General features: G+C 40.2%; 8 protein-coding genes, 1 long non-coding RNA gene, 1 other non-coding gene and 1 pseudogene across 15 annotated transcripts; 7 read left to right on the forward strand and 4 right to left on the reverse strand.

Moving 5' to 3' along the window:
• Window positions 1-5,324: 5,324 nt before the first annotated feature.
• Window positions 5,325-7,274, forward strand: LOC149388833 (protein VAPYRIN-LIKE-like). Its single transcript, XM_089624222.1, has 2 exons — window positions 5,325-6,088; window positions 6,498-7,274. Exons 1-2 carry the CDS (start codon window positions 5,527-5,529, stop codon window positions 7,199-7,201), a joined length of 1,266 nt encoding a protein of 421 aa, XP_089480348.1. The 5' UTR covers window positions 5,325-5,526; the 3' UTR covers window positions 7,202-7,274.
• A 5,857-nt stretch (window positions 7,275-13,131) lies between these two features.
• LOC149388834 (uncharacterized) lies at window positions 13,132-14,827 on the reverse strand. 2 transcript variants are annotated; one of them, XR_016300818.1, is made up of 5 exons: window positions 14,746-14,827; window positions 14,526-14,647; window positions 14,272-14,396; window positions 13,998-14,165; window positions 13,132-13,813 (listed from the first exon to the last, which is right to left on the reverse strand). It is a non-coding gene; the product is annotated as an uncharacterized LOC149388834 (long non-coding RNA). The 2 variants fall into 2 exon arrangements; XR_016300819.1 differs by having other exon boundaries at window positions 14,272-14,399.
• A 2,136-nt stretch (window positions 14,828-16,963) lies between these two features.
• Window positions 16,964-17,676, forward strand: LOC149388835 (histone H2AX-like). Its single transcript, XM_089623038.1, has 2 exons — window positions 16,964-17,234; window positions 17,340-17,676. Exons 1-2 carry the CDS (start codon window positions 17,031-17,033, stop codon window positions 17,559-17,561), a joined length of 426 nt encoding a protein of 141 aa, XP_089479164.1. The 5' UTR covers window positions 16,964-17,030; the 3' UTR covers window positions 17,562-17,676.
• Window positions 17,677-18,174: 498 nt separating this feature from the next.
• Window positions 18,175-18,247, forward strand: TRNAA-UGC (transfer RNA alanine (anticodon UGC)). Its single transcript has one exon. It is a non-coding gene; the product is annotated as a tRNA-Ala (tRNA).
• Window positions 18,248-18,296: 49 nt separating this feature from the next.
• LOC149388837 (uncharacterized) lies at window positions 18,297-21,985 on the forward strand. 2 transcript variants are annotated; one of them, XM_089623686.1, is made up of 12 exons: window positions 18,297-18,424; window positions 18,528-18,627; window positions 18,703-18,811; window positions 18,999-19,087; window positions 19,248-19,304; window positions 19,439-19,547; window positions 19,636-19,737; window positions 19,843-19,907; window positions 20,581-20,684; window positions 20,781-20,845; window positions 21,463-21,517; window positions 21,635-21,984. In XM_089623686.1, the coding sequence occupies exons 1-12, from the start codon at window positions 18,367-18,369 to the stop codon at window positions 21,793-21,795; spliced, it is 1,074 nt and encodes a 357-aa protein (XP_089479812.1). In that variant the 5' UTR covers window positions 18,297-18,366; the 3' UTR covers window positions 21,796-21,984. The 2 variants fall into 2 exon arrangements, with proteins under 2 accessions (XP_089479812.1, XP_089479813.1); XM_089623687.1 differs by lacking the exon at window positions 19,248-19,304 and having other exon boundaries at window positions 21,635-21,985.
• A 3,302-nt stretch (window positions 21,986-25,287) lies between these two features.
• BSL1 (BRI1 suppressor 1 (BSU1)-like 1) lies at window positions 25,288-32,670 on the forward strand. The gene is made up of 21 exons (XM_089621913.1): window positions 25,288-25,793; window positions 25,897-25,957; window positions 26,026-26,104; window positions 26,221-26,300; window positions 26,404-26,498; window positions 27,048-27,147; window positions 27,316-27,385; window positions 27,541-27,642; window positions 28,495-28,576; window positions 28,691-28,855; window positions 29,498-29,681; window positions 29,795-29,993; window positions 30,089-30,256; window positions 30,325-30,563; window positions 30,907-30,991; window positions 31,078-31,176; window positions 31,262-31,461; window positions 31,545-31,620; window positions 31,710-31,845; window positions 32,001-32,140; window positions 32,237-32,670. Exons 1-21 carry the CDS (start codon window positions 25,589-25,591, stop codon window positions 32,318-32,320), a joined length of 2,649 nt encoding a protein of 882 aa, XP_089478039.1. The 5' UTR covers window positions 25,288-25,588; the 3' UTR covers window positions 32,321-32,670.
• Window positions 32,532-33,585, reverse strand: LOC149388839 (Nucleic acid-binding, OB-fold-like protein). The gene is made up of 2 exons (XM_089621914.1): window positions 33,412-33,585; window positions 32,532-33,322 (listed from the first exon to the last, which is right to left on the reverse strand). Exon 2 carries the CDS (start codon window positions 33,280-33,282, stop codon window positions 32,851-32,853), a length of 432 nt encoding a protein of 143 aa, XP_089478040.1. The 5' UTR covers window positions 33,283-33,322; window positions 33,412-33,585; the 3' UTR covers window positions 32,532-32,850.
• Window positions 33,586-35,032: 1,447 nt separating this feature from the next.
• On the reverse strand, window positions 35,033-41,461 carry LOC149388840 (sequence-specific DNA binding transcription factor ATNDX). Of its 4 annotated transcripts, none has more exons than XM_089623221.1 (19): window positions 41,318-41,461; window positions 41,162-41,201; window positions 40,939-40,990; window positions 40,741-40,866; window positions 40,482-40,640; window positions 39,901-39,984; window positions 39,694-39,822; window positions 39,338-39,556; window positions 38,857-38,988; window positions 38,641-38,736; window positions 38,294-38,452; window positions 37,793-38,084; window positions 37,580-37,705; window positions 37,374-37,443; window positions 36,692-36,755; window positions 36,494-36,571; window positions 35,728-36,267; window positions 35,607-35,641; window positions 35,033-35,305 (listed from the first exon to the last, which is right to left on the reverse strand). In XM_089623221.1, the coding sequence occupies exons 3-19, from the start codon at window positions 40,978-40,980 to the stop codon at window positions 35,056-35,058; spliced, it is 2,601 nt and encodes an 866-aa protein (XP_089479347.1). In that variant the 5' UTR covers window positions 40,981-40,990; window positions 41,162-41,201; window positions 41,318-41,461; the 3' UTR covers window positions 35,033-35,055. The 4 variants fall into 4 exon arrangements, with proteins under 4 accessions (XP_089479347.1, XP_089479348.1, XP_089479349.1 ...); XM_089623222.1 differs by having other exon boundaries at window positions 41,265-41,461; XM_089623223.1 differs by lacking the exon at window positions 41,162-41,201 and having other exon boundaries at window positions 41,265-41,461.
• A 2,926-nt stretch (window positions 41,462-44,387) lies between these two features.
• On the forward strand, window positions 44,388-46,538 carry LOC149388841 (pentatricopeptide repeat-containing protein At2g22410, mitochondrial pseudogene; annotated as a pseudogene).
• A 615-nt stretch (window positions 46,539-47,153) lies between these two features.
• Window positions 47,154-48,939, forward strand: SWA1 (transducin family protein / WD-40 repeat family protein). The gene has a single exon (XM_089621850.1). The coding sequence runs from the start codon at window positions 47,249-47,251 to the stop codon at window positions 48,806-48,808; it is 1,560 nt and encodes a 519-aa protein (XP_089477976.1). The 5' UTR covers window positions 47,154-47,248; the 3' UTR covers window positions 48,809-48,939.
• Window positions 48,940-49,221: 282 nt separating this feature from the next.
• SCC3 (sister-chromatid cohesion protein 3) lies at window positions 49,222-57,083 on the reverse strand. The gene is made up of 24 exons (XM_089621849.1): window positions 56,815-57,083; window positions 56,523-56,712; window positions 56,267-56,398; window positions 56,013-56,144; window positions 55,784-55,896; window positions 55,456-55,548; window positions 55,111-55,274; window positions 54,790-55,026; window positions 54,542-54,686; window positions 54,264-54,442; window positions 54,009-54,154; window positions 53,785-53,912; window positions 53,164-53,337; window positions 52,662-52,823; window positions 52,375-52,575; window positions 52,169-52,306; window positions 51,866-52,066; window positions 51,608-51,752; window positions 51,208-51,314; window positions 50,975-51,112; window positions 50,320-50,585; window positions 50,116-50,240; window positions 49,690-49,965; window positions 49,222-49,494 (listed from the first exon to the last, which is right to left on the reverse strand). The coding sequence occupies exons 1-24, from the start codon at window positions 56,860-56,862 to the stop codon at window positions 49,481-49,483; spliced, it is 3,654 nt and encodes a 1,217-aa protein (XP_089477975.1). The 5' UTR covers window positions 56,863-57,083; the 3' UTR covers window positions 49,222-49,480.
• Window positions 57,084-68,549: the final 11,466 nt, after the last annotated feature.

Below are 68,549 nucleotides of genomic sequence, written 5' to 3' on the forward strand. Positions count from 1 at the left end.
TCTCTTTTGCTACATTTAATTTTTTAATTTACAATCAAGAGGGGAAGGAAATAACTTAATAATAATAAAGACAGACGAGAAAAATGGTAGGAAATGATGTGTGGATGAGAGATAAGAAGAGTATAAATTGGTTCCCCTAGATGAGTGCAAAGGTTGTTTCCACGTTTACATGATGTCCGGTGACAGACTTCCTTAATTAGGCGTATTCATTTTTTTTTTTTTCTGAAACCCCACTTCTTTAAGTTCTTGTAATATAAAATATATGCTTAACAAGTGATGTTGAATTTGTTCTTTAAATCAATTTATGAACAAAGTAGTTTTTTCAAACCATTAATTTTGTAGATTTTTAATAACTTTTCAAGGAAATTATTATTTGTTTTTAGTGAAGTCCAAAAACATAAACAATTTGAAAATTATTTATATATTTATATAATTTTGAAAAATATAGCCAAAAGCACAATTTTGCTCTAAAATGAGATTTCGCAACCTTGATTTTGTGTTAAGATACGTCGGGCGAAACTCCTCTAGAGAACAACGAAATAATATAACCGCAAAAATGACATTAATTACTATTTTGAGAATGGTAGACTCCATTTCATGCTTAATGGTAGGTCGGCTAAAATTTTCCGCAACAAGAATAAAACATTAGAGTTGTAATACCAAGCTGATATAAATTTTGAAATGTAAAATAGAAAACATGTTAAAATAACAGAGTTGAAGTGAGTAGTTTAAGTGCTCATGAGTAGCAATAGGAGGTAGTTCATGGACCCCAAAGGCAGTTAAAGCTAACATTCAAAGTTTCGAAGATCATTGAGCTGGTGTTGAGTTTTAGACCACGGAGATTACTAAAAGAAACGAACGGTTTTGCAGAAAAATTAAAGAAGCAATATTTCTACATTGTTATAGCTAAACAATCAATTAAAATGAATGAGTTTGTTAAATGGTTAAACTTTAAAAAAAAAGTGTAAGTATTAGATTTCAATAATTTTGTTAACACTGTCATTAAATTTTTAGAGAGTGATAGATTGTTCATATATAGTGTCAAAAAAATAAAATGATAGTGCCAAAAAAAACAAATTTGACAATGTAACATTGATTACTTTGATAAAATTTAAAAAATTTTACTATTTTATTTTATCAATTAGTTTCAAATTATTATTTTATATGATTTTTTTGCCTCGTTTATTTTAATAAAGCTATAATCACGGTTTTCTCCGCTATATGTGAGAGTTTTTAATAATTTTCATGGTATCGCCTATGTTCTTTAAAAAGAAAAAAAAAATTGTATGATTTTTTTTTAAGTTTCCATGGCCAAAACCGAGAAAAGAGAAAGAGTCCTAGTGATTGATCATGTATATAACGGAAGACACAAACACAAAACTCAGATTTCAATACAAATCCTGAAGTGCTCTAAGTGCATTATAACGCAAAAAATAAACAAACTTAAAGTATATAATCTACTTATCCTATTGAAATTCGGATAAGTGACAACATGGCGACACTTGAAGAAAAAAAAAAAAAAAACAGTACACAAATTCTTATCAAATACGACACGAGTTTTATAACGACAAGAATTTGAAATCAAGAAAATAGAAGACATTAGCATAAAATATGTATACGTAAAATATACTAAGATAACATAAAATATCAGACCTTTATATCTGCTTCTTATACACTGAGAAAACTGTATAGGTAAAGAAGACCGAACGATTATTTATTTATTTAATTAAACTTCGACACCAAGAAAACATGAAAGTTGAACATTTTACATTTTGAAGCGAAATCCTCCGAGTCCCTGGTTCTCCAGTCCATGTATGTAGTGACAGAGCCATAAAAGCTCATTAGGGAGGAAATTTGAAAAAAAAAATTCCAGAAGGCTAATTTGAAAAAAAAAATAAGTAGGGCTAGTTTGTAAATTTTTAGAGTACTTAAAAAAAAAGCCAATAATAAAAAAAAATGAAATTCATCGCTGCCTGTATGACTACCTTATGCTATATTCCCTCATAGCATCGGCGCTCTCTAATTTTTTTATTCGACAATGAAATTTCATTTGCCGAGGGGATGAAATTTCATTCGCTGCAGCAAACCCAAATTTCATTACATGAATGTCGTCAAATCCTGTATTTGATGACATGCATGTCTTTAAATCTTCAAACAAACTCATTAGTGACATGTTTTTTAATGAAGAATTTGGGAAACCTTTCATTAAATCTTCAAACAAACTCATATTTAATGACATATTTATTGAATGTATGAAGCTTGTCATTAAATTTGGGTATTCGAAGATTTAATGACAGAAATTCTTTGAATCACTGAAAACATTTCTTGGAAGTAGGGGACTCAAAAATCTTAGTCAGACGGACAAATTTTTTACTATGATGGATACTAAGGTTGGTAAAATAAATCTAATATCTTAAACTCCTATTTATAGTTTTTAAAAGATTATCAGATCTAGGGGAAAAAAAACATTTATGACTCAAAAACTCTATTTTTGCTTTAATTCTTATCCTTAGAATAAATCAAAGTCATATTTGTTATATACTGTTCGCTATCGAGAGTGTCTCTCCATTAGAGAAGGTACTATGTTTCCCAAGGCCTATGTACTCGTATCAATGTGGTGGAGGGCGATTGTTTGTTGTCCTTGCAAGAAGAATGAAGCCCATATGTGTTAGCTCTTGCGAATCTCTTTCTCATCAATACAAGGTTTGTTGGATTCTCGAATTTCCTTCGTGTACTGATCTTGTAATCTCTACAGATTCTCTTTCTCTGCTTGTTTAATGATAAGAATGTTCTTTATTTTTTTTGAAAAAGTATATGTGTATGCATATTAAATCTTCAATACTCGCACTAAGGTTCATTATTAAGAAATTCATGTTGAATTTATTTCTCTCGACAATTAATCGGTTCTACGCAACTTATTAAATAGTTATGTCACTAATATAAATCATGATTCCAAACTAGCTAGCACATAAACACATACATACAATTCTTAATAAGCTACATTTTAGGGGTTTCGCAAGACCGGTGGCGAATGGAGGATAAGCGGAAAAGAAAAAATGACGAGAGAAAAGTTATGGAAATAGATGGAGGAGACGAATTGAGGAAAAAATATGTTTTTTTACGGATAATATGAGATATATTCACGTCATCAAATCTACGACGTATGGAATGTGAGCCATACTGGCACATTGGCCACATGTTCGCGTGGCATTTGACTGAGACCTTAGACGTCGCTGACCTGGAATTGGCTATGTGTCACTTCGATACTTAGTTCGCGTTTCAGGGGTGTTATTTGACCAATTCTTGAGACGCCACTTAAAGTATGAGCTACGCCTAAATTTCGTTGGCCAGAATGACTTTGGTCTCCGGTGGAGCAAAATGGAGGCTCATTTTAGAAGCCTAGCTAGGCCTCGATGAAGCCTTCAAAGGAGGATAAAAAAATGTCTTTGGCACTCTCAACGGAAAGGAAAGAAGAAATACCAAAGAAAGCCAAGTATGTCACCAAAAGACTCAAAAGACATCCTAGTGTTTCAAAAGATGCAATCAAGGCTTTTATAGCGACTGTCTCAAATTTAGGAAGAATAAAAAAAATCCAGCCATTTGCATGAGAGCTGGACAAATAATATTATGGGAGACGTCATCTATTTAATATTTATTATCTCTCCAAATATATTCGAAAAAAGTTGATGCAAATATTATATAATGTTTGTTAATTATTAATTAAACCAAGGATTAAAATCTCGCATCTCGCGGCCGTACCGCATTTTTTTTGGGGGGGGGGGGGGGGGGGGGGGGGGGGTGGGGTATCTCGTCTCGTACCGTGGTATCTCGTGGTATTTGATGAACGCTCGGGGTATCTCGTACCGTGTGGTATACCGCATTTCGCGGGATATACCGCAAAAAAAAGGTATTCCGCAGGGTATTTGAACAACTTTTTAATTATGATTTTGTATAAGTTTAGGATACACAATATATATAAATTTTAGAATAAAGTTTACAAAATTCCAGACATGAAATTCTAAGTAGAGTACAAATAACACATGTAATATAGAGTTCTCAAGCAAAATCACACTAAATAAAGAAAACAAATAATTATACACATAATAGAGAGTTCTCACACAAAACAACACAAAATATAATAAGTGTACTACAAACCAAAACATAGTAAAAAGTAGAGTTCACAGTCATTGTCGCTACTCGTATGTAGAGTGTCGAGGGCCTTGAAATGTATGAGGTTGTTGGTCTTGCATTACGCAATACTCGTACCAAGTCATCATGTGAGCATATGTAGTCATATAAGCACGTGACGATCGTAATTATACTGATCTAATGCAACATAAATGGAGTATTTTGGAAAACCTGATCGGTAATGAATACGAGGTTGGGGCTCATGTGGCTGGTAAAAATCCCTTAAAATGGGGGGAGAGACGGGGATGACGGGGACAGGCACGAGCACTGGGAGTATCATGGGATAAAACTCATCACCATTTAAATTCGAATTAACAACATTTAATTAAATAAATTACTACCTAAATTCGGATTTAAAAATAAACCATTTCAAAATCAAAACGACTTCAAGATTAACAACATATAATTCAAATTACCAACTAAATTCGGAATAAAATAAAACTCATCACAATCAACATTAACAACATCATCAAATTATTTAAAATTACTACATACATTCGGATTATAATAACTTCATATCAACAATCCATTAAAAAATACTCAACAATCTAATAAAAAAATATTCAAAATTCAAAAAAAAAAAAAAAATTCAGTTTCGAACCTTACCGCGCGAGATCGGGGGTACACGGCGAGATTTGAGCACTTTTACACCTCTAGCGCGCGAGATTCAGGGGTACGCGAGATAGGGCGCGAGATTTGACCAAACTCGCGAGATATACTCGTATCCCTCTCGCATCCCTCCCAAACGCGAGATCTCGCGCGAGATACCCCCATCTAGCGCGAGATTTCAAACCTTGAATTAAACATGCCGTATCAAATTGAACGACAATCATAGCAATATTGTTAAATTGTTTGCTGTATGACTTTGTATTTAATGTCCGAGGATGTCATTATAGGTGGACTATAAACATCACTTCAAAATAAGTTAGTCCGGAGTCCGGACTCGTATATTAAACTTTTAATCTAATTATTAGCTAAGAATACACATAATTTTGCTATATTATATAGAAGAATTATATATAATTAGACTGTCGTTTTAATTTTTTATTTATTATTATTAAAATCTAAAATTTTAATTGAAGGGGTCATCGACCTATTCAGTAGAGTTTGTTCCAATAATATATCATTGACATTTAAAAAAAAAAAATTTCATAAGAGCCGCCAAACAGGATAAATTTCCAAAGCCGGCATTAAAAATAATAAAAAAGATGTGCTTTCTCATGAACTAAAACACGTCAATCAACGGCGACTCTCAATTTTTTGGACACTACTCTTCTTCTAAGCTTGACGAACATATAACAAAACAATTTGAGAATCAAATTGTGTTACAATTACATCATGGATAGATTGGTAAACGCAGATGTGAAGGAAGTGGAGGTGATATTCAAACCTGGAGAAAAATGCGGCGGCGCGTTCAGACTCACCAACCTCATGCACGCCATCTCCGTCGCTGTCTCCCTCACTTCCGACACCGAAAACGCCATCGAATTTCCCAAAATACCCCTCGCCGTTATCCCGCCGTTATCTTCTCTGCCGTTCGCGATCCTCTTCGGCCCCTCCGAGTCTCCGCCGCTCCGCTCGCCGCCACACGCCGTCACCGTCCGCTCCGCGATGGTCCCCACCGGGAAAGCCACCCCGGAGGATCTCCGCCGTATCTTCTCCTCCACCGACCGCCACGTGTTCGTCGACGCTGTTATCCCTGTCACCTTCGTCGGCCCGGCTGTGGTCCGGTTTGTGGCTGAGGCCGACCCCGAGCTCGGGCTCGTCGCGCCCTTCCTTGCCGGAGCTCTCTCTGGCTGTACGGCGCTTCAGGTTGACCGGCTTCTTCCGGTGGCCGTTCGGCGCGGGAATTTCGGTGCGGTTTCGGCCATGATCGCCGCCGGAGCTTGTGTGCACGGAGGTACGTTTTACTTTGGGGATATTCACTCTATTTATATTTACGTAATTAAAACCAATATAATTAGCTTCTGTTTAATTTTTTTTTAATATATTCTAATCTTAATTTATTTTGATAGTTTTTTTTTTTTTTTACATAGTAAAATTAAAAAGCTTCCAATTTAAAATTATACTAAAATATTTTCAGAAATCTTGTTCTAATTATTACTTTTACCTTAATTTTTTGTTTATCGTAATAAGTATTACGTCCAGCGCTGAAGTCCAGAAATGGCGGATCGGTTTACATTTTTGATGCATTCATATATAAATAATAATCAAATAACGAATTGACCCCTTCTTGATTTACTTATAATTAAGAAATTACACTACAATTTCCATTTTGATAAGTTAATGTTATTTATGTCCCTCCTCAGCGGACTCCGGAGGTGGAAGATCCCTTCTTTCTCTTGCGGCAGAGTCCGGGAGCCCGGAGACTGCAAAGCTGTTAGTGGCTTCGGGAGCAAAGGTAAACTCCGCGGATTCCGACGGCAGGTCTCCGATCCACGTGGCGGCCAGGGAGGGACACGTGGCGGCTCTAGAGTTTCTCCTCTCGGCGGGGGGAGATCTGGACGCGCGGGACGGGAGAGGGAGGACGGCGCTGCACGAGGCGGCGGCGGAGGGGCGGGTTGGGGCGGTGGAGTCGCTGCTCCGGCGGGGGGCGTGCAAGTACGCGGTGGACGGGGAGGGGAAGGCGCCCTACGGGGTGGCGGCCGAGAGCGGCCACGCGGAGGGGCTCGTGATGGCGGCGCTCAGGCTCGACGACGCCCTCGGGAGGGCGGCTCGCGTCGGGGACGAGGCCGGCGTGAGGGTGTGCTTGGAGGGAGGGGCGGCCGCGGACGGGAGGGACCCGTCCGGGTGGACCCCGCTCCACTCGGCAGCGCTCAAAGGGAGGGTGGAGTGCGCGAGGGCCTTGATCGCCGGAGGGGCGGCCGTGGACGTTGAAGACGGGGAAGGGTATACTCCCATGCGGTGCGCGGTTGAGGCCGGCCACGCCGATGTGGTGGCGTTGCTTGGGGAGCACGGCGGGTGCGTCCGGGTGACAAGGCGGCGGGAAAGAGCCCCTTTGAAATCTGCCTAGAACCGAATTCCGTGTATCGTGAATATGCGTTTTTTTTTTGTTTAATAAAAACAAATTATACAAAATAGTCATTTGAAGCTAACTAATAAATTAAAACAACCGTATATTATTTTTTTTAGTATTAGTATTTACTTTTGTGTACATACATTTATTGATATCAACACATATTTAATTATCTAAATAGTTTTTAAATAATATTGACTATTTTACAAAATTATTAGTTTCAATCAAGGATTGACATGTTGTTTACCGCCACCGTCGTAGCTTTCATTTTTACAAAATAAGAAATGTAGGGTTGCTGTTAATAATCGGTAAACTAATTATCGCATGAGTAAATCGTAAAAATAGGGATAAATCAAGGGAATTTTGAACCAAATAATAGAAATAGAGTTTTTATGTACGAATAGAATTCCATTCAACACCTATAATATATTAGGAGTTATTTTCCCGTTAAAGAAAATAATTAATAAACGAATCTATTTTTTTTAATAACACATCAACATAAGACCCCGGCCCGGTGCCGCCGCCTGATGTCGGGACCTCAAGGCGAGGTCTCAACGCCGTGACCTCGCGAGACCTCTCGCGTGTGGGCATCATGGATTGAAATTCCACAAACCACAATCCACTACAACACCTCTGCTTTTACAATGTATCGTCTGAGGTATACCGTGATGTTTGACTAACATTAGTCCCATGCCGCGTGGAATACAAAACTGCATGGGTAAAACGCTAAAAAGAGTATTGTGCGAGATATTTGAACAATAAATAAATTAATATGTTAAAGATTCATGAGTAAGATAGTAAAACAATAAATAATTATATAATTTTTTGTAATTGCGATATATTTAGTATTTACAAAAAAAACTGCAGCTTAACATAAGTTTTTTTATGATAATTTTGCGTTATTTGTGTGATTTTTGAATTATATCGTAAGATATATACGTTGATGATAATTATAATTTTTTATTGAAATTTTATGTTAAAATGATATCATCACAGGATTCTGACCCGTGTATTTTCGTCAATCATAACGCTCAAAATAATAACGGTGGAACTGAATTGTGATATTAGGTATTTTCGTTGAAAAAAAAATTGATAACAAAGGGTATCCCATCTAAAATTGTGGGTAGTTTTGCCCTCGTTTTTCTATAATGTATAATGTATAGGTTAAATCCATTACATACTTATATAATATTTGCTACTCCAACAAAAAAAAAATATGAGTTTTAATAGTCTAAGATTCATGATTTAAGAGTTTTAAAACTTTTATTTCGATCATGCCTATATTTAGCATCTATCGAAGAACTTTGGTGTTTTTATTTGATATCTATAATTTCTCACATTCATACTCTAATACACAAATTATTTGGTTATGTTAAGTTAGCTACATATATGATTTCCAACCATTAGATATCCCGTTGGACCAAGAGCCTTGATAATCTTAGTGCAACAAAGAAATAGCTAAAGTTACAAATGTCATAGAAAGTGAGTGAATTATTTACATTCAATCAGGCAAGTGAAGTGTTGACATTTGTCCCACATGCACAAAAAACCAACGTTTGAAATAAAAATATGGTTATAAAACCAGAATGAATTTAGTGTACATATAAGTTCGCTAAATTGCTAACCTTTCTATACAAAATTTGCCAACTTCGATTCGATTGCTGGAGTAGCAAGAGATACAACAATTAACATACGGGCTAAGCCCGCTTGTCAATACAAACAAGCCTGACATCCTATGAAGAGAATGTTAGAAAAATTTTCGAAGTTGAAGACGTCGATGCTTGAATCACGCATGGAAACGATTTTCTTATAGTATTTCCTGTACCCCAAAAGTGTTTTAAGGTTTAGAATAAGAATACTGCAGAATACGACAAACCTTATTTCGGACTGCACCAAGACAAAGTGAAATCCGAAAATAGACAAAAAACAATTTTCTGGGAAAAGTGTTTCGGGGAAGAGAGAGCAGGTTCGAAAACCATGTGTTGATTTCTGAAACCGAACTCGGTTTATAAAGAAATCGTACATGTTCGTGAAAAGGTTCGACGAACAAAAGCATCATTTCGTTCAAACGACAGGAACAGACGCAAACGACACGACCGTTGGCCAAACGACCATTCGTTTATGAAACGACGTGATTGTCCATTCAAACGATAACAAAAAATAACCACCGAAGGAGGAGATGCGACTGTTGGTGAGAATCGCCGCGAGAAGTCCACGGACCGCGCCGTTACGCCGGACTCGCCACGAGCCCACGTGACCCGAAGTGCCAAATTGCGCCTACAAAGCGCCACCTCACCTCCACCTCACATCCACATGGCATATTCCCCTTCTACCACTTGTTTATTCATGGTTATTAAATGCAACTTATATAAGGTGCTCAACACCTTTGTGTTTATTCCATGTGAGACTATTTCCCACTCACAAACACACTCTCTCAATAACAACACACTATTTCGTCTTTTAGTGAAGAACTTAAAATAAAGCTTTAAATAGTTAAATCACTTTATTTAATATAAGCTTTTCCAATAGAGAAAACGACAACTTGCGAAATTGAAGAAAAGATCAACATCAGACATGAAGAGCGGAGCAACAAATCACGACCATTAAAGAAGATATGATTGCACAGTGTAGAACAGTTCGGATCAAGTCATAAGTGGAGCGAGTTAAACGAAGTATAAAGTCTCAAACCCTAGTTTGAAGCGTTATTACACCGTAGTAGTTTCTCATTCCGTTAAACTTTTGAAAGTCAAACTTAGCATGATTTAGTTGATGAAAGATTAACTGCATTGCACTAGGCTTTCAATTGGCAATTTTGCAAGAAGACCCCTATTATATATTGCAGTTGTTTTCAATGTATAATATATTAACGGACTTATAATTTTTAATTTCTTTATATTCAGAAGATGGAGTAAAGAATTATAAAACACTTTATTTATTTTATTTGGCAGCGTCTAAGATCATCTCCAACCCAAAAACTTTAAAATGCAGTTTTTACATTTCACAATGTAATTTCTATCGTATCAAATAGTGTTTCATCTCCAACTCACTACTCTATATTTAACACAAAAAAATCAGTACAATTTACTATTTGAAGTAGAATGAATAATTAAACTCCATATTTGAAGTTTTACTATTGCCCAACTTCATTATTAAATGAGTTGGAGATGATCTAAGATGACTGCATAATCAGTACAATTTTTAAAAAAGAAAGTCATATCATTGATTACAAAATAAACAAGATTGGCTTTAGTAGTTCATTAACAATGAGATTGACCATACTAGGTTAAAAAAAAATACGAACCTTAGGTACATGCACGGGCGTGCAGACTAAATTTTTTCTTATTATTATTAATTTTTTTTATATCAAAACGCACAAGTCCAATATTGCGAAATTATAAGTTTAGAACTAATCAACGTCAAATGACAAATTCAAAAGTAGATAAACAATAAATAAATAATTTATAGTTGAGACTTGAGAGTCCCCATTCAAATTTGACAAAAAACTAAACACAACGCCTCTTTTATTTTTTTATTTATTGTCCAAGTCACCTTAAAAAGGGAAGAAATATGCTCAAGTTAAGTTTAATTTCACTATAAATAAATTTAATCATTTGTTTTTAATTTTTTTTAATCTAAATCCGTTAAGTAAATAAGCACACGAACAATATGTATCAATGTCAAAAAACTTAATCAATCTTAAAAAATTATTAAACCACGGTCCAAAACACACAAACTAGTGAAAATCTACACACAAACAGGAAAATTTATTGTCCAACAACTTAATCTAATTTTAACATATTAATTCATGGTTGCAGAAACAAACTCGCAATAGTCATCTTCGATAATCAATACACATCCAAAAACAAGACAATTCAGTGACCAAAAAACTAAATCTAGCTTTTAAAAATACCAATTAAGTGTCGTAAATACACAAACAACCATTGTCATGTTAGAAGTACTAACCACATAAGACCATTATAATAATTATACTCCAAATTTCAATAATATAAAATTAATTTATCTAACTACACATCAACCACAATACTTATACTTATTGTATATATTTTATGTGTACTTCTATTGATCTATCACAAAATTGCATATCAAATAATTTTAGTTTATTCTAATTTGATAGGATAATTAATTTTGATATAGGAAAAATATCAAGAGTATCTCTCGTTTTAATCAAAATACGAGATTTATCCCTTCGATTTATAGAAATATCAGACATATCCCTTCAATTTAATATAAATGACATATACCTCCGCTAAAAAATGTTATATTACAAATATCACATTTTTCGTTTATTTTTTAACAACCCGAGAGCAAAAAATGACATATCAAGCTGATACACAAGAACCAAACCCACAAACAAACTCACAGGCCAAACTCCCGATCAACGCTCATAAGAAGTCTCTCAAATAAGCTCTCAAAAGAGACTCTCAAAACATGTTTTCAAGTTAGACTCCTTGACAAATCTTCAAAACAAAACCATAAACATGACCACCCGGTCGACCAAAGAAAATAACCACCCAGCCAAGATCACCCGACCAAGATCACCCGACCATCTTCACGCGGTCAAGATCACCCGATCGTCTTCATTCGGTCAAGATCACCCGGCCAAGACCATCCGACCATCTTCATTCGGCCAAGATCACCCGGCCATCTTCACTCAGCTAAGACCACCCGACCATCTTCACTCGGCTAAGACCACTCGACCATCTTGATCACCCAACCAAGTACTTTTCACCAAACTCTTGGCTCCTATAAATACCCCACCCATTCTCAACTAGTCAAACTCTACAAAAATCACACAACAAATCTCTATCTCTCTATAGAAAACACAGAGACGAGTACAAATTGTTCACCAATAACACAATACAACACGACTAATGTTGAGCGTCGGAGCGCGCGCCGATGGAAAACACTCCGCGTCCTTCTAGATTCTCATTTTCTTGTGGTTTCTGTGAAGGTGCAAGGATTCGAAGACCCGGAGAATAACACGAAGAACGTGGAAGACCCAAAGACTCGGAGACTCGAAGCTCCGAAGACCCGGGCACTCGAAGATCTGAAGAACACGATGAACGCGAAGAACACGAACACGTGAAAAACACGAAGAACGTGGAAGATTCAAAGGGTTGAAGACTTAAAGAAGCAAAGACTCAATAACTCAACGAAGAACACGATGAATGCGAAAGATCCCAAGATCCAGAAACTCAAGGACCCGAAGATCCGAATAATATGAACACGACGAAAAGAGAAGAACTTCACCAAACCCAACCTACGTGTGCTCACAGGGTCCGGCCATAAGAACGGTTCTTAGTGATAATCCAAAAACGCGATTAACAATATTACATTTTGAATTGTGTATCATACGCAATGTGTGTTTATTTCATTAAAAAAAAATACAATGAAGAATCAACTTTTTTGTTGTTGTTGTTGTTGGTTTTGTCAAACATTAAATACTAGGTTGGAGATGAAACACTATTAACATGATAAAAACTAGGGATGGCAAATTCGTGTTCGTGTCGTAATCGTGTCGTGTTTATCGTGTTTTTGAAAATATGCGATAGAACCAAATCCGACCATTTATTAATCGTGTTTGAAACTTAGATTCAAATCCGACCATTTATTTTTTTACAAAACCATATCCGTTTAAATTAAACCATTTAATAATCGTGTTAAATGGTTAATTTAATCGTGTTTCAATCGTTTTTAACTATTTAGAGATAATTACTCACATGTATATTACAATATCTCTTGATTAGTAAACATCATTAATCATTAAATGTAGTTAACTTTTGTAAACAACTTTTCAAGATGATTAATTATAATTTCAACAAAATAGATATAGTTATATGTGCAAAATAGTGAATACATACACATTTATAGCAACAACAAAAAAAGACCTAAAACAGGGTCACAGGTATACAAACAACATGATATTGATGGTGCTGTTAGTAAATCAACAAAATCAACCTATAAACCAAGCTGGAGTAATCAACTAGCTTTATAAATCAACCTCTAGGCCAAATCTCAACCTTTAAAAAACAACCTCTAGACCAAACTCGAGTAATCAACAAATTCAACCTCTAAACTAATCCCTCTCAGCTAGCATTATAAATCTTCACTGCCATGATCACATATAAACATAACTGACTAATAAAATTAAAATTCATCAACAAACACCACGCCGTAAAAGAAATAAAGGGAGGCAAACTTTAACCAGACAAACTAAAATAAACTATAGATAAAAAAAAATAAGCAAAACTTCATGTTTCCCAAATCATGTGTAATAACAATGTTGTCGTCCACTGAAATCGAGGCCGAAATCAGCAAGCCGGAACCAAGTACTGATGAAGGACCAAGAGTTTTAAGAAAATGAAAAAAAAATGCATCCAAACGAAAGAAATAAGTAAGGGTTTTAAGCTCAAACCAAAAATTTGACAACGCTGCGAATCGAGGACGGTGGCGATGCGAATCAAAAATAACAATAGTGACGGAGACCCAAAAGCTAGTACCGCAATGGCGACCCAAAAGCTAGAACATCGACGATGAGCTTCGAGAACGGTGGTGATCGACGGTGCTGCCCCACGTCCATTTTATAACCTGTAAGAAATAAGGGAAAAAACACATTTATAGTCTCACTGCCAATTTCCGATGAAACACAACCAATTTCAAGAAACAACCAATAGAGCCCATAAGTAAGCAATTAAGCATAGTCAATAGATAAAGCCATGATAAATAAAACTAGGGAATTCAGTGTCTGGTCAAGGAATCACAGAGTACTCACCTTGGCATAAAGTTCGAAAGACTAATGGATAAAGCCTTCCAAGAGATAAGTCTCCACACCAGCAGTTCAAAAGCAGTCTTGGGCAAGGTTGACAAGTCAACGGGTACATCCAGCAAATACGATAATCTTGAAGCTAGACTTCAGACAGGAGAAGATAAAATGGAAAAGCTACACCACCATAAAAGAAAAAACGAAAGACACGAGACTGATTAATAGAAGATTAAAAAGAGTTACTGAATATTCCATTACACATTATTATCTTAAAATTTCGTACCGTTACCACCCATTTCACATCATCTTGTGAATTGCCAGTCAATGCCCATTTTGACCAGCACTCTATTATAGCAGCAGATTTTAGCTTCCAGGCCCGTGTAATTTTCCCATCCATCATATTCCCAACTTCTTGCACAAGAGAGAGAGAGAGAGAGAGAGAGAGAGAGAGAGGTTTGGGGATTATGATAAAATCGGAGCCCAAAAAGAAGACCTGCGCTTGGGCATAACTGAGCAAAGAAAGACCACTGACATTACCTTGTCAAAGGTGAAGAGGAGATTGATTTGCTTGTTAATCATGTTTTGCAAGGCCATGACTTCTCTCCTCTGCTGAGCGCACAAAATGCCCTTTTGGACGTCGGTCATCTTCGCTCACAGGTCTGCAAACAAAGAATCATATGTAAATATATATTCCGTATGTGCGTGTGTGTATGTATGTTTAAGAGAGAGAGAGAGAGAGAGAGAGAGAGAGACTAACCTGCATCGAAGAAGAAATTGAACGCTGACCTCTCTGCGTCTATGGGCTGACATGTCTTGTATTTACTTTATGCGTTTCATTTTTTTTCCCACAAAAAATTAGGCCAAAAAGGAGGGAAAGTGACGAGGGTACAACAAAATAAAAAAATTAGTTTGAAATTTTATGTAGAAAATGGAGGGAATGCATTGGAGGGATTTTAAATCTCAATATTAATCTTCAAATTTATACTTATATGAAATAATAATAATATAAGTTTATAATTAAATGAAATAATAATAGTTTGTTAATTACATAAAAAAATAACATTGGTAAAGTAAAGTGAACTAATTAATTTTTTAGGAGAAATCGAAAACAAATGGAAGTAATAAGTCATTGAAATCAAATAAAAGTGAATATGATACGTTATTATGAGACTATCATTATTGTGATTGTGAGTTTCGAATTGTGATTGTTCGATGTGAATTGAATTGAAATCAAATAAAATTGAATATGATACGTTATTATGGGACTATAGATATTGTGATTGTTCGATATGAATTGCATTAAAATAAAAATCAAATAAAATTGAATATGATACGTTATTATGAGACTATAGTAATTGCGATTGTGAATTATGATTGTTCGATAGGAATTGAATAAAAATTGAATATGATACGTTATTATGATAGTATAGTAATTGTGATTGTTCGATATGAATTGACTAAAATTAAAATCAAATAAATATGAATATGATATGTTATTATGAGACTATTGTTATTGTGATTGTAAATTGCAATGGTTCAATATGGATTGAAATCTAATAAAATTTAATATGATACGTTATTAGCAAACTATTGTTATTGTGATTGTTCAATATGAAATGAAATAAAAGAAAATTTGAATATGATACGTTATTATGAGACCATTGTTATTGTGATTGTAAATTGGTTATGGCTCCTTGAATTATATTAAATTGAATATCGTTCTTTAAAATTGAATAATTATACGAATATACTTTATTTTATTACATCATATTTTCTGATATCAATTTTATGTTTATAATTATAATTTTATGTTTATAGTTATAAATTTATAATTTTACATATATGATATTAATCGTGTTTAAATGGATCGTAATCGTGCTATTACTCGTAATCGTGTTAATTGGATCATATTCGTGCGGGTCGTAATCGTGTTTCGTGTCGACCATTTAATAATCGTGTTAATCGGCTTTTTATCGTGTTACCGTAATCGTATCGTTTTGAACCATTATTTAATCGTGTTAGCGTGTTCGATCCAATTAAGAACCGACCCATTTATTGAGATCCAAATCCGCTTTAAATCGTGTCGTAACCGTTTCGTGTTTCGTGTCCGGACCAAATTGCCACCCCTAATAAAAACTATATGTTAGCATTTAGAGTATAAAAACTATATTTTAAATTTATGTCGAATGTTCATTAAAACCGTCAAACCAAAAAAACCAATCATCCGAAACCGCATCCTTTTTTAAATCGCTCCATCAAAACTCGAAGAAGTTCGAGTTATTATCAACTCAAATCGCAAATGTTTTCGGATTGGTTTGATTTTTGATGATTGTGCGATCGGGTTGAACCAAACCAACTCGATAACATTAATCCTTTCTTATAAGATTACAAATAGATGAAATGAACTAATTATATAATGGGAGAAATGCAACAAAATCTATCTTTTTTTTAATAATATTAATGTTGCTTAATTAAATTAAACAAATTCCTTAGACTATATTGATCAAGAACATGTGAATTATTGAGAGTATGAGTTATACAGTTGTGCGTCTAAAAAATAATATGAAAACACTAAAACAACTCGATTGTTTTTTATTTGGTTTGATTTGATTTTACTTTTTAATAAAATTAGTTTGAATTTAAAAAATTAGTTGTAACGGTGAGAACACATGAAAAAAACCAGATTACAACCTCTAACTTATATCATTCAAAATTTAAAAGTCATTTTTACTCCAAAAACAAAAAAATAAAAAAAAAGTAAAGGCATTTTGGTAATCGAAGAAAAAAAAAGAAAAAACAATTGTAATTAATCTTATATAAACGAGACACACGTCTAAAAAATATTGCATTTTTCTCGTCGGATCAAATATCAAAATAAAAAAACTCCATGCTGGCAATCCGCGCTCTACGAAAACCAGCCAATAGCATTCATTCCTTTCTCACTATATAAACAAACCAGCAATCCTTAAATTTTTAAAACAAAATTTTCGTTCACAAGCCTTCTTCCCGCCTAGTACACACATAATCTTCGAATCGCAATCAATGGAGTCCGTCGCCAGGAAGACAAAGGTCGGAGGGAGAGGCAAGCTAAACGGCACCAAGTCTGTGTCGAGATCTCAAAAGGCCGGCCTTCAGTTCCCCGTCGGCCGCGTCGCCCGATTCCTCAAAGCCGGCCGCTATGCCCAGCGCGTCGGCTCTGGATCTCCGGTCTACCTCTCCGCCGTTCTCGAATACCTCGCCGCCGAGGTGCGATCATCAATCTGCAATTGAGCCTCAATTTCTGTCGATTTAGGTTTTTTTTTTCTTCTTCTTTTCCTCCGATTTTGTTCTAATTTTGTTTACTCTGAATAGGTCTTGGAGTTGGCCGGGAACGCCGCGAGGGACAACAAGAAGAGCCGGATCGTGCCACGTCACATCCAGCTGGCGGTGAGGAACGACGAGGAGCTGAGCAGGCTTATGGGATCGGTCACCATCGCCGACGGTGGAGTCTTGCCGAACATCCACCAGATGCTTATCCCCAAGAAGGCCGGCAGAGGAAAAGCCGAGATCGGTTCTGTGTCTCAGGAGTTTTAGGGTTTTTTCTGGTTCTGATGATCTTATGATTCGTACTGTAAAGAAATGTGGCTCTCCTCTTTCTGTTTTTTTAGTATATTGTTTGTTTTTATGATATACATGATTCGGTAGCTAATTGCTGTTGATGTATGAGTGAAATGCTAGTCATTTTTTTTTTTGTTGGGAAATGAGAATTTGAATAAATTTTCATAGAACATTCACTTACAAATTCAAATTTTGTGATGCAAAGTTTCTGAATTCGAACACAAAGATTTGAAATTAAAAAAACGAGAAACTTATTCTTAACTGAACTTCCAAATAAAGAGGACTTGTTGTGGCATCTCTAAAGAGTAGAAATCTTGAATAACCAGGCTCTAATCAGTGCTGAGGAAATTGGTTTAATACATGAAAGCAGTTGCAAACATCAAAACCTTATAAATTACCTTTACTTTGAAATCGATATATTGAATTCAAGGGGTCGTTTCTAGGACTAAGCCCTAACAAATTAACAATGAATTGTTTTCTTCACGAAGTCAAGTCATGGAATTTACCTTCTGATGGAAAAAAAAATCATGGATTTTACAATTTGTTTTCCTATAATATTAATTTAATTATATTAACTGAAATTGATCAAGGGGATGTAGCTCAAATGGTAGAGCGCTCGCTTTGCATGCGAGAGGTACAGGGTTCGATACCCTGCATCTCCATATTATTTTTTGCTCAAAAAGATTTTGTATATCATTATCACCCGTGTATTGCTGGATTTATGAACCAAAAGTAAAACCCTTGGCGCCAATTTGGCATCGGCGACTCCGTTAGCACAAAAATGGCGGTTCCTCTCATCAACCTCGCTCCACAACTCTCTGTTTCTCGGCTCTGTTTCGGTTCCTCTCTCTCTCTCTCGCCATCTCTCTTACTCTCTCTGGTTTTTTTTTTTTTTTTTTTTTTTTTTTTTTTTTTTTCTGAACTAAATCCTTTCCCCCTTAGGAACCATGACCTTTGGTGAGCAGAGCTCGTCGGCAGAGTCCTTTGGCCTCCTCGACCAAGCTTTCCGCGCCGGCATCAACTTCTTCGATTCCGCTGAAATGTATATCCATCTCTCTCTCTCTCTCTCTCTCTCTCTCTCTCTCCGTTGCGTAATTCGAAGAAAAGTGCATTGCAGGTACCCGGTTCCTCAGCGCGCCGAGACTCAGGGGAGGAGCGAAGAGTTCATCGGCCGCTGGCTTCGTGACCGTAAAATCTCTCGCCACCGCGTCGTCTTGGCCACAAAGGTCTTTTTTACTTTTCAATTTTTCTCACAAAATCAAACCCTAGCAAAACTTATTTGAAGATGGTACTGTGCCAAATCCTAAAACAAAATTGAATAAGGAGTAAGGACTTTGTTGAAGAATCACAATACAATCTGTCAAAATTGAAAGCCTGCCAGTTTCTCAGAAGAGGCGATTTTGATTGCTATAGGTTTCTGGACCATCCGGGCAGATGACTTGGATTCGAGGAGGGCCTCATTGCTTGGACGCTAGAAACATCACCGAGGCCATAGATAAAAGGTTTGGAATATTGTTCCTGATTTGCGGCTTTAGATGAGGAGTTTGAATTCTGAACTAATTACGAACCGTTTGAGGGTGTTCGAAGTCTGAACTAATGTTTTTAGCTCTCATTCTTATTGTTGAATTTTGTATACGTTTTGATATTTCTTGTTTCATGCAGTTTACTACGACTGCGCACAGATTACATAGATCTTTATCAGATTCACTGGCCTGATCGGTTTGTATGTCGATTCATCCTTGATTTGTATACAGGAAGAGTGATGTTTTTTTTCTTCCTTGTACTAGATCAGTGATGTTTATTCGTCTGCAATGCTTCCTAAACTGACTCATCGGTACGGATTTCTTTGATAGCTATGTTCCCATGTTTGGAGAGACCGAGTATGATCCGACCAGGCAATTTTCTGCTGTTAGTGTAGAGGAACAACTTGATGCTCTTGCAAGAGCTGTTAGTGCTGGAAAGGTTAGTTTTTATATAATACTAAGTGGCTTTAAACTTAAATTTTTTTAAGTAGAGTGTGTTTTCGGCTTAGTGGAGGTTTTGCTTGCAGATAAGATATGTTGGTCTCAGCAATGAGACACCATATGGTGTGATGAAGTTTGTTCAGGCAGCTGAACAAAACCGTTCATTTCCAAAAATAATATCATTGCAGGTTATGTATTTCATTCAGTCAGAACATTCCTGGGGATATTTTTTGCACTCTATCCTTTTCTTGCTCGGGTTTTAGACTGAAACAGACTTATTTTCTTTGCTATAGAACTCGTACAACTTGCTTTGCCGAACTTTTGATTCTGGACTTGCTGAATGTTGTCATCATGAGAGGTATACATTGTGGGTAACCTGATTGCTGGTGTCACAATGGTTAATGTAAAAAATTTAGAAGTCTGAAGTATTTATTGAGAAATAACCAGACACTAGAATTATGAAGAAATATATTTTAACTTTTAGTATATAGATAGAAAAGAGATAAATAATGCTCATAAAACACATTATTTAAAGATAAAAGGTAAAAACAATAATTAAGAAAGAAGTATGAGAGAAAGAGATGAGAAAGTTTGGAGAGCGAGCGAAATAAAATTAGAGAGAGTGGGAGAGAGACGTGAGGGAAGAGAAAAGATAAAAAAATATAAATAATTTATATTTCTTCCTCCACAGTCCGCCACTGATATGTATAGAAATAAGAAATAGGAATTCGACACTAAAAAGGGCATATTCCCATGTATGATTGGAGATTTCATTTAGAGTATAGCATAATACAGACAATGCTTACAATGACCATTCTTACGATAAACAACAAATGAAGTTGATTGGTGGAATCTCTCTACAATGCTATAGTTTGGTTATATCAGTATCAGATTATTCCGCGATGAGATTATTTTATAATGTCTCTCTAAGATGTTCCGGTGACAGCACTTTCTTGTTCGAAGCCTGTTCAAACAATTAATTTCATATCATTTCGGTCGCTCATATTTTGTTGGCGAAAAAACTTCTGCAGCATAACCCTGTTGGCCTATAGCCCTCTTGCAATGGGCATACTCTCCGGAAAGTACTACATGGCTGATGGAGGTCCGAGATGTGCTCGAATGAACGTATTTAGAGGTCCTTTCATCGTCAGATTCGTTGATAAGTAAATTTTTTCTTTGTCCTTATGATGCGAATGTCTCACGTAGATTGTGTTCTTCCTTTTTTTTGCAGGCCGGTATTCAGAAGGGGAATCAAGATATAACCTCTCAAAGAGGATTACAAAAGCCGCCACTAAGGTTTGTAGATCTCTAAACAACAATGCAACTTTTTGTTACAGTCTCGATGCAGTGTATTAAATTTATCTTGCGGATTCTTTTCAATCCATGTTTTTTCTTACGTGCAACAGTATTATTACGCGCCTTTTATGCTCTTATGCGGAGTTTGTAATCATTTAAAAAAAAATTAAAAAATATATAGTACTTTTTCTTTAAAGAGAAACTGATTTTTTTTTTTTTTTTAAAGAAAGCTTCATCTAGAACGAAGCAAAATACAAACTAGATCACACTTGGCTAGTCTCGAGATAAAACAGAAAGGCTAAAGCTAGAAAAATCAGAATTAAGAGTCGAAATCCAAAATCCAATGCTCCTGAAAATACTGTCCCAGAGATCTTCAGGGTGGAAAGTTACGTCTTTAAAATATTTTTATTCCATCGATTCCAAATTCCCCAACAGGTCGCCAAGAAAACAGTTCTAGCACTCTATTGCCATTTAATGGGTTTGCCCTGATCCTTAGACCAAAGACAAAGGATTTCTAGACTTAATGTGCTGAAGGATTTATGTGCTTCCATAATCTGGTCTTTTAGTAGCAGCTTCAAGATCTCTCTTTCATTCTTATTACACTGATTTATTTACAGGACTATCTTGAAATAGCCGAAAAATTTGGTCTTCATCCAGTATCTCTTGCTATTGGTTTGATCTCTCTCTCTCTCTCTCTCTCACACACACACACACACACACACACACACACACACAGATATACATATTTGTTCATTTATTTTATTTTATTTATATGTTGGGATGTTGCAGCTTTTGTGTTGAGACACTCTCTGGTTGGAAGCGTCATTGTTGGAGCTACAAAACCTTGGCAGCTTCAGGAGATTATTAATGCTGGCACGGTTAATCTCTCACCAGATGTAATCGAGGAAATTACCAAGGTTCATAAGAAGTATCCTAACCCATGTCCGTAATCATCATTTATATACCTGTACTTGATTCCAGATATCAAATTCTATGAATATATTTGCAGTTTATCTGGAATTTTAATTAATATAAATTATAGATATCAATAGTGACCAGGTAAACACCAACAGCGAAGTAGAAATAAATTTCATCGTACCATGATGTTAGTGCAAAATTGAATGAGTTCATAACTCCGTCACTAATAGCCATAAGTTAAAAAAAAGAAAAGAAAAAAAAGAGAGGGTATTATTGCTCGTTTCTTTTAACAGATTTCTTTTTGTTTTAACCAAGTGGATCCAGATATGATAGACGTTTTTTTTATTATTTTTTTTGCTCAAAAGATATGATAGACATAAGTAAAGTTGAAAAGAGCTGTTGGAAAGTAGCTATTTTCTATTAGACACTTGGTTCAGAATTTGGTTTTTTTGAGATTCGGACGTGGAGTCTCTTTTAATCGCTCTGAATCTGAAGTGCAGCGTTTAAAAAAAATTTCGAATTCCACTTTTCTTTGGTAATAAATTATTGTGGGCATTTTTTCCTCAAAAAAAAATTATTGTGGGCATTTTAGGTGTCCGTCGTAAATGACATTACTCAGTTGGTTTGTACTTTGTACTTTATAGCTGTACAAGTTTTGCATTGCTTTTTTTTTTCTTTCTTTCTCTTTCTTAAACAAGTTTTGCATTGCTGTTTGGCACTTATTTATTTATAGTTAGAATTCTTATAGTTATTCATGGTAAATGTTGTGCTTAAACCGACCATGTAATCCATTGCTAAGATGGTCCTAGGGCAATAGATAATAAAAAGCGCTTTTGTGCTCTGTGGAGCGTACTAAGCTTTTTTTTTTGGCCAATATCTTTTGGTTTTGGTCAAGAATCTCATAATTAATCAGCTATTCTGGGTCCTTTACGCACATCTTGATCATGTTTAATGATATCTAGTCGTGTTGGTCCAAAAGTTTAAAAAGATGGTTTCTGAAATGCAATTTTCTTGTCATGTCACTTTTTCTTCGAAGTCAATAGGTCCGAATTGAATTTTTCATGCAAACAGTTTTTGACATTGTCTTTTAAGAACATTTTCTATGGACAGCCACATACTTTTTCAATTATTATTTTGTATTTATTCGGATCTCTTAAAGCCAATTTCATTTTCTTTGTCAAAGATATTTGACTTGGTTGCCCCGAAATTGCCACGAAATGTACTTCGTGATGCTAATCCTATGTTTAGTGGAACATAATGAGAGGGGGGAAAATTCTAGGACAGTATACAGAACAAAATTGTATTTTTGTTGTCATATATTTGAAAATTTAATATAATTTTTCTACAAATGTTTGAAATTGTTAATTTTTACAATGTTTAAAATAACATGTATACATGTATTGAAAACTACTTTTCATCTAAATCTTTCCATTTATATTTTTTTTTGTTATCAATGTTCACAATCACAATACTCAATAGGGATTAAAAAGTCGAGAAAATCGGTAATACATGTTTTTTTTTGCATCAGCCACTGAATGTGTTATTGTTCCGTTATTGAAAGTTTGCGAAATTGGCAAAAATATGAAAATCTTGTGGTAATCGTTATTTTTTAATAACAAAATTTCCGTTAAAGAACAACAAAATAATAATAAAAAAAAAAGAAAAAAAAGTACTGGAACTATTAAATATCCATTAACCACTATTATCGATCACCAATATTTTAGTAAAAGTAAGCATGAGCCAATCTACAACCCCTATTCCTACTTCTTTTTTTTCCCCTTATGTATGTTGAATAAGTGAATTTGTATTTTTCATCCTAGTTTTCTTCTTCAAAAATAAAAGAAAATAAAAAAGAAAATAAATCCTAGCCACAGTCTACCCTACCAAACCGATTCCCTGGTCTTGAATCTTGATTCAACAATAGAGCCCTCTTTTAATTCAGCTAACGAAAACAAATATACTAAAAACCATTTATGTCAATTCCCTAATTTTCATACGTAGACTTTACCCAAAAAAAAGAAAAAAAAAAAGAAGAGGTACTTTTCTAAAAAGGAAATTCCATAGAGAATGTTATAGTTTATTTGTGGAAAATTCGAGAAAAGGTTGCATGAAAAGACCGCCGTACATCATCGCTGGTGAATAATGTTTTTTCTTCTAAATATATGCAATAAATAAATATTAAAGGAATTGGAAGAAAGTACGACAACTCTTAAGGAATTAAACTTTAAACATAGTTAATGGATGGTATTTGGGTGTAGCTCATTTTCTAGTAAGGATCTGTTTTTTTTTTTTTTTTTTTTTTTTAAATACAAATAAAACTTTTAAGATTTAAATAGTCCGAATTATGCACCTTCACTCAAATCTCATGTTTATAACAAAACCGCTTAAGAACAAAAACTAAACTAACTAATGTTCATTCCAAATCATTAAAGAACACATATGTCGATTAAATATAAAATGAATATCTAGGGCGATAAATATACCTTTGATTTTATTAATGGAGAAAACTCAAATTTAATATATAAACTTTTATTTTTTCTCTAAAAAACTATTATTCAATATTTAAACTTCAAAAGCATATATATATATATATATATATATATTAACTATTTTCCTTTTTCAAAATTTAAACTTACTGCACGAAATGGAACCTCGTCTTAGAAAGCATAAAAAGTCATACATATGACAAGTTTATGATTTCAATTTTTTTTTCCAAATGCAAATTGTTTTAAGGCTCGCCATAATTCATCAACTTGCGTATAAAAACCATATTCGGTACAAAAAAAAAAAACATTAATAGGTACAGCCATTCTAAACAGATGGGAACACACTGCAACAAAAAATTCAACCAAAGTTGCGTCTATTATTTTTGTACTATCCATTATTTGAGAAATTCCTTAACACAAAAGATACGTTGTAGTCTTGTTCATCACGTGTTGAATAAAATAAAGTAGAGAAGTATTTGGTATAATAGGATCAATAACACATAGAATTTGACTTTTACTGAAGAAATGTCAACAATTCAAAAAAATATGAACTAAATGTATTCAAAATGGCTAAAAAATTACTGACTCCGATTGTACAGTGTATACAACGTTGAATGTTTTTTCCCCTCCGAATTGGTTGTATGCTACGACAAACAATAAAATTAAAGTTTCCTCAAATTTATTTAATCTTTGGGTGTTTTAATCCAAACTAAGTCAAATAGCGAGATATAATCAAATTTGACGTTGTTAATTATCATATTTAATGACAAGAGGGTTAGCTCAATTGGTAAAATACCTCTACCTCCAAATGAGAACTCTTTTTCAGAGTTCGAATAAAAAACAATTTGCTTAAAAAAAAAGATAATAATAGAAAAAGGAATATTGATATGTAGGTAGTTTGACATTTAACCGTTCCAAAACAAGTAAGAGAGTTAAAAAAAAAAAACATTTGACTATTCACTATTCACAGCCAAAGTGAGACCCATTAATCATCGTTCACATTTTTCCCCTTTCTTTTTCATTTTTATATATATAAACAAAAAATCGTTTGTGAGCTCTTCGCTGGCTGTTCACTTCACACAGTTGCGTACAACTAAGCCTCTGTCGAAGTTTTTTGTAGTTCGACTTCGATATCAGATCAGATGCCCACAAAATTAAAGTATAGCATTTCAAGAAAAGCGACTCTTTGACTCTCTCTCTCTCTCTCTGAAAGCTGCGATGTGGTAGAGAGCTATTAGAGGCAACAACCAAATAAGCAAGGGCATCGTCTCCGATTTGGACTAGGGTTCTGGTTTTCAATTACCTTCGTTTGTGCTTGGATTGGGATTGCGGTTAGGGCATGGGTACGAAGCCGAGGTTTCACCCGGCTCCGACCTATCGGCCATTGGAGACCTACTGGGACACCGACGATGACTCGCCCGGACCTCGCTGCGGTCACACTCTCACCGCCGTCGCAGCCACCAAGACTCAAGGTCCTCGTCTCATCCTCTTCGGCGGAGCCACCGCCATTGAAGGAGGCGCTGCCTCTTCCGCTCCCGGAATTCGTCAGTCTCCTCTCTCTCTCTCTCCGACTAAGTGAATTGATATCGTTTGTGCTCTTCTGAGTTTATCTGTGATTGTTTGGATTTGGTTTTTTTGTGGCTCTAGGGTTGGCCGGTGTGACCAATTCAGTGCATTCGTACGACGTTCTCACCAGGAAATGGATCAGGTTAGTTCTCAATTTGTGGAATTCGGATGTGAATTTGAGCTTGTTGATTGATTGTTTTGGGTGTCCAGAGTGAGGCCGGCCGGTGATCCGCCTTCTCCGAGGGCCGCTCATGCTGCGGCGGCGGTCGGAACTATGGTGGTTTTTCAGGTGATTTTGAATTAGGATTCGTTATGGGTTTACTTATTTATTTATTTATTTATTTATTTTTTTAATGCTGATTGAACGTTGGGCTTGATTTCTTGGTTTTAATGGTGTGTGGTTAGGGCGGAATAGGCCCTGCTGGGCATTCGACGGATGATCTCTACGTCCTCGACTTGACCAATGATAAATACAAGTGGCATAGGTGAGATTTGCAGTTTCAAATAAAAGTCTACGTTTTGGTATTTGTTTTTTTTTAGAGATTGTTGAACATTTGGCTGTAATGCTCTTTGTTGGTGCGAGTGTAGAGTGGTCGTGCAAGGACAAGGGCCTGGGCCTCGCTACGGCCATGTTATGGACTTGGTTGCTCAAAGATACCTTGTTACTGTTAGTGGCAATGACGGTGAGGATTTCTCTGTGTTCAATTATTGAATGACTTTGTTTTTATTTTTATTTTTTTATTTTGCTGGACTGAAAGGAGACTGTTGGGTGTTGACATGTTTAGTGAGTGTCTTAAGGGGAAATTACTTGTCTTTGTGCTTAAGATAACCATTCGCAGTAGATTTATTTTCTAATATCTGCTCTTCAGATCAACATTATAAATTGATAAAAATGTAGTTTTGTCAACTACAGCTTCTTGATTTAAAAAAAAAAAAAAAAAAAAAAAAAAACTACCAAACTACAGCTTCTTTATCCAATTCGCAAGTTTCACAACATCTACCAAACTTGTTGCTTTTATGGAACATCGCTTCTTTACTACCAACTTTCTGGAACTAATGGGACTAAGATTAGTCTGCGGCTCTTTTTCTCTATCAGTTACTATTCTCTCGCAAAAGCAAAAGATATAACTTGATTTTTTTTTTGTAGCATAAGAGTAACGTCTTTGAATTATTATGCTTTTTGGGTTGAGAGGTTATGTGAATTGTGTTCTGCTGAATTTGTCCTCGTCTAGGAAAAAGAGTCCTGTCTGATGCTTGGGTACTGGATACTGCTCAAAAACCATATGTGTGGCAAAGGTTGACCCCTGAAGGTGATAGACCTACGGCTAGAATGTGAGTACTGGTCACACTATTGCTGGTTTTCGTGAATATCTTTTTACCTGTTCAGCGATATTTAATTTTTTATAGAGAAATTTTGTTACTGAAACTTAAGATATTTAAATAGGAGCATTACATGCCTTAAAATGATGCAAACATGAAATAAGCCGCCACTTTCTGTAGGTATGCTACGGCTAGCGCACGCTCAGACGGCATGTTTCTGCTTTGTGGTGGAAGGGACTCTTCTGGCACGGTATGTTCTCTTTTATAGAAGCTGTGTGTGTTTGGCTGAGAGAAAGAGAATAGGAGGGCAGATAATTGGAAAACATATGAGAACTGAAAAAATTATTGTAGCAAATGCTTTTCCCCTTCTTTTTGTTTCTATTAATGAGATACTTGCACTCACAGCCCCTAGGAGATGCTTATGGGCTACTTATGCATAGAAATGGCCAGTGGGAATGGACCCTTGCTCCTGGAGTTTCGCCTTCTTCGCGATATCAACATGCTGCGGTGAGTTATCATGATTTCCACCAGGATGTATCTAGTTACTATATATGTTTTTGCTAAATAGTTATCTTTTCTTTTGCCTGTATTTTTTTTGGAATTATCTTTTACAGGACTACATGAACATGATAGTGCTTTCAGATTTAAGAATGTTGCTATGTAGTGCCTGATTTTACTTAAATAGCCAGACATACTAGGATAATGTCTCGTTGAGAACTTAAAAGCAACAATAAATTAGTCAACATCTTTAAAGGTTCAAGTATTGTATGTCTTTCATATATAATATTCAAATTGGGTGGTTACTCACACCCTTTTTGTCTTCCTAAACAACTTTTAAAATTATAATTCCGTATTACCAACATAAGATAACCTTATGTTAAATGCCAAAGAAGAAAATATTTATAAATAATTAAAAATATCAATCAAATTAAATTCTCTTACAAGCTCTACTTCATCTATTTGTCATTTAAAAAATATATTTTTCATAAGCCTTTTTCTTTTTCCTTCATATTCTTGTTATAATCTAATTCAACACTGGTGGGGCATGCATGACACATAGTTTCTTATATGTGTTTAAGACTCGAGGTAGTTTTAGCTAAAAGAAAATAAATGGCACGAGGGTGAAAGAGAGAAAATAGGATTGAAGAAAAAACAAATTTCGTGTGTAAAATATGGGTACGTCTGAAACAAACACAATTATCATCCAAATCAATGTTTAAAAGATATAAATGAATATAAGGGGGTAAAAAGTAATAATTGGATCATCAATGTTCCTTCCCTTCCCTCCTAGTATTTACCAAATAGCGTTTTAGTTTATCAATCTTTATGCCTGAGCTTCACATTACCTGGATGATGTAGGTGTTTGTTGGGGCAAGATTACATGTTACAGGAGGTGTTCTAAGGGGAGGGCGTGGGGTAGAAGGTGAAGCGGCAATTGCAGGTAAGCTTTGGTGGATATAAACCAAGATTGGTTATTCTATTTAAAATTAATTTTGATACCTGGATATAATCTTAAACGTTGATTCATTTTGTTTAAATTTGCCTATCGTAATAGTTTTGGACACTGCTGCTGGAGTTTGGTTGGACAGAAACGGACTCGTGACACGCTCGGGAAAGGGACATTCCGACTATGATCCTGCTTTGGAGCTTATGCGTCGCTGTCGTCATGCTGCTGCATCTATTGGCATTCGCATCTATATTTATGGTGGTTTGAGAGGAGGTAAAAACAACAAACAGATTTCATAGTTTTAAGAAAAAATTGCAATTGAAGAGATAAATAATTTTTGAAAATATGTATTTCTGTATCCTAGACTCTCATTCTGGAACTTTATCTGGACATTATGACCTGGAAACAAATCGTGGCAATTAATTTATGTTTGGTGATTACCGATCTCCTATTTGCTAACCCACCAATCTTAGATGTTAATCTTGATCCAGTTAAAAAATTAGTTTATAAGGAAGTAAAAGCATTCAGTGTTATGGAATTTCAGAAGAAAGTTTGAGAATATATGCAAATGATCATTAATCCTCCTCTGTCCCCCGGGACCGACAAGGGGTGTGTTAGCTAATCATCTGTATATGCAGTCTTGGGAATGTTAAATATATTGACCATCCAAATGAGACATGATCTTATGTACAAGATTATAAAGGAAAGGTTGGAAGTTGCAATTATTACAAAATATTAGTTTGAAAGTTTAGGAAGCAATGACTGAACACTTGATAACTGAGCTATATGTGTTATTAATTGGTGGGTAGAGACCGGGAATCATTTGTCACCTATAAGATCAGAAATGATCATGCTATCTATCTTATTGGAAATCTGTGCATTTCAGCCTAAATTTTCACCTTGCTATTTATGCAGATCTCCTACTAGACGATTTTCTGGTTGCCGATAATTCTTCATATCCATCCGATCCAAATTCTCCTCATATTGCGTCGGAGAGATCGTCGTCGCCTATTGGAAGTCCCAAAGGAAATCACTCCAACCTCTCGTTTTCACCCGGTCTAGATATTGACTCCATATCTCCCTCATCTGGCGGTGCAAGGTGTTTCTTCAGCACCTCTTAAATTATTTTATTCATACTTCTCATCTGAATACTTTGCAGACAATGTCAAATTTACATAACTTTGGTGATGATGTATCTTTTGCTTTCACCAGCTTCGACAAAAATTCTCTGGAGAAACTGAGGGAGGCTTCCGCGGCTGAAGCTGAGGTTGCTACTGCTGTGTGGCAAGCTTTGCAGGTTTCGTCCGCGGCTCCTGAAGAGACTTCTGTCTCTGATGATAACTCACAAGTGGCTGAAACAATCTCAGACGGTAGTGACAACGAGGCTGATGTTAGGCTACATCCTAGAGCTGTATGTTCTTTTTCATTTAGTGTCTCTTCTATTAAGGGTATGGATTTATGGTCTGAAACTTCGGAGTTCATAAGGTCAAGCTATGTTTTTTACAGGTTGTAGTAGCTAAAGAGACAGTGGGAAGCCTGGGTGGTATGGTGAGACAATTATCCTTGGATCAATTTGAAAATGAGAGCAGGCGAATGATTCCAACAAATAACGACATGTCATATCCTACCAAAAAGTTCGCTAGGCAGAGGTCTCCTCAAGGCTTACACAAGAAGGTTGGTGCTTTCTAGATAATTTCTTATATTGTGTTAATATCTTTTTAATTGTGTATCTTTATTTGCAGATTATTTCTGCATTGTTGAGGCCTCGAAACTGGAAGCCTCCCGTGAACAGGAAATTTTTCTTGGATTCTTACGAAGTGGGCGAGCTTTGTTATGCTGCTGAACAAATCTTTATGCATGAGCCGACGGTTCTACAGCTGAAAGCTCCAATCAAAGTATTTGGTGATCTTCATGGGCAGTTTGGCGATTTGATGCGTCTGTTCGATGAATATGGATTTCCGTCCACCGCAGGAGACATAACGTAAGTCCAGCTATTCCTTTCACCTTGCTTGACATGTAGCGACATCACACTACAAAATATGGGCCTCTTTAAATAACCGATTTCTAGATGCACTTCTGGTCTCGGGTGTCCATTTAGAAATAGGAACAGAGATGATGATACATCACCGTGCATGGTAGATAAATATAGTGCCATGCGTTAACGATTGAATAAAAAAAAAGAGAAATTCTTGTTAGAAAAAGTTATCATGGCATGTATCTTATATCATCTATTTTAATCAAAGATTTTCTGCTAGTCTTCTGGTAGACTCAAACTCGAAAACCAGGAGTATCTGTTTTAAGGAGCCAGTCCGTGCTTGTTTCAGGTATATTGACTACTTGTTTTTGGGAGACTATGTTGATCGAGGACAGCACAGCTTGGAAACCATATGTTTGCTCCTTGCACTTAAGGCAACATTCTCTCTCTGAGCACTACAATCTTTCTATATATACTATATAGTCCTGCCCTCTCACTGAGTGCCCTATTGATGATGCAGATTGAATATCCTGATAATGTTCACATAATACGTGGTAACCACGAGGCTGCTGACATAAATGCTCTGTTCGGTTTTCGTATAGAATGCATTGAGAGAATGGTATGTAATTATATACACATGAAATGTCGATTTTTTGAGGGGGACATGGAAGTGGAAGTAATAATTTGTTGCTGGACATATATAGGGAGAGAACGATGGGATTTGGGCATGGACGCGATTCAATCAACTTTTCAACTATCTTCCACTCGCGGCACTCATTGAGAAGAAGATTATTTGCATGCACGGTGGCATAGGGAGGTCTATACATTCTGTAGAACAAATTGAGAAGCTAGAGAGACCCATAACAATGGATGCTGGATCTATAATTCTAATGGACCTTCTATGGTACGATCTGTTTTTCCTAAAATCTTTATCCTTTCCGTGATTCCGTGTTTTGAGTTTACGGATTTTGTCACTCTTGCAAACAGGTCTGATCCTACAGAGAATGACAGCGTAGAGGGCTTGAGACCAAATGCTAGAGGGCCTGGGCTCGTTACATTCGGTGTATGTGTTTGTGTGTGTTTTATATTGAAGTCATTGTCAGACCGGTGTCTTGTTTGGGGTGTTCACGTGCTATTTATTTATTGTTGCAGCCGGACCGTGTCACAGAATTCTGTAAGAAAAATAAATTACAGTTAATTATTAGGGCCCATGAATGTGTCATGGACGGGTTCGAGCGATTTGCCCAGGGACAGCTCATCACACTTTTCTCAGCAACAAACTACTGCGGTAATCTAACCATATACGTCTTCTAAAACTTATATAGTAATGGAATTCTGAGGAAATTGCAAGGGAAGGAAGGAATCCCCGATTATTTGTATTTGGTTTATTAAACTTTTTTTTTTTTTTTTTTTTTTCCATTAATAGCCGTTTAATGCTAACAGGAACGGCAAACAATGCGGGGGCTATACTTGTGGTTGGAAGGGGTTTAGTTGTGGTTCCAAAGTTGATCCATCCCTTGCCACCACCCCTTCAGTCGCCGGAGACGTCGCCGGAGCGTGTCGTAGAGGACACGTGGATGCAGGTCAGACTTCTTATTTATATATGAATTCATTTATATATATATGACCCTGATGAAGAAAAAGTCAAATGCCACGTGTCATGTTATTGTTGGGTGTAGGAGCTTAATATTCAAAGACCACCGACACCCACTCGAGGCCGTCCACAGCCCGACCACGACCGGAGCTCTCTCGCTTACATATAATGTGTTCCCTCGTTGAATTATTTGTAAATTGCAACGCCGATCCCGCTTCTCATTCCCCGATTCGACCCATTTGTGCCAGTTCACGTGTTGCATTCGAGTCACAGAAGAAGGAGAAGAATGTTACATACGTTGGAGAGATATACTAGAGAGGAAATCATCTGGTAGCAGGAAGGGAATATGAGTTTGTAATACATGTACATTTGTTTTAGTCTGCCATAGAGATTTTAACTACAGGAAGGGAATCATTCCGCTGAATAGTTTTTTTTTTTTTTGGTGTAATGTAAGTTAAATTTTATTATATGCAATACCATTTGTTTTTCGATTACAAACAAGCATTTCTTTTTCTCAAAGGCATTGTTACCTCATGGCGAGCTAGTTCAAAACATCCCAACTGACAAAATCATCGTATCGATCACAGATTCCTCGAATATTTATTTGTCAATCAATCACCTTAAAACTGATTGCTAGTTCTTCTTACTCGAACTGTCTACATAGCACAACTCAACCTTTAGTTTGGCGGGAAAATGGAGCTAATACTTGGGTGGAAAGATGCGAGAATAGGGAGAGAGAACGGAATGGGCGATATATATCTTGGGGTTGTTGGGGTCGGGAAGCCAGCGAATCTCGCTGATGTTGGGGGTCTCGACGAAGGCCATGGTGAACTCGGCGATCTTGTGGAGGTTTCCTCTCTTGCCGGAGCGCAAGACGAGGGCGTTTCTGTTGAAGGAGAAAATGCCGTTGGAGAGGCGAAGGATGTGGCCGGGGTCGAAGACGTCGCACTCGTGGCCCCACAGCTGGAAGTGGACCGAAGCCGTGCCGTCGGCCACAAGAGCCAAGCACGTCCGGTTCTGCCCTTCGCTGCTTTCCCTGCCTTTCTCCAACACTATGAACTCCGTGTTTATGTTGTTCTCAGCCGCCGGGACTATGTCTTTCAGCAATACCGTCGCTCTCTCCCTTGTCATTTCCTCGAACACCTACACTGCGATTCCTCCTCTGGCCTGCCTGGATTATTCGAGGTCAAGCTTTCAGTCGTGTTCCTCATGATTCATTTTTTCATCACATGAATTAGAGAATGAACGTGAAAATGGTACCTTATCACACTTCCGTCCTTTTGTCAGGCGAATTCGAGTCGCCAAGTGTTTGGTGATCTTAAATTGGATATATGACCTGACGTCTCCACTAAGGTTAGCCCACGGAGATATTTAAATACGCCTGGCTGAAATATGTCTACCTACGAAAATCTCACTGTTACAAAACCATTACAAATTCCTTTCAAAATAAAATACGCATTTTTTATTTATAAGATTACATCCATATAGGTTTTTTATAATAGAAAAATGGATTTTTTTTTTTTATAATAGAAAAATGGGTTTTTTTTTATAATATAAAAATGGGTTTTTTTTAAGGCCAACTAACACAAATGAAGCAAAAGTGTAATTTTCATGTGTACTTTTTTAATAACCACATTCAATTAAAAAATTGTTTAAAATACCATTTCGAGATATAAGATATATATATATATATATGTATATATATATATATGTATATACACACACACACACACACACACACACACACACATATATATATATATATATATATATATAATAAAAAGAATAAATATTTATTTAATTTATTTTTAACTTGTGAAAATGTAATAATGTTTACTTGCTTAAATATCAGACGTTCACAGTTAGACATATATCCAAATGTTTTCCTTTTTTTATTTATTTAATATTGGTTATAGCCTTGAGTTTCAAAGGCCATTTTTTTTCTGCTTATTGCCTGCCTTTTTTTTCTCAATGGAAATAAAATGCTCTCGATGAAGTCATCCTCCACACAATTTAACTAGTTCTCTTATTTGGAAGGTGAGAGAGAAATCTCGTCAGATGTATTTCTATATCTTTGATGTTGTTCATCTCTAAGGAATTTTAGTTCTTTTTATTAATTATTTTATGTTTTCCCTATACAATCTTAATTATTTTGTAGGAGTATATCTCCGATGCGAATTTTCTATAATATAAATTTCGTTCTAAAAAAAATATTGTTTATAGACTTTTGTAAATATATTTTCATTGACACTATGTAAGAAACAATTTATTTAACCCCTCGCTACATATATTGAATGAAGACAAACTGAAATAATACGGATTATCCTCGGTAAACAGTATTCTTCAATAGATCTCCATACAGGGAAGTAAGAGTAATTCTAAAACCATAAAACAAATCACATAACCAAAATTGGAGTCAGCCTGGATACAAAATAAAATACATAATTGTGTTTGAAAATATTCATTTTTCTTTGGCTTACTACGAGGACAGAGAAAGTTAGTTGCTCATATCAAACATGGTGTTAGTCAGCAGGGTTAAAATGCAAACAGGAAAGTTGGTCAGGCCATGCAAAGACTCATCATCCTTTCCTCATGGTCCGACTTACCCCCAAGCACACGAATTAAGTAAATAAAAAAACAAAAATAATATCATTCTAGGAAGAAACAGCCTAAGCTACCAAGTATAAAAACTAATACTGTTACAAGTGAGTTTCTTTTTTTTGTTATTTTTTTTTTCTCCTTTCAAAATTTACACCAGCACGGCTTTCGGCTTTATCTCGTTTAGAATGCGACATGGTAACTCTTAGCGCACCCAAAACACTCTTTGTTTCCCGTGTTTACTTACCTTCTTTCTTTTTGTGGTTGACATGTCTCTTGGCTCGAAGGAAGGTCGTGCCGGTTTTTTCATCTCCCGAGTTCTCTCCACAGCACGTGACCTTCGGCAGAAACATACTCCAATGGAGGAGGAGGAGGAACGGCCTCCGATGGGGGCTCAGGCGGGGCCTCGGTTGTGGGCTGCTCGGCGGGACTCTCGGGGGACCCGTTTGACCTCAGAATCGGCCCGCCTTGTTTTTCGGAAACCTGAGCCTCCACCTCTGGCGCTGCACGCACATCTTTCCCCGTCCGGGCCAGCCTCGCTTTTCTGTTGTTCAACCTGTTCATCGCACCGTAATGAGAATCATGTAGCTTCAAAGACAAACAAAGGTGTTTCCGCCGGATAACTTGTGAATTGCCTTTGGCTTTGTAGCTGTCGGTTTCATGTAATGATTTTGGCTACGTCTGACCTCATCTGGGATCGGCCTAGTAGAACCTAATGGCGTAATCCTTTTTTTTTTTTTTTTTTTTTGGTAACAAATGAAATTTCAAAATAGATGAAGTGAAAAGGGTATGATTTAACGAGTTTGGATCAGATCTTTGGGGGTATAGTAGTAATTCAGATATTGAGGCTTCCTTACCAGTTCTTCAGCTGTGCGCTTGTAACTTCGGACCCCTGCAAAGAAAAAATAGGGATGAATTTGTTAAAGAGGAAGGAAAGCAGAATGTTAAATGATTTCTACAAAGTTTTATGTAACATACGTGACGGCTTAATTTATCGGCCCATGTTTGAAGCATAGTTGCGTTTCTCTGCATGTCTGGCTCGTCGAGAATGGCCCGCTCCATCAACTCCACTTGTTCTTCATTCATAATCGTCCGCTTCCGTTTTTTCCGCTGCTTTTCGTCGCGCTGAACAATTTCCCTCTTCTTTTCCTCGAACGCGTTCCTTACATTTCCACTACCGCTCTCTTTGGCATGCTTACTCGTTTGTGGATGCTCGTGATTATCGGTCTGAACAGCATTTTTCCCTCTTATAGAGCTATCCGAACCACTTGTTTCCACATTCTGGCCATCTTTGTCAATCTCCGATGTGCCTCCAAATGCATTCCTGCTTAATTTCCCTTTATCTTCCATTGCCATGTCACCCCCTCGAGAAATATGATCTTTGTTCATATATTTTTTCCCCGAATCTTGAAAACCCAAATTATCACACATTTCCTCCATATTACCGCTTCGGTCATTAGGATTCCAAGATTCAGTCCTCAACAATGGTGGTGAACCTTCTCGTGCGCTCTGAGCCGCCTATATATATATGTGTGTGTGTGTCAAAACTTTTCTTCTTAATCACGATCTTGAGGGTTTTTTTCACAAAAAATAAATAAAACACATGCTGTTAAGGGGTCATAGTTCACGAATTTTCCATCCGTTTTTAATTTTTTTTTTCTTTTTTGCTGACATTGTCTCATATATCCTATGATTTCATTTCATGGCAGATTATTAAGTGTGCATCAGATTAAACAAACTTCACCTTTGCCTGATGTTGTTGCTCGCTGAGGTTGAGCTTAGCAAACTTATCACATGACATTGACTCCTCGTCTTTCCTTTCCTGAATCGCCCCCACAAAGTGATACCAAATGTTAACATTTAGATTTAGTTGATAGGAAAGTAGAAGCTTAATGCTAAACGAATCTGAAAACTAAATTTAAAAGATGACACATAAAATTACTTGAACGTGACTTTCATCAAATTCAGGTGTAATGAGCAGTGATTGCAGTTGGTTAAAAAACATCCTGCAAAAGATACATGGACAGAAAAGGTAAGCCATACTGCATGGTTTGTGGACGCAAATATAATAATAATAATAATAATAATAATAATAATAATAATAATAGTAATAATATCAATAATAAGAGATTGATGTTACACAAGCATGTAGTTCCCGAAAAGAGTTCATCTTTGTCTTCAGTGACAAAAAAAAAAAAAAAAAAAAAAAAAAAAAACTATTACTGAATGAATTTCACACACACACACACACACACACACACATATATATATTTATGTAAAGGCAATATAATAAAAACGATGACTAAAATGTGCAGACCCTTCTATCAATTAAAAATCCAGAAACAATTCTATTGCCAGTCAATGTGAAACTCATGGAGTTTTGACAAGAAAGCACGTTTATCTTCATCCTGAATTTCAAAGGTTTTAGCTTTTAGATTCCACGGGCTTATGTCAGATAAACATACTACTAGTGTGTTTTTCTAATCAACGAGAATACGTTTCCCCACAAAGAAACTTGAGGAAATATTAGAAGCTAAAAAAAAAAAAACACACTTATATTTATCTTAGCTACTCTATGATGTTTAAAATATCTAGGAATGTTAAGAGATCTGCAAGAAAATGACCTGAAGATCTGTAAATCCTCCTGATTTAAAACATGAGGAATTAATGATTCTGCATGAGTTGACAATGAACCTGGATAGAAATATTAGCTAACCGTAAGTATAAAAAAAAAAAAAAAAAAAAAAAAAAAAAAAAAAAAAAAAAAAAAAACAGAGATGCTCTGCAATTCTCTTCATTATTATTAAAATTACTGGAAAACGGTGATTACGCATATTCTTGCAGACAAAGCCAGCTTTAGAAGCATCAGAGGGAAAAGAGAAACCAGGCAATGTCTTAGATGGATCCATCGGCAAGTACTCCATGAATTTGTTAAGGAAAAGGTTCCTGTGCTGCTCTGTGAACGAAGATCAGAATTTATGAATACATTGTAAGCAAAAGCAAGCTCTTAGAAACTGAAACCGAGGCAGAGAGTCAAGTTAACCTTCGCAGACGTTTGGAACGAAGCAATGGAGGTTCGCAATTACTTTGACAAACAGAGATGTTCTCTGATGTGAATACGAGGCTTGAGGCAACGTATTTGACGATATCGTAAGTTCTAAACCAGTTGGGTTTTGTGGATTAATGGATGAGAACACATCCAAAAACCACCCCGCTGATGCAAATGAATCATATTCAATGGAACCTTCTTCCTCCTTCACTGGGAGTTCTGAAGAACACCAATTGTTTATAAAGTCTCCGTGAGGGAGAGAAAATATTGCAGTGAGCAATCTAGTCTGCAGGGACACAAGAAGTCACCTAAGATATTTCTCCCTTATCACCACTTTAAAATGTATCACAAAATTAATCGTTTTCCTCAGTCTGAAAACATTAAATACAGCTTAAACTATAAATCAATTATATATCAAATAATATAATTAAAAAACTACTTAATTAAAATAAGTGAATCAAATTGATATGAGATATAAAGGCAATGCTCGCGTACAAGGTATGTTGTGATAAATGATCGAAAATTTGAGTCATCGGAAAAGACATCGGAGAGCCGCAACGCATTGAGCTGCAAAAGCCCAACTGGGTAGTTTCTGTCTTGGCAACTGGATAGCCTGGGGTCTCTCCCAAATTCATTCCTCAACAACTCTACAACCTACACACAAAAAGGCCAATTTCGATACACAGTAACTTCAAAGTCAGCCAGCGCTTTATCACTTTGATTTCACACTTTCTAGAAGAAGAAAAAATTTGTAGCAATAATTGTAACTTACAGAAGTAAGGTTATGGCGCTTCCAGAATTTAAAATAAATTAATTAATAATTTTTTTCAAAAAAATCTAACCTCTAATACAATAGACTTTGCCAAGTTCAGGGTGTTTGGGGAGCTAGAAACTTCGTCCAGGTACGAAATGCTGTCTGCTTCACACAAATTTAATAACTGCAGAAGAAGATTTACGAGAGGTTTATGTTGACATTTATGAATGTGCGTATAGCTCTCAGTAGATAGCTAATTAACTTGATACAAGGAAAATTAAATACTTAGATCACTGAAACTCACAATTGATAGTAATTTGGTCTTCAGCCTAGATACGGCAGCCACAATTCTGGAGCACTCTTTATAATGAGGAGCAGGGCATAACTTCAAGATGGCTTGAGCGACAAGCAAAATGCCACCTTTTTCGCAAAGATCCTACATTTTTTTTTTCAGAACCAAATATATATGAAATGTAATGCAAAACTTCATAACTTTTTAAAGGCCCTATCAAGACAGTTTTTTTATGCTAGTACCGAAGCATAAATGACTGGCTATTTCGAATTTCCATTTTATCCTCAGCCCCAACTTCTACATTTGACAACAAACTTATAAACAAGATATTCAATTGGACACATTTTATTTTTTATTTTTAAGGAAATTAACTACTTGTTTCATAATTAATATTGTAAAACAGATTACTAAAACATCCTCAAGCATCGACTAGGCCAATCATTAAAAACAAATTCTCTAGTTCTATATAAATAAATAAATCAATTTGGAAAACCTTATTCCTCAAAATTCGCTCTCGGAACAGTTTTTGCTGGCAGAGAGAATGGAGAAACTGTAAAGAGGCCTCGCATTGTTGGCATAGGTAGTTTACTACTTGTTCAGAAGACGAGCTCGAGTTTGTTGAAAGGTCGGCATGTTGAGCCGATAACTTAATCTGAAGAAATTTAACAGTTGCACAAACTGCACCAAAAGCTGCATCCATAAATACGTCAACCTGTCACATAAAGAGGACGTGTGAATTAAAATATAAAAGCCATTTTCAGAGCCAACAATTTGATGGAAGGCGTGGTAAGCAGATTATTAAGATTCACAAAAAATGTAAAAAAAATATATAATCTCTGAATCGATTACCTTAGGGTGTGCCAGCAATACGTGAACAAGATCTAGCCACTGTGAAGATATAAATCCGGTAAGCAAATTTAGACTACATGCTACTATAGAAGAATGCATAACGGGAAGTGCTCCAAAATCATGATTTCTCTGCATCATTGGACAAAAACATCAGTCTAGACGTATAAGATATTGCATGAAAAAAAAAATGAGAGGGTTTGAAAGAACCTGCTCAACTCTGCTACAAACAATTAGCAAATAGAACACCAAGTCAAGAAGCTGCTCTGATGTCTTTACATCATCTAATAAAATCTACACAACGTTGAATTTCACATATAAGTAATAATAATCATAAAAATAAAAATAAATAAACTAGTGTACTCTTTCAGGGTACTCGTAAAAGATTTATAAAATAAAACTTATACAGCTCATAAAAAATTATATCTTAAATTAAAATTCACATTTATTTAATATGACAGTATAAGTACCACACTCACTGTAAGACCAGTTAACAAGGAAAAAATATCAGATACAAATGAGGCCCGTTGTAATCACGGAAAAACTCCTTGATATTGGTACTTCCTTTCCAATTAGTATTCTTATTCGAGAAATTGGGATCATTTAGAATGATACCATGACAGAATGCTAGGCAGTAAACAAACTTAAAGGAGAATAATTATATAATATATTTTTTTAAATAACTAAATATCCATTTTCATCCGGAACATAGGCTGTTATAAAGTAAGTCATAAACATATATACAGAGGTAAAAAAACAGGACAAAATGAATCTCAAGATAAATTTCAAACCTGCTCTAGCTTAGGATGTCGATGTGCTAACTCACAAAAAGAATGCAAAATTCGGAGACCACATAGCAAGTATCTGAAAAGGGATTCGTCTCTCTCTGACGACACAAGCACAGCAATAAGGTGCAATGGAAGAAAGCCCACAAGCTTTTCCATGTCAATCTGAAACATCACAGCAGATTAATGAATGGATATTCTTCTTTGCGTACAAGTCAAAACCCAAAATTACAATAATGCCAATGAAACAGAGTTATGAACTGACCTTCAATACCGACCCTTTTTCAGTAACATAGCTAATGAAAAAATTATCAGAGTCCTTCAGCAGTTTGCTAATTTCTTGGGAATTTAGTCCATGTAATTCTTTTACTGCTGAAATTATATCAATGGCCTGTTCGAGAAGAAAAATTCAGACACTTCATACTGATTCTCTCACTGTAAGGACTGGTTTTAGAACACTTACTTGCGAAACACTGCTTGACGGGTCTTCCTTATTATGCCTCATCCTTCAATGTCTAAAGCAAACCAAAAATGGGAAACTTAAAAAAGAAATAATTAAATATACAACTCAGCACTCCAAATAAAGCGACCACAGATAAATATTACGTAAAAAAAGATAGAAACATCAAAGCCCACTCCGAAACCCTAGATTCGCAACAAAAAGAAGCTAATTGAACGTCGATTACCTAGAAATGCATTGAGTTTTGGAACGGCGTGAGTGCGAATCTGAACACGTGAGCGAAAAAAAAATGAAACGAAATGGGAAAACAAACAAGCAATATTACATACACAAATGCAAAATCCCGAATTGAGGAGTGCTAGTGTAGAACAGAGAATTCGACCAGCTTCGGAGAGGAGATTCGAGAGAAGAAAATGCAAAGCGAGAGTGAAATTATTCGCGGGGTTTTGTTTGGGGAGTTTTTGGATTTCGGAAGTGGAAAAAATATGGCTGGATTGATGAATACTGCCACGTCAGTGCTCTTCCTATATATTCTATATAATATAAACCTGAGGGACATTTTAAAATTAGTCCCTCATCTCTTTTTCATTTTACTATTTTTAGACTTTCAGACTTTAAAATTCATGCCCCGACCTTATGCGGCAAAGTATGTTGTTGTCTCTCAAACTCTTCATGCAAAATTGTCGTATCGGTGTGGATATCCAAATCTTATTTTTGTTGTGGATAAATTACACTCATGTCCCTGAACTCAAGGGTCGGTAACGAACTGCCCCCTAAACTCGAAAAAGTAACAAAAAATCACCTGAACTCTCGTTCTGTTAAAATATTGCCCCTTCTGTCAAAAATATTCCGTTAAAATTTTTATTTTGAGCACGTGAGAGTCACGTGATTATTATTTGAAGGAAAAATTAATAATATTACTTAAATAATTAAATAAACCATTTATTTAAATAAAACAATTGCTTCTCCACCAGATCGACTCGGCGAACCAGGAGATCGCTCACCTCAACGCCACCGTCGCCGAACTCGGCGAACCAGGGACCGCCTCGGCAGACTCGAGGCCGACCTCTTCGAGCGTGACCAGGCTTCTCCCTTTCTCCTTCTTGCGCACGCCAAGAACACTCTCCGGCCGGGCGACCGACCACCATCACCAACCTTCTTCTTCGCTCTTCATCTTCTCCTTCCTCGTTCACCTTTCTCGCGTGCCACCAACCCGATTGAACCCCGAGCTCCACCGCGCGCGCTACCGGCCGACAGACGGAGTCGCCGCGAGCTCACTGAGGCTGCCGACCGAGCTCACTGGATATCCATGAAGATTTTTATGAAATTGATGAGTTATTAGGGTTGATTGAACTCGGTTTGTATTGGATATTACTTGAATTTGTTGATTGGAAGTTGTTTTCTTTGAAATTTCTTGAATTTGGCCGAAAATCAAGGCTGTCATCGAAGTCTTCGTCCCCGAAGCTCTTGGAATCGAGTCTCGTCGACGTAGATCTAGGGTTTAGAGAATCGCTCTTGACCTGCAATTCGAGGTGCGAGCTTTTGGGGATGACCGAGTAAGTACTTCTTGCAGTGAACAATTTCAGATCTGAATGGTAAAAAAAAAAAAAAAAAAAACTTCTTGCAGTGAACAAGACGACAATTGGATTTTTTAGTTCAGGCTATACTCGTTGGGCTTCACTCCGACCAGACCCATCTTCTTGTCCAGAGAGATCGCAATGTCGTAACGCTTCATTCTGACGATTCGACTTAGCAACTGAGTGAAGCTGACGAGAGACGGCAGGGGATTTATGTGGAGCATTAGATCAAACGACTCCAAAAGATGTTCCAAATTGTAGGATTCATCTTTGACATTGTGACGATGATGATTGTTGTTCGGAGAAGACAGAGAATGGTTACGAGAGATCGAAGCTCTGAAGAACGTACCTCCTGAGGCATTGAAGAGCCCAGAAGGACTTCTATACGATCTCAGCATATCTCTCGCGGCTTAAAACAAGCAAGTGAAGCAATTGTTTTATTTAAATAAATGGTTTATTTAATTATTTAAGTAATATTATTAATTTTTCCTTCAAATAATAATCACGTGACTCTCACGTGCTCAAAATAAAAATTTTAACGGAATATTTTTGACAGAAGGGGCAATACTTTAATAGGACGATAGTTCAGGTGATTTTTTGTGACTTTTTCGAGTTTAGGGGGCAGTTCGTTACCGACCCTTAAATTCAGGGGGTATTCTTGTAATTTATCCTTTTGTTTTTCATGTTTATTATGTTTGTAATCACATTAATTAGTTGTGTATTTAATGTTCTATTTTGGACCACAAAATGGATTATACATCTTCCACTATCCTAGGAAATAATGTTAGGTTTTTTTAATACACATATAAAATTCATATTTTTTATAATCAACGGACCACGTTGATTTAGGTCTCTTCATCAATTATGATGGATATTTTGAAAGAAATTTGAATATAAGTTTTGTTTTTCCTTTATAGTGGAAGCACACACTTATACTTAGTGTTATATACAATTGGACCTAAGCATATATCGTATCTTGTATTAAGATGTCTACACTTATATCTGTGGGTGCTTTACCCATATTTAATATATAGTTATATGAAGAAAAAAAATATACCATTTGGTACTGAAAAAAAATAACAATCAGTAATAATAAGGAATCACACTAATGCACTAGTAAAACTAAAGATTTAAAACTATAGTTTGTCTAAGGTAAACAACGAATAATTAATTGTATAAAGCATTATATTAGAATATTGATAAAAAAAAATTTACGTATTTCAGTACAATGCACATCAAACGCTCGGGTTATATTAAATTTAATACGAAATACATGTGGTCACTCGTTACGTGTATATTTCTTATATAAAGAAAGAACAAGACACGCTAAAAAATTCAAGTATTGAACAAGTTTTTGTAGAAATTTCGAGTTCAGGGGCAGTTCGTTATCGACCCTTGAATTCAGGGGGTATTCTTGTAATTTATCCTTTTTTTTTTTTTCTCTCGCATGTCTCTATTCTGAGAATTTTGTATATCCTTCCTGCTTTTTATGATTCTCTCTTCCACGTACTCGCGTGCCTCAAACTAGTACTGTTAAAAGAAACAAAACAAAAGATATAAGAAGACGGAGAGGAATAATTAAGGTGAGGAAAAAAATGTGAAATTTTAAAGGGTAGTTAGGGCTAAAGTATAAATATATTTCAATTCTCTTAAAATGATTGATCCTCTATCCCTATCCAAAATCGATAATGGTCCATCATCATTGTTACTTTATAACCTTTAAAAAAAAAAAATATCAATGTCACTTAATAATGTTTTTCACGTCAAAGATCATTAATATTGCCACAATAGTGTGGTTTTTGACTTTTATAAGACCTTATTATCATAGGGCAGTTTCATACCATAAATAGCCTTTCTTTCCTCAACTCTTATGGTGTAGAACTAGAAGACTTGTTATTTATCCTACCTCTACCAAAAGACGAGACCTTTTTACATGAAACGCAATTGTTGGCAGTCTCATCATTGCTACAAACCTCAAAGCAGCTCAGCGCTCGAACCGTATCGACTCGTTGTGAGGCACTACCACTGTAACAGCGACAACAAACAAAAATGGCAATCGAAAACCAACGTGATCATCAAAAACCCAACTATGCTGACCATGGAGCGTTGCACCACGATGACGGGGCTCAAGCAAATCCAGGCCCACATGACCCGCAACGGCCTCATCGCCGACACTTTTCCGGCGAGCCGCGTCCTCGCCTTCTGCGCCATCTCCGACTCCGGCGACCTCCGCCACGCGCGCGCGCTCTTCGCGTGGCTCCACGGCCGCAACGCCTACATGTGGAACACCATGATTCGAGGCTGTTACATGGGCGGGATTCCAGAGACGGGATTCGAGTTCTTCGTCAGGATGGTCCGAGAGCGCGTGGAGATGGACGGCTTGAGCTTCGTCTACGCGCTCAAGGCCTGCGAGAAGGCTCCGACGGCCAAGGAAGGAGGCTCGGTGATTTGCGTTATGAGGAAGAAGGGCTTCGATGGTGATTTGATTGTGCGGAATGGGATGATTCGGTTTTGGTCGGAGCGTGGGTGTGTTCGGGACGCGCGCAAGATGTTCGATGAAAGTCCTGTGAGAGATGTTGTCACTTGGACGACGGTGATCCACGGATACGCGAAGCGGTATTTGTGGGACGAAGCCTTGGAAGTTTTCGAGTCGATGTGTTCGAGCGGAGTCGAGCCCAACGAGGTCACGCTGGTCGCGGTGCTCTCGGCTTGCGGCGGGAAAGGAAGCCCCGGAATCGCGGAGCGTGTCTACGATTTCGCGTTGAGGCACGGCGTGAATCGGAGCTTGAATCTGCTGAACTCTGCTCTAGACGCGTTCACCAAATGTGGCTCCGCGACCGAGGCGAGGAAGATCTTCGACGGGATGAAGACCAGGGACGTGTTTTCTTGGACCACCATGGTCAATGGCTACGCCAAGCTCGGGGATTTAGAGTCCGCGAGAAAGTTCTTCGACGAGACTCCCCACAAAAACGAGGTATCATGGAGCGCGATGATCGCGGGATATTCTCAGAACGACCGGCCCGAAGAAGCCCTGAGGCTGTTCCACGAAATGAGGTCGGGGAAAGAGGGTTTCGTTCCCGCGGAGCACGCGCTATCGTGCGCTCTCTCTTCCTGCGCTCGGCTAGGCCGCCTCGATCTCGGCCGTCAGATTCACCGCCAATACATCGGCGAAACCCGACCGAGCACCATCCTAACCAACGCCCTCGTCGACATGTACGGAAAATGCGGGAGCATCGCCACGTCAGCGAGCCTGTTCGACGAGATGCGGGACCGGAACCTGATCTCGTGGAACACTATGATCTCCTGCTGCGCGGCTCACGGCTACGCCGATCGAGCCTTGAGTCTCTTCGAGGAGATGAAGATGAAGACGGAGATAAAACCCGACGACGTTACGTTCGTCGCGGTTCTATCGGCGTGCAGCCATGCCGGGCTGGTCTCGGCGGGCCTAGAGTGCTTCGAGAGTATGGGCCGAGATTTCGGGCTCGAGCCCAAAGCCGAGCACTACTCGTGCGTGGTCGACCTCTTGGCCCGGGTCGGTCTCCTCGGAGAAGCCTATGGCGTGATCGTAAATATGCCGGTAGAGGCGGGCGAGTCGGCTTGGGGCGCGCTGCTCGGAGCCTGCAAGGTCCACGGGAATGCTGAGCTGGCGGAGATCGCGGCTCGGAAGCTTCTGGAATTGGACCCGGGGGACAGTGGGGTCTACGTCTCGTTGGCGTGCGCGTTGGCCAATGAGAAGATGTGGAAGGACGTGAGGCGGGTCCGGGGACTGATGAGGGAGAACCGGGTCCAGAAGAGCCCCGGTCGGAGCTCCGTGGAGATCGACGGAGACTTTCGTGAGTTTTTGGCGGGCGACGAATCGCACCCCGAGTCCGAACAGATTTACGAGGTCTTGAATTGTTGCTTGTATGTTTCCTCAAACTTGGAGGACCATAAATTAAGCTATGATTGTGATTTTCTAACGTGAAGTGCAGTTATATTATATTTGGGCAAATGATATCTCGAATGGACGATGCATCATATTTTTTTTTTTTTTAGTATGATTAGAAAAAGTAAATTTATATGAAACTGTGATAGTGCATATCACTTTTGGTACTTCAATGAAACTTGCAAAATTTCAACTATTATGTCAAAATTTGATCTTGAATAGTGAACGAGGAAATGCAGGGCCTTCTGGATTTTAGTTGGGTCTATCTAGTCAAAGACCATAATTGTAATAATAAAATGAATGAAAGATGAACTCTTTTTGTATTAGGTGTGTGTTAAGGAGAGAAAATGAATATTCATTGAGGTGTGGTGTGGAGTATTTAAAAAAAATGAAAGATGCAATAAGATTTCTAAATATAATGGTGAAATTAAGAAAAGTACATATCATGAATCTTCAAATATTAAGTGAAAATGAATCTTGAATTTTGTGATTTTAAACACAAACAAAACTTCTCATAAACTTCATTATCATAATGGATGTAAAAAAAAAATAATACTATTTTTTAGTTCAAAATTCGAATTAAGATTTACCGAAGTGGTGATTGACATGACACACCTATTTTTCCAATTTTAACAACAATAAGATTAAAATTTCAATTTAAGGTATTTTTACATACAGTTTTATAAATTGTGTCTTCATTTCACAATCTCGCATTTCTTCGTTTCGTTCAAAACCCCCCACAAAACCCTAAATTCCCAACTCACCAAAAAAAAAACCAGCCCAGCCTCTCTCTCTCTCTCTAACCCCTCCAATGGCGGATCACCAACTCTCGAAGACGTTCCCGGTGAAACCGAAGCTTAAACCGAAACCCAGAACCCAAAAGCAAACCCGGGAGTCGAAACACTGGTCCTCGTACAAGACCCAGCAGATCCCAGACCTCTTCTCCGCCGTGACCTCCATCGCGTTCTCCCCCTCCGCCGCCACCTTCGCCGCGGCGTACTCCGCCTCCGTCACCGTCTACAGCTCCGCCACCCTCTCCCCCGTCCCCGCCTCCGCCTTCTCCTCCTTCCGCGACGTCGTCACCTCCGTCTCCTTCCGCTCCGACGGCCTCCTCCTCGCCGCCGCCGACCTCTCCGGCCAAGTCCAGGTCTTCGACGTCAAGTCCCGAAACCCCCTCCGCAAGCTCCGCGCCCACACCCGCCCCGTCCGCTTCGTCAAGTACCCGAACCTCGACAAGCTCCACCTCGTCTCCGGCGGCGACGATTCCCTCGTCAAGTACTGGGACGTCGCCGCCGAGAAGCCCCTCGCCGTCATGCTCGGCCACCGCGACTACGTCCGCTCCGGCGACTTCTCCCCCTCCGCCGAGGGCGTCTTCGCCACGGGCTCGTACGACCACACCGTCAGGCTCTGGGACGCCAGGCTCGGCGGGTCTTCCTCGGTCCTGGACTTCGACCACGGCGCCCCGGTGGAGGACCTCGTGTTCCTCCCTTCCGGCGGTCTGGTCGCCACCGCCGGAGGAAACTCCGTCAAGATATGGGACGTCCTCGCCGGCGGGAGGCTCGTCGGGTCGATGGAGAGCCACAACAAGACCGTCACTGCGCTCTGCGTCGCGGCCTACGAGCCGGACCAGCACCACCGAGTCGTGAGCGTGGGGCTCGACGGCTACCTCAAGGTGCTCGACTACGGCGACATGAAGGTGACTCACTCCATGAGGTTCCCGGCCCCGCTGATGTCCGTCGCGTTCTCTCCCGACTCGACGACCCGCGCCGTCGGGTCCTCCAACGGCGCGATCTTCGCCGGAAAGAGGAAAGAGAGCAAGCGGGCCGAGATCGTGACGGCCCCGCGGGCCCCGCGGGCGGGGCAGCGGCGGTACTTCTACAGGGGCCAGGGGGAGAAGGCGTCGGAAGGGGATTTGCGAGTTTCGGAGGCGGAGAAGAAGAGGAAGAAGAAGAAGAAGGTGTCGGAGGCGGAGAGGCTGCTGAGGAAGTTCAGGCACAGGGAGGCGCTGGTGGCGGCGCTGAGGGGGAAGAATCCGGAGGCGGCGGTGGCGGTGATGGAGGAGCTGGTGGCGAGGAGGAAGCTCGTGAAGTGCGTGGGGAATCTGGAGGGGGACGAGCTGGCGCTGATGCTCGGGTTTCTGGGAAAGTACGTGACGGCGCCGCCCTACGCGGGGCTGCTCACGGGGCTGGCGGCGAAAGTCGTGGAGGCCAGGGCCCACGAGGTGAGGGCTGACGAGGAGCTTCGGCGGCGGGTCAGGAATCTCAAGAGAGCCGTCGAGGAGGAGATTAGGATACAGCTCGCTCTGCAGGAGATTCAGGGTCTCGTCTCGCCTCTCTTGAGGCTCGCCGGTCCCAGACGAACTCGAGAGTGACTATACTATATGGGAGTTTGTTTTGGTTTTTTACAAACGGAAGTTTTGATGAGTTGGGGATTGTAGCGTACTTGGTGTACCGTGAGTTTGTTTTACAGATGAGAAACGAGGGGTTTTGTTTTTTTTGTTTTTGATGATCAATTATTTCATGAAATAGAAGGGAGTTACGAGCACTAATATGCAGAAAGTTGGGATTTAGCACGTCAAATAAAACTCATCGAAGGGTTCATGAGGATTTAAAAGGTGTGTTTGAATCTGGTGTAACGAAATAATACATTTATTAATACAGGTTTACTAGAACATTGGTTTATGAACTTTTGTTTTGTTCACTAATCGTGCCACACTGCTTTAAATGCAACATTAAAACAATGTAATACTCTGATTACCAAACCTTTGCTCTTTGGTCAGTTCAGTTGCTATAATAATCACACCATCAAGGATTTTCTTGCAGAAACACAATCATACACGACCAACTAAAAATTGGGGTCAAAGACTGCGTATATAATTAACACAAAATGAGCGTTCCATTCAGATAAAATACAGCACTGGGAAAGGATACAAGCAAAAGAAGAAAAAACAAACTCGCGCTATACTAATCCCAAGTCGACCTAATTACAGGATCAAGGGCCTAATCATCTTCCAACGGGCTATACTAATCGTCCAGTTTCGCAACTATCTTGAGGACCCTGCAAGATAATACACAAATCAGCCAACATTATGCACACTTATTCGGTAGTTTGATGATGTATGTATATCATTATTGGCCAGTGACGCTTTTTCCCCGTAATAAATTAAGACTAGCACAAAGCAAAACCTAAATTCAGGCATCTACGTTTGTCCCCATTTGAAAATCAAGGCATGCTTAGTAAAGGATATCCCACCTGACACCATTGAAGCGGTTAAGTTATCTTTGGTTTGACTTGCGAATTCGACCTTCTTAGTCGAACCTTTGTTCGCCTCTTTCAACGACCGCAACCTGGAAGACCTGATGGAATTTATTAACGGCGCGTTTTCCTCTTCATCGTCGTTTTCATGGTCAGATGCGCTGATAGAGTCCTCGTCTTCGCTTGAACCCTGATCATCAAAAAGTCTCTTCCCTTCTATTTTACGTTTACGTGGACGACCCCTACGTTTTACAGGCACGTCTTCCTTTTCGTCTGCACAGATATCAAATATGACACTCGAGCGATCAAGTAACTTAGAGCTTATTTGACACCAAAAACACACATTTGAAAGATCAAACGGAATAGTAACGAGGATGTAGAGGAAGGTAAAGTGAACAAACGAAAGAAGTTCATATTATTAACCTTGTAGACCATCAATCTTTGCATGTTTTTCACGAAGAGTATCGATAAAAGTGAAGTAAGGGCGCCACCCACTAGGATCTTCGTCCGTATTCACGTTCTCGGTTCGTATCTGAACATCCTTCATGCTACACAAAACTGCATTGTTAGAAGCGGATATTTGATGCGACATGTTCGGAAAGCATAGTTGGGAAGATAAGTGCTTACATATCAGCGATATCAGGTGTAGGAAGCTTGGATACAAAATGTAGCACAGAACCTTCCAGAAAAGACAACTGCCTTGGAGCGTTTACAAATGCATATTCAATGCCCTCCTTGACGATTTTCAAGATGTCGAATCTATATTTGTTCCGAGCAGCACCAGCAAAAGTTCCAGAAAGCCGACTGGAAAGATCTTTGCACTCCATGAAACACTTGGTTGCTATAGACTCATCATCATTTCTAGAAAATTGAGCCATATAGCGGTTATATGCCTGTTGAAACAAATACATATTGATATTCATATCTAGATGATAAAGCAACAAACTAAACATAAAGTGGGGCAATTTTTTTCATCCCCAAACAGTAACTACTCTTTATGCATGGATCAGAGAAGAAGAAGACATGGTGTGACTTCATTTAAAGGCTTCATATTCAAATAAACACTGGTCGAGATTTGACAAGCAACCATTTAGGTTTATCAATGGACATCAGAACTGAAACAAAAGTGAAGCCTCAATGTTTTCACTGCAACAAAATGTGCAGCAGTGAGAAACAAGGAAACATACGGAGAATCATTTCACACTCTACTGCTATTGAAAATAATATAACATAATATGCTGCACAAAATACGCAGCTCGCGTAAACATTTGAGAATATCTACCCTTTTCATTGCTTCTAGAAACATGTTGGGGACATCATCCTCTTTCTTTCTAATTTCGTTGATCATAAGTTTAACAATCTCCGTTACACTTGCTCCATGCATCACGAAATGAGAAATTATTTCAGGGCCAAGGTACTCCTGCATTAAAAGTGCGATCAGCTTTAGACAGAAAAAAAAAATAGAAATCACCAACTTTTGAAGCTTATTAGATACTTCATATTCAGAAATTCTACCTTAGGAACTGCATCACTAACAACCAACTTTGCGGCAGCAGTCATAACTGCATCCCTATTTGTATCCTCAATATACTCCTTGTTAGCATCTTCGTCTTCTGTTTCATCTGTGGAAAGTAACCGAATGTTACGAACATGATTTTTGAAATCACAAAATGGTCATGTGAATGATTTTCCCAAAGCTTAATCTTGAAGGACACAGAAAGAAGTAGTACAGTAAACTAACGGCTTAGAAGTTACAATCAATGACTCGTAGAGAAATCAAGTGTTTCTCTTTAGAGAGGACTATGTCACTTAATTGGGAAATAACACACCTTACGACTCTGATGTGTTATCCATTACATCAATGTACTGTGTAAGTGTATATAAAAATATCACGTATCAACAGAATTTGAGTCACCTGAACTATTAAGCTGTCGCTCACAAAGTATCCAAAACTTTTGAACAGTTGCTGCACCGGGACAGTATCCTAATTTTTCGAACTTATCCACGGAAAAGCGCGACTTACTGAAAAGATACCACAAATCTGAAAGCATGGTACAAACCTGGGGAAGACATGCAAAATAAGATTTCTATCTGAAATAATATACATCATCGAGGAACTCTTGATATCAGATTCAAAAGAAGTGCTACTGTGAATATCGGAGAAAACGCTTACCCTGGAAGCTAGTTGGTTACCATGACTGACTGCTCCCTCCATTTCAGGGATATCGAGGTAGTACTCAAGTTGCTCAAGCAAAGTGTTACGTTTGGATAGTAATGTAGATAAAAATGTCTCAGAGACAGTCTTACTATTTACCACCGAGTGTAGTAACCATTGAACATGCAGAAACAAGTTAAGAAGCGCATAAATCACAACCTGGACATGAAGGAACACCAATTTTAATCAGTAACAGCCATAAAAAACAACGTAAAGTTGGGGCACTAAAAGTTGATTCAACTCCAGCTCTATATGACACACCTCATCATCCATGTTTCTAAATTTCTGAAGAATCTTGACCATATCATCATGTAATGCTTCAATGGGCACATTCCTTTTTAAAAGAAGTTCGTACAACCTCTTCAAATTTACAAGAAGAGAATACTCATCCCCACCATTCTGCAAATTTATGCAAGTCAGTTTCATCTAAAATCAAAGTTTATTGGAGAGTGGGTATATGCCCATACCACGACTTCCTTCATAGCAGTTGTAAGCTTAGAAACAATTTCATCTTCAACCTCCTTCAACTTAGACTGGGCAAAATCTTGGAGCTCTCCCCGACTTTCCACAGAACAGAAGATTAAAGCCTCAACACAAGATCTTAGTGCATCTTTCTCACCATGTTTGAAAAATGCATCTTTGACGAGCTGCAGGACATTTTTAAAACTCTGGAAAAGATAGCATGTAAGTATCCAATTTTAAATCAAATTTAGAAGTTCCAGGACAAACAGTACGTAAAAAAATTAGAATCAACCTGCTCTTGTCTCTTCAGAGAGTAAAGCTCAAGATTCATATGCAAAAGGATTTCAACTAGTGGTGATATTTTTGTTTTATCAGCCACGAACTTGCGTAGAAGTGCAGGGTAGTTCTTAATCATGGCAACAGTTATGTCCTTCTTGTTGTTCTCAAATGCTTCCTGAATGAGTATTAGCCAGAAACGTTATCAATGTAAACACAAAAATGGAGGTTACAAGATTAGAAAATTAAGATTGGAACAACTTCCACTTCCTTAGTAACAAGGACAGACAAAAAAAATGCCAAAACTCTCACGTAGACATTTAAAAAATAAGACCACTACATCTTGAAGGGAAGGGGTGAGAACAGGAATAAAACATCCAAGGTGGATGTCTTACCAAATAAAAATTCCAGAAGCAGTCTAGAATTTATAAAATTAGGAGACGTGATAGAACTTATTAGAGAGCTAAGACTATTTCTTCGAGAAAATAGTTGTGATAGACAAGAAATTAAATACGTACTTTTTGAGCTTTGGTGTAATACTGCTTTCGATTATCAATTGCAGGAACTATTCTCTCTCCAACAGCCCTTTTGACAGATTGACTAAGTAGACCCACTAGGTTGGTTGCATCCTCGTCGGTAAGCTCAATTAAAGGATTCTCATCCAAAAGCATAGAGATAATGCACTTCCAGTCCTGCAAGGATGAACAGCCATTCTATGTAACTATCTACACACTACAGGTATAAGATTGATATTTTCCTCATGTTGCTCTCTAGAATCCTACAGTTGACATTCATGTTGAGAAAACACATTTAGCATATTTCGATTGTAGAACACAAGTTTCAACCATCTCAACAAACTGGTTACTTAGGCCAACTATTTACTTCATGTTAATCTCTCCCGTGAAAAAAGATATAATAGTGTTTTCAGAGTTCGACAGTAGAGCCAAAGTAACTCCGGCATGAATTTCAATTTCACAAATATTCGCAGGCAATGAGCCAAAGTAACTAGAAGGGTTTTTTAGTCAATTTTTATTATTTCCTAGTTGACGAGAGAAACTTGTAATTGAAATTTACGAATGCTAACCTCAACATCAAATTTCTTACGTCTTATAAATATACCATAATTCTAAGGTTAATACCTTCATGGCTTTCATGTATTCCCAAACATCATCGATCACATAGATACGTAGCATTTTATCTTTGGAGAATTCTCTCAGTATCTGCAACATTCTGCCAAGATGGACCTCAGAAGAATCGCTCGTTTCGCCTGAAAGTAATGTTTTTGTCAGCAACATGTGTGTTTGTGTGCGTGTGTGTACAGAACATATTTATATAGTAGGATAGAGCCAAACTTAAATCGTACCGTTGGCAGTGACTTGTGAGCTGTTAAACTTTTGGGCAATCAAGTGATCGTAAACTAAAGCTCCTATGGCATGCCTGATCTCTGCTGGTTCATCGATTAGCAGATCATATAATGGACCCAAATCATCATCTGGCAGAAGCTGATGTCTGCAGCCAACCAAAAATAAAACGCCTTCAAATTTTCAATTTGCAACAATTTGGAGTTGTTAATCAAATACTTGATATAATACTTCACAAGGTTAGAACTTGTAGTTACCTCAGTAGTTGCTTAACAAGACCTATTGCACACACAGCCACAGGAATATCATTGTCGTCCGCAAGTTCAATCATCCGATTAGAAAACCTTTCCGTGAAGAGACCAAGAACTGGGACATTATCATCAACCTCGTAGAGATTTTGCAAAGCAAGGACTGAAGCTTTACGAACACCAGAACTCTAAGAGCAGTATAATTAATAATAAAAAAGTTAATTGGGAGCACAGAATAAAAATAAACATATAAAAGATTCGCAGTCACAAAAATAATTAGAACGTACTTTGTCGTTTAGTGTCCAACCAAGGTACTTCAGGTATAGATCTTGCAAGAACAGAGAGGGATACGACAAAATCCACACACCCAGTGACTCAATGCACAACATTCGAATATTTGGATCCATGTCTCGATAACGATGCATAAATAACCTTTAAAAGAGCCACATAGTATAAGAACAAAACTTATGGACACACAAAGCAGATTTTAACATCATCAGTGTAACGTTTCCTTTATTGATGATTGGCGACCTACCCCGTGAAAATTTTGCGCATCATCTCCTCCAACTTTGTTATCTTTTCATGAGTCTCTGAAAATCTTTTATTTAGGGATTCCATGCGAGGTCCTTCGTCTCTTTTCTTTTTTTCAGCATCCAACTGTCGGCGAGTTGTTTCCCGCTGAGCAGCAAGCGCTTTAGCTACAGCTATAAAGGATGTGACAAGCTGGAGTCCCATAAATGAAGCAACTTGACGGTACACTCTTGGAGGGGTGCTATTTGGAATGAAAACGAGTAAAAAGTCAACCAAAATCCAGAATACGGGAAAGAGCAGCAATGAAAAAAATCTGGAAACTAACCATGACAACGCGATGATATAGTCCATGCATTTGTCAAACAAAACCTGATCAAATAGAGGGCCATGTTGGCATTCGCGAACTAATGTGTCCCAGACTGTTAGAAGATTATCTCTGAAATTTTTAAACTCCTTCTTTTTCGAACTTTGATAATCTTCAACTTCTCCCTAAGTTTCTAAGGTCAAGGCTGAACTTTGGGTAGCAATTTCATTTAAAATAATCTGATCGTTCTAGTAGAAATCATAGAGAAGCTGAAAACTGTTCTGTAATACTGAAATGTGCGCAAAAGGGAAGAAAAAAAATATTGTAATGAGTAACTGACAAAGACATTTGAATTTCATAGGATACTGCCCTAGCAAGATCAACCAAAGCAACCACAACATCGTCAACATCAACTTCGTCTATAAACTCCCCTTTGATACAGTACTTAGCACCGCACACCTGTGCACAGAAAATTTAATATAAAAACATCAACTGAATTCTCAATAGTAATTTAAAAGAAAACCCAATCTAGTTAGACATTCTTCCTTATTTGTACAATACCTAGTAAAAAATTCTTCTTTTTTCCTCAAAAATCTGAAATTATGAAATAAAATTGTAAATCGCTTTGTCAATTTAATAGTACATAGATCACTTATTCCTACTACTATCTGTTCCCAAGAAACCTCCAGGTTACCTCAAAGAGCATTGTCAAGAGCTCGACCATAGCAGGCTTGGGATCTTTTTCATATTGCTCAACCCAGTGCTTGACTGCTTGGTTAATGTACTTTCCATTGCCTTTAGTAACCTCTGCAAAACCAGTAACGAGACAAAGCAACAAAATAGCATTCAAACGGATTTAAAATCAGTAACAAACAATTTTGTGCGATCCAATCGCAACAACCACAAATATCATTGGACAATACCAATCAAACTCTGTGTCGCTTGTGCGGAGGCTTCTCCGGGAATCGCTTTAGGTGGACGGCCTCGTTTGGATTTCGGAGGGCGATCTTCTTCGAAATCATCTGGCGAACTCTCGCGATAGCCTTTCATATCCTCTGCAAAACCAGTAACAAGACAAAGCAGCAACATAGCGATCACACAGATTTAAGATTAGTAACAAACAATTTTGTGCGATCCAATTGCAACTGCAAATATCATTGGACAACATCGATCCTACCCTGTGTGGCGTGTGCGGAGACTTCGCCGGAAATCGCTTTAGGTGGACGACCTCGTTTGGGTTTCGGAGGGCGGTCTTCTTGAAAATCATCTGGCGAACTCTCACGATTGATTCCATTGCCTTTCGTTATCTCTGCAAAACCAGTGACAAGACAAAGCAACAACACAGCGTTCAAACAGAATTAAGATCAGTAACAAACAATTTTGTGGATCCAATCGCAACAACTACATACATCGCTGGACAACACCGATCATACCCTGTGTGGCGTGTGCGGAAGCTTCGCCGGAAATCACTTTGGGTGGACGACCTCGTTTGGGTTTCGGAGGGAGAGCTTCTTCGAAATCATCTGGCGAACTCTCGCGATAGCTTCCATCGCTGGCCACCCTCTCGTCGTTCTCTCCGCCGCCGCTATCCCTCAATCCTTGGCTCTGAACCCTACTTCTCTTCTGCTCACTCGCTCAGAACAACCGCCAGCGAAAAATTAGGTCAAATTCAAGTCAAATTTCACTATCATCTGCGAAAGAGAGGCTATGTTAGGTTAAACTCACGGAACGGCGAGTCGAAGTCTCGGGGATTAGAGCTTGGTCGTCTTCCATGGCTCCGACGATTTCTCGATAGCCAGATTTGCCCTAATTTTACCAAGTTGCAACGAGATTTGACCTAACTCTGTTCCAGAGAGTGAGAGCGGGAAGCTTAAACGAACAAAAAATAAACTCCCGCCAAAGAAAATGAGGAAATGAAGATGTATGAAAATGGTCCGAGATTTCCTCTGTGATTGATATAATAAACTGCGCTCTTTTGGGAGAAGAAGCTTACCGTGCTCTTAACACTACTCGATTAATTCTCTCATTTATTATTTCCGTTTTAATTTTTCGTTCTAATTAAGTGAATATTAAATTGTCTCTAAAGCAAGGATCGCCTTACATTATCGTTACCGTTAGCGTACCAGTACTTCAATTATGGGGGGAAATCGAGGGAGATTCAGACAAAATAAAGGAAACCGGTATCGATAGCAAACCGCTTAACGTAGAGAAAATCGATAAAAATGTAGGAAACCGAAGGGTATTCAGACAAATATTTTGCAATAATAAACATATTTTTCATAGTTCAAACTTAAAACGTCAAAGGTTCATACCAAACATAAACTGAGTTCTTAAAAAAAGTACCGTAACTAGAATATAAATTTATTACAACACGTACGATGAAATACACTAATTATAAGTGGAGTGTCTCGGGGGTTGAGATCTGCGCGGCCTAGATCTGCGGCGTGGTTGATCATACAGCATCATGTTATACTGGTACCACGTCATGGAACTAGAATATGTGTTCATCCATGTAGGGAAGTGATAATCGTAGGACTCCTGGCTAAGACTAATGGGCCGCGAGTACGGAGAACATCCGTCCTCCCAATGTGTGAAATGGGTTTGACCGTAGACATTGTACGACTCATGTGTGTCTTCCACTGGGATTACGGGTATTACGGGGACGAAGACGTAAGGGTAGGACGAGTAACACTGGTTCTCGTAAATGTCGTATGACGCCGTTGGCAGTGGATAATCAGTCTTAGAGTTGTCGGGTGTAATAGAGAACAATCCAAATTCTTAAGTCAACATATCAACGTCATTACTACCCGACATTGAGATCGCATCGTTCATACTTCTTTGGTTCCCACCTTGATTCCCTCCACTTCCCGGAGCAAAAAGGAACGGATTGAATGGCTCATCCCCGTATTGTCCCCCGCCGCCCTGGTATTGAGACCCGCCGCCCCCATATTGAGATCCTCTTCCCCGTCCGCGTATTGAAACTCGCCACCCCATATTGAGATCCTCCTCCCCGCCCGCGTATTGAAACTCGCCGCCCCCGTGTGGTGACCCGCTACCCCCGTGTGACGAGCCGCCATTTCTATATTGATGGCCTCCATGACCACCTGCCTCTGCCACACACAATCATTCGAACCATAAAATATTGAAACAATAAAGTCGAGAGTAAATTGAGTGATTACCGCTATCACCGGAATCATGATCACGGGTATCAACTCCGACCTCTTCACTCAAAACTTGTTCGACGTTTATTCATTTTGTCCGAGCATGAGATTCCGCCAAAGGATCGGGCAAGTTGTCAGCACCAAACATGTGGACCAGATCGATCCAACGGTAAAACTCATCGTCGCCATCATTATCCGCGCTTGATCTATCGAAAGCCATTTCAATGATATCAAGATGATCGAGAGGTTCCATTTCGTCTGCATACCTCGCTCTTTTGTCTCTCAAGCTCAACTTCATGTTGTAGCTTGCAAAGACAAGTTTGTCAAGTGTTGAGTGCGCCAAACGGTTCATTTGCTTCGTGTGGATCAAAGCAAACGTACTTCAATTCCTCTAACAGGCAGATGAGGACGTCGTTTGCAATAGGATTCGCATTGCCAGCTTCTGCAGTATAGGTGTATGATTCTCGTATAGTTCCCACCACGTAGCTGCAGTCAATACGAATGTAATTAATAAGTGAACAAAACCTGAATAACATCTTCATGAGATTGTACATGTGTTCATGGTGCTCTAGTAGACATTACACTTTTATGTCCAAAGTCACCTCGCATATCTCGAAATGACAACAACTCACTTGTCAACATCGATGAATCTTCGTTGGTGTGTAGAGTGTCGAACACCTTGGTCACCGAGGCCATATGGATACTATCCTTATGGATTTCCCTGTTGTACTATAAGTTTGGATTAAGGAAAAAAACTGCACATAATTTAAAATAATGTTAGGGACATAATTATAATATTATAATTTTAAAAAATAGGCTACTTGCTTCATGTAACGGGTGGCCTAATTGGTTGTTCCATCTGTTGTCGATGATGTCTACGACCCAATGATGTCCGTGAAGTGATTTCAACCGCTTTCGCATCTCATTGAAAACATATTACAACAACCCCATGGTGTGATGCACCTCCGAATCCACTAGTCGTAAACACGTGTACATGGGCTCGAATATGGCACATACGTCGTCGACACCTTGCCAAAAACGGGTTTGTAAAGCATTGTCGGCAACCTATTTCCCTTCTCGTGAGGACGACAACTTCAAATCCTCCCACCATTAAGAGGTGAAGAGGTTCCTAAGGGGTGATCTTTTGGCTCGGAGATTTCTGAGAGCCAAGTAGTTGGTCGCAAACCTTGTCGCCCCGGGTCTCACAATTTCACCCGTACTAGTCTCTCTTAACTTGGACAAAACAGAGCCGTGATTGTAGATGAATTTGATCGTCTGCCGAGCGGCTTTCACCACGTTATCGACACTTGGCCTTTTCCCGATATCTTCGAACATCAGGTCTAGGCAATATGCGGCGCAAGGGGTCAAGTACAAGTTGTACTTCTTCATCAACTTCTCTCTCGCAGACTTGTAATTAGACCCGTTATCGGTGACGATCTGTACGACGTTCTCGGGTCCCACTTGTTCAATCACCTCGGAGAGTATCCCGATGAGGTACTCCGCACTCTTGATCTTGTCGGACGCGTCAATTGACTTCAGGAAGACAGCCGGCCCACCATAATAAGCCATAATGTTATTATGCTTAATCTCGTGGGTCTCGTCCAACCATCGTCCATGATGGTGCATCCGTACGTCTGCCACTTACCTTTTGTTCTTCGACATAAGCTCGCATGTCTCGTATCTATTCGTCGAGGCTCCAACCGCGAATGTCTTTCGGGTTGGGCACCGGGACATTCGGTCCTACAATTAAATAAGATCAATATATTAAATATACGAGATTGCAATTTATACTTGTAAAAGCGATATAAAAAGTTTTTACTTACCAACTTCACCGAAAACATGAATCATGTTCAGGAAGTGATGGTCAAGTGTCTTGTTTGCAACAACTTGCGAATGAATGAAAAATCGGCCGATGACTTTGGCCAACCTCTTCTTGATACCGAGTTGCGATTCGTCCACCCTTCTCTGGCGCGCACTATTGCTTTGGTACAATGACGGTGCAGTCGTAGTAGATCTTCTTAGCTCAGGAGTCCTGGAGGATCCACCGGGACCTTCACGTTCTTTCCGCCATTGTTCGGCTGCTTGTGCTTCTCGGGACCTCTTCATTATCCGACGGAGTTTCTGCTCTTCGTCTACGTCTTCATCTGAGTCTCGACTCTCCCTAGACTTTTTCGAAGGTTGACTCGTATCGACTCACCCAAACTCTTACGTTGCTTTTTCTTTTGAGAGTTCCCGTGGAGTAACTCTTGCATTTCCGCTTTTACTTCAAGAGGAACTTCGTCGTATAACCTCACGCTTTTGGACTTGTCCACGTTCGCTAAGTGGTTCTTCACACGAGCGATTCCACCACCGCCATTAATGTGCCCGCAAAACTTGCATTTGTGTGCACGCGGTCGTCCTTCGACGGGGTCACAATACTTGTATGCCGGGTCTGACACCATACTTCATAATCATAATCATTTCAATTCCACATATTCACAAATCACCATAATAATCATCAAATTAATTTAAATTCCATAACCCTCACAATAATCATCAAATTAATTTTAATCAACATTTTAATTCAACTTGATCATGACAATAATCATCAATTCATAATCTAATGAAGATTAATTCAACATTTCAACACCATCACCATCACAATAAAAAAATAATCTCGAAATTAATTAAAATTCAACAATATCATCACAATAATCATCAATTCATATGAAAAAATTGAAAAAAATCTAAAAACACGAAACCCTCGGATGATACCTCTCGGTTTCCCCGAAATCTAGGCAAATTTGACTTGGGTTGAGAGGGATCCGGCGGGACGCACACCAAAGACGACAAAAATCTCGAAATCCGGCCGGGATTTGAGCAAATGAAGAAGAGGAGAAGAGGATTTCGGATGGGACGGGAATCACTGTTCTTAGACTCGGGAAGATAGGGTTTCGCGAAATCCCTAGCAACCTAGTTATACAAAAAACGAGAACCGAGTTGGAGGGTTTCGGTCCGGTTCGACCGGATTCCATCCGGTTTCACGACACGGCAGCGGTTCCTTCGCGTTCCCTCTCGGTGAGCTCCGGTTCGGCGAATCCCGTCCGGAATCCGGTCGGTTTCCCCAGAAAGTCAGACCCCGCTCTAAAGTATATCAACTAGCCAAATGATTATTGTCTATTAAAATTATAGGTAAATTACTCAAACAATTAAAAAACAAAGCTCAACGTATGTCTATGTCCTTGATGCATACGTTAAGTTTGAAAGCGCTATATTTCTTATTCTTAGTCTCTCTATTAAATTTGTCCTCAAATTGACTTGTGAATAATTGTGATATCTCGACTTTGAAGTTGAACTATAGGATAAATAACAAGTATTATACCGCGCGTTGTAGTGGAGAATGATAAATAAATTATGTAAATACTTCTTTGTCTTTCACTGTCTTATGGTCATGATGCTAAATAATTACATTGTTAAAATCTAATCAAAATATAAAAAACGGTCAAAATAGTACATTCAGTTTAAGCTGTATTTTAGGTTATAACAATTTGTTTGTTTTATGTAATAAATATGTGTTGTGTGGGATTTTTCCTTCACAAGAAATGCTGCGGCCCAACCCAAAAAAGATGTACACGAGGCCCGGCCCAAAGGGAATCATGACAAGGCAAGGGGCCACGTCATCAGTAGTTTTATGTCTGGTGACCCCCCTGACAGGTCTCATGACCAGTGGGTACGTCTGGTGACCCCATGGCAGGTCCAATGACCAGTGGGTACGTCTGGTGACCCCCTGGCAGGTCCAAGTGGGTATGTCCGATGACCCCCTTGGCGAGTCTGGCGACCCCCCTGACAGGTCCCGTGACCCTTGGGCACGTCCGATGACCCCCTTGGCGAGTCTGGCGACCCCCCTGACAGGTCCCGTGACCCTTGGACACGTCCGGTGACCCCCTTGGCGAGTCTGGCGACCCCCCTGACAGCACCCGTGACCCTTGGGCACGTCCGGTGACCTCTTTGGCGAGTCTGGCGACCCCCCTGACAGGTCCTGTGACCCTTGGACACGTCCGGTGACCCCCTTGGCGAGTCTGGCGACCCCCCTGACAGGTCCCGTGACCCTTGGACACGTCCGGTGACCCCCTTGGCGAGTCTGGCGACCCCCCTGACAGCACCCGTGACCCTTAGGCACGTCCGGTGACCTCCTTGGCGAGTCTGGCGACCCCCCTGACAGGTCCCGTGACCCTTGGGCACGTCCGGTGACCCCCCATTGGCGAGTCTGGCAACCCCCTGACAGGTCCCGTGACCCTTGGGCACGTCCAGTGACCCCCTTGGCGAGTCACGTCACGACCGGCTACCCCTGACAGGACGAGCAAAGGCAAGCCACCAGACCGAACAGGACAAGGCGCCACGTCATCGGTAGTTTTGTGCCTTATGACCCTGGCAAGCCATGCAACGCCACGTCATCGGTAGTTTCATGCCTTATGACCCTGGCAAGTCATGCCACGCCACGTCATCGGTAGTTTCATGCCTTATGACCCTGGCAAGCCATGCCACGCCACGTCATCGGTAGTTTCATGCCTTATGACCCTGGCAAGCCGTGCCACGCCACGTCATCGGTAGTTTCATGCCTTATGACCATGGCAAGCCGTGCCACGCCACGTCATCGGTAGTTTCATGCCTTATGACTCTGGCAAGCCGTGCCACGCCACGTCATCGGTAGTTTCATGCCTTATGACCCTGGCAAGCCGTGCCACGCCACGTCATCGGTAGTTTCATGCCTTATGACCCTGGCAAGCCGTGCCACGCCACGTCATCGGTAGTTTCATGCCTTATGACCCTAGCAAGCCGTGCCACGCCACGTCATCGGTAGTTTCGTGCCTTATGACCCTGGTAAGCCATGTCACGCCACGTCATCGGTAGTTTCGTGCCTTATGCTCCTGGCAAGTCATGCCACGCCACGTCACCGGTAGTTTTATGCCTTGTGACCCTGGCGAGGACGAGGCAAGCCACCCGACCGGACAGGACGCGTCACGTCCCATTGCTCCCCCGGCGAGACAAAGACAGGCCTCCTGGCAGGGCAAATCAAGTCGCCCGACCGAGCAGGACGAGGGGCAACGTCATCGGTAGTTTCACGCCTCATGACCCCGAATATGATGTGTCACGTCCGGTGATCCCCCTGACAGGTCCCATTACCAGTGGGTACGTCCGGTGCCCCCCCTGACAGGTCCCCTTGACCAGTGGGTACGTCCGGTGACCCCCTTGGCGAGTCCCATGGCCCCCCGGCTGGTCCCGTGACCCCTTGGTAGGCCTCGTCCGTCCCCCCCTAAACAAGACCGTCCCTCCAATAATAGCCAAATGACGAGACTACCTCGACTCTCACAACTCCACTATAAATACCTCCATTTCTCCCATTTGGAGGTAAGTTTGCTCACACTTACAAAACATCTGCTTCTCTCTCATCAGAGCTTCTCTCTCTAGAATTTGAGGCACGACACCTAGACTAATGTTGAGCGTCGGAGTGCCCGCCGGAGGAAACCCCTCTGCGGTCCTTTAGTTCACGTTTCTCTCTTTTCTCAGGTGACGAGTCGTCGGAAATCCTTTTTCGGCACGGCGGAGGTACAGGTGTTGGGACAACTTCTCCGTTCGACCACCGCGCGGTCATAGGGTCCGGCCCTAGACCGAACCGCGGACCGGTTTTCGTGTTGATCCATTTTCAAGCATTAACATTTTGGCGCTAGAAGGAGGGGTCTCGAGCAACAACCACGAGATTCCGCCAGCAAATCTTTCCTCCATGACTTTGAAGGTCCACCACCTTAGGTACCGAAGAACGTGATTAGGAACTCTTCTCACGAGATGGCCAACCGCGTGACCGTCTCCGAAAACGCAGCCCCCCGCCCCGCGGGGAGCGTCGCGATGAACACTCGGGCTCAAGTCCACGCCCGCCAAAACCAGGCTCACAACGCCCCCCAGGCGAGCGTGACCTCCGACCCCGTCCAAGATGAGAGGGACGCGCAGATGACGCGCCTGGAAGATAATCTTTTCAGGTTAACTGGCGCGCTGGCCAGAATCGGGGGATACGAGCCCGCCTTGGAAGGAATCTTCGGGGGAGGGGAGCAGTTGGAGACCCCGCCTGAGCGTGAAGGGCGCGACCCCAGGCCAGACGAGAGCGAAGACGCCCCGGACCCAAGCCTCCATGGTGCCGACTGCGGACGCGCCCAACGCGCGCCCCGCCGCCCCGACGTACCGGCAGGGCGCCTTCACGAAAACCTACTTCCCCAGGACTCTCGCGCACACTCTTTCGCACACACCGACGCGTCCCGACGGTCGGCCTTCGCTCGTCTCGGTGGCAGGGAAGAAGTGGCGGACAGCGGAGACTCGCGCAGGTTCCACCCGCCCCGCCGCGTCAATACTGCAGGGCAGGCAGGTAGGAATGAAGACCTCAGGCACCACCTCAACCGCCAATGGGAAATCCCACGACGTCAATCTCCCCCGAGGGCAGAATCTGCCAACGACGTAGGGGCCGCCCCGGGAAACCCGTCCCCTCGCCAGGGCGTGCAAACTAACCAGGCAGCCAGGGGCGCTGGGCAGGTGGTCATGCCACCCCCCGCGGCGGCACTACCGGCCCCCGACACAGAGCTAATGAATCTTGTACAAGGGCTACAAAGAGAGATACAGGAGCTCCATGCGACGCAGAATTCGAACCCCGCAATACGCAACATGGTCGAAGACACAGCCTCACCCCTCGCCCCTCACTTACTCGCAGAGAAGGTCGTCGGCGATCTTCGGTTCCCCCCGACCCTCATTTACGACGGAAGCAGTGACCCCGTCTATCACCTGGTGCAGTACCAGACGACCATGCAGATCCGGAGGCAAACCCCGGCCGCCATGTGCCAGGCGTTCTGCCTTACCCTCACAGGTCCAGCGTTCGAATGGTACCAGAAGCTGACCAAAGGGGCAATAGGGTCGTTCGAGGAGTTGAATGAACGTTTCATCACCCGTTTCGCAAGCTCCCAAGTGCAAAAAAAGGAGAAGTCGTATTTGTGGTCGATCAAGCAGAGGAACGGCAAGTCCCTCCAAAGGTACCTAAGCAGGTTCACGGAGGAGGCAAACAAGGTAGGCGATTACACCGACAATGACGCGATCATCGCCCTAATCGATGGGCTCAAGATGGGCAAATTCCTAAAATCACTCGTTGGGAAGAGACCGACGACCATGACCGAACTCATGACCCGGGCAGCCGAACACATCTCGATCGATGAATACCTCGAAGGCCGAAAGGCGTCGGAACGGAGCACCCGCCGAATGGACGAAGAGGACCGCGAGGGCGAAGATACACGGAGGAAAAGAAATCGGGGACACCCGACCGCGATCACCGGCGTCCGCCAGCCCCGCGACACGAGGCCCAGGCTGATCGATCACTTTCGGAAAGACGCAGACTTCACCCCGTTGTCGACCACGCCAGAAATAATTCTAAGTCTTCATGGAGACAAGTTCACCGAACCAGTGCCGATGAGGAACCACCCCGCCCAACGCGACAGGAACAAGTACTGTGACTCTCACCAGGATCACGGGCACGTCACGTCCGATTGTATTCAATTGAGGAAGCAAATCGAAGACCTCATCCAGGGAGGTCAGCTTAAAGAATTTGTCCTACAGATGGTGGCTGCCAAGGGAGCCTCGTCCAGCCGGCGACCCCCGGCCGCCGAGCAGCGACAGCTCGAAGGCACGAGGGTCACCACCAACCGCAATAGCGATCGGGGAAAGGCGGCAGCCACCCCACTCAACATCGTGACGACCATCATGGGCGGACCAGCGACGGGCGACTCCGTGAAGGGACGCAAGCTATATGCACGGGCGCTGGAGGGGGACAGGCGTTTGCATCAGGTCAACCTGGCGGGCCATTTCGCCCCACCGCCGACCGTGCCCTGCGAAGCCATCAACTTCACGGACGAGGAGGCGCGGAAAATAGCTCACCCCCACAGCGATGCGATCGTTGTCAAAACCCAAATAGCCAATAACATAGTAAAGAGGGTCCTCATTGACAATGGGAGTTCGGCAGACATAATCTACAAGGCGGCCCTCGACCGCATGAACATGGGAAAAATCTCCCCCGCCCACGTGAGAACACCTCTCTTCAGTTTCACAGGGGAACGCGTGTTCACCGAGAGGTCCATTGAGCTTCCCACAACGTTTGGGACGGAGGGCGGAGCACAGGTCACCCGAATCGTTAACTACATGATAGTCGACCAACCATCGGCGTACAACGTCATTATCGGGAGACCGGCCCTCAACCAGCTCCGTGCCGTCACCTCCACGTTCCACTTGCTCGTGAAGTTCCCAACTCCCGACGGGGTTGGCGTGATGCAGGGAAGTCAGACAGACTCTAGGGCATGTTACGTCCAGGGCACCCGTAAAGACACGATCGATATGACGGTCGGAACCATATACCAGGGCACCCAAGAGCTCGGCGCAGGAGTGCTCGGGCCCACCTGGGAAGGTCCCTACTGCGTCCGCCAAGTGATCCGTGACGGAGCCTACCGCCTCGAGGAGACAAGCGGGAAGGAAATCAAGCACCCACGGAACACCGAGCATCTTAGACAATATTACCAGTGATGCATGAACTCAGCCAGCGACTTATTTCTATCTTTTTATTTTCATTTCAACGAAGTGTGTAGTGAAACACAAATGAAAGTGTTTTTGTAATCAGTCTCATGTAACCGCAAAACACTATTTCAGTTCAATGAAACCCATTTACCATTTTTCTCGAATCCTTATTTATCACATGACGTGTAATTATCGCTTATGTTTATACCACAATGAAGGGGGAAAGTAACCGTCTAAGTCTCTTCCCCAATCTTTACAAGATCACGCAAGAGACTGGGGGGTTAACGCGAACAGGGACTCGAGACGTCAACGACGTCCGGCCCAACAGCGAGGAAGGCGGCGAGGCGCCCACGAGGCACTCACGCGAACAGGGACTCGAGGCATCAAAGATGCCCAGCCCGACAGCGAGGAAGGCGGCGAGGCGCCCACGAGGCACTCACGCGAACAGGGACTCGAGGCATCAAAGATGCCCAGCCCGACAGCGAGGAAGGCTGCGAGGCGCCCACGAGGCACTCACGCGAACAGGGACTCGAGGCATCAAAGATGCCCAGCCCGACAGCGAGGAAGGCGGCGAGGCGCCCACGAGGCACTCACGCGAACAGGGACTCGAGGCATCAAAGATGCACAGCCCGACAGCGAGGAAGGCGGCGAGGCGCCCACGAGGCACTCACGCGAACATGGACTCGAGGCATCAAAGATGCCCAGCCCGACAGCGAGGAAGGCGGCGAGGCGCCCACGAGGCACTCACGTGAACATGGACTCGAGGCATCAAAGATGCCCAGCCCGACAGCGAGGAAGGCGGTGAGGCGCCCACGAGGCACTCACGCGAACAGGGACTCGAGGCATCAAAGATGCCCAGCCCGACAGCGAGGAAGGCGGCGAGGCGCCCACGAGGCACTCACGCGAACAGGGATTCGAGGCATCAAAGATGCCCAGCCCGACAGCGAGAAAGGCGGCGAGGCGCCCACGAGGCACTCACGCGAACAGGGACTCGAGGCATCAAAGATGCCCAGCCCGACGACGGGTAAAGCGGCGAGGCGCCCTCCGGGGCACTCCCACGGGTCAGAGACATCAAAAATGTCATGCCCTATAGTAAGGAAGGAAGCGAGGCACCCCCAGGGTCAAAGACATCAAAGCAAGCAAGATATTCAACACAGTATAACATTTAAAGACGAAGATCGAAGATAACTCTCATTCCACCATTTGAACACCACAAAAAAGAGTCAACAAAATATAACTAGGTGCACAACCGACTGCACCACCCCAAAATCATCGTCTAACTAGGCGCACAAAAACCGCGCTACACAAAAAGAAAAATCTACCCAAACAGTATAGACAAGGCACTAATAAAAGGAAAATCTAGCTAAATAACGGGAGGCTCACAAAGGCGTCAATCCTCATCGTCGGAATCACCGTCACGACTATCCCCTAGGTCCACGTGCGCCTCACCCTCGGAAGGACCCTCCTGCTGTCCCTGCTGAGGCGTCGCTGCGGGTGGCATGGCCGAACCCTCGAGGACGGCCCGGGGGGAGGCAGGAAGGGCGATCGGAACGTCGGGCGCGGCCACGGCAGGCTGGGCAGCACGGAGTCTCGCTGGAGCGCCATCGGTATCGAGAAACCTGTAGGTAGGCGTTTTCCTCCTGGTAACCGTCGTGACACATGGTAACCCCCATCCAAAACATCTTGCCAGAAGCCTCGTCCCACGTAGCCTTCATAATCTCTAGC

The sequence above is a fragment of the Urtica dioica genome, chromosome 8 (assembly GCF_054948205.1).
Source record: "Urtica dioica subsp. dioica isolate 48M chromosome 8, U.dioica_male_clone48M_v1_H2, whole genome shotgun sequence".
Taxonomy (NCBI): domain Eukaryota; kingdom Viridiplantae; phylum Streptophyta; class Magnoliopsida; order Rosales; family Urticaceae; genus Urtica; species Urtica dioica.

Bases quoted from the DNA above. Each gene is read 5' to 3' on its own strand.
- LOC149388833 (XM_089624222.1), top strand. From the start codon at position 5,527: ATGGATAGATTGGTAAACGCAGATGTGAAGGAAGTGGAGGTGATATTC. The intron at 6,089-6,497 runs GTACGTTTTACT...GTCCCTCCTCAG, and splicing joins CGGAGCTTGTGTGCACGGAG to CGGACTCCGGAGGTGGAAGA.
- LOC149388835 (XM_089623038.1), top strand. From the start codon at position 17,031: ATGGAGTCCGTCGCCAGGAAGACAAAGGTCGGAGGGAGAGGCAAGCTA. The intron at 17,235-17,339 runs GTGCGATCATCA...TACTCTGAATAG, and splicing joins TCGAATACCTCGCCGCCGAG to GTCTTGGAGTTGGCCGGGAA.
- LOC149388837 (XM_089623686.1), top strand. From the start codon at position 18,367: ATGGCGGTTCCTCTCATCAACCTCGCTCCACAACTCTCTGTTTCTCGG. The intron at 19,088-19,247 runs GTTTGGAATATT...TGTTTCATGCAG, and splicing joins ACCGAGGCCATAGATAAAAG to TTTACTACGACTGCGCACAG. The intron at 19,305-19,438 runs GTTTGTATGTCG...TTTCTTTGATAG, and splicing joins CAGATTCACTGGCCTGATCG to CTATGTTCCCATGTTTGGAG.
- BSL1 (XM_089621913.1), top strand. From the start codon at position 25,589: ATGGGTACGAAGCCGAGGTTTCACCCGGCTCCGACCTATCGGCCATTG. The intron at 29,994-30,088 runs GTATGTTCTTTT...TGTTTTTTACAG, and splicing joins TTAGGCTACATCCTAGAGCT to GTTGTAGTAGCTAAAGAGAC. The intron at 31,621-31,709 runs GTATGTGTTTGT...TTATTGTTGCAG, and splicing joins CTGGGCTCGTTACATTCGGT to CCGGACCGTGTCACAGAATT.
- LOC149388839 (XM_089621914.1), bottom strand. From the start codon at position 33,282: ATGACAAGGGAGAGAGCGACGGTATTGCTGAAAGACATAGTCCCGGCG.
- LOC149388840 (XM_089623221.1), bottom strand. From the start codon at position 40,980: ATGAGGCATAATAAGGAAGACCCGTCAAGCAGTGTTTCGCAA. The intron at 37,706-37,792 runs GTTAACTTGACT...CTTCGTTCACAG, and splicing joins CGTTCCAAACGTCTGCGAAG to AGCAGCACAGGAACCTTTTC. The intron at 36,268-36,493 runs GTGAAGTTTGTT...ATATATATATAG, and splicing joins AGCAACAACATCAGGCAAAG to GCGGCTCAGAGCGCACGAGA.
- SWA1 (XM_089621850.1), top strand. From the start codon at position 47,249: ATGGCGGATCACCAACTCTCGAAGACGTTCCCGGTGAAACCGAAGCTT.
- SCC3 (XM_089621849.1), bottom strand. From the start codon at position 56,862: ATGGAAGACGACCAAGCTCTAATCCCCGAGACTTCGACTCGCCGTTCC. The intron at 55,275-55,455 runs GTATCCTATGAA...TTAGAAACTTAG, and splicing joins TGGTTGATCTTGCTAGGGCA to GGAGAAGTTGAAGATTATCA. The intron at 52,067-52,168 runs GTGTGTCATATA...CTTCATGTCCAG, and splicing joins TTAGAAACATGGATGATGAG to GTTGTGATTTATGCGCTTCT.